Source organism: Telmatherina bonti (assembly GCF_933228915.1).
Source record: "Telmatherina bonti genome assembly, chromosome: 9".
Lineage (NCBI taxonomy): Eukaryota > Metazoa > Chordata > Actinopteri > Atheriniformes > Telmatherinidae > Telmatherina > Telmatherina bonti.
In genome coordinates, this window is record NC_136627.1 from 25,072,583 (window position 1) to 25,144,453 (window position 71,871).

A 71,871-nucleotide genomic window follows, 5' to 3' on the forward strand; every position below is an offset into this window, starting at 1 on the left:
CTGTCTGTGACAAAAACATTTGTTACACATGCTTAATGCAGAACACACAAATATATCACCTCACAGCAGGTCAACAGTCACACTCCACGTGTTAACAGAGCTGCCATAGTTTAATTGTTTCAAACTGTTTATACCATGAAGCTTATCTTCTTTCAACTACACTTGAGTTGACTTTCCTAATGCTGTGCATGGTCTACTTGGTCCTAAATTAGGGACAGTATTTGAGTGTGATCATATTTGTCTGAACATCTGTTCAGTATATTTATTTATCTTAACAGGCTGCTATAGACTAAGAAAATTGCAAGAGAAGTTATTTCAAGTCAAAAACAAATTAATTACTTTCATTATAAAAAATGTATTCAATCTTAAATTAGGTTAAATTTATATGCTAGGAAAGGGAAGTCCTTGTAGTACTTGTATATACACAACAGAAAAAAAGGCTTTAGAAGAAGGGGGTAGAAAACTCCCACGTCATCTTCTGCTCTGACCAGTGCACAAAATAGACACTTCCCCTTTGCCAAAAGCCTGGAAAAGTGACCTTGGAGAACAAGCTCAAGCCATAGTCATGCAGCCATGTCAAAGGCTGGATTATCCAAAAAGAATGGAAACTGACATACACATACACAAAAATGCAAAATGGTTAACTGAGGCAGATACATGTGCTAATCCGTAACCCCCAAATATGTACATTAAAAAGGAAAAGAAAAAAACAGAATCAGCCATTTTACTCTGATACAAGTCATTCCCTCATATGCCTCGAGTTAATAAGTAATAATGGATAGGTCAGACGTAATACACTTAGAGGGGCAACAAAATGTAACAACTAGTTCAAATTTAAAAAAAAAAAAAAAAAAAAAAAAAAAAAAAAAGCATATGAAAAGAGCAGTTTATTGAGAAAAAAAATCAGAATGCAAAGTATTCAAATTAGAGGCAAAGAAAGAAAGAGTGGGACGGAGAGAGGGAGAGAGAGAGAGAGAGAGAGAGAGAGAGAAATTAAACTGAACAACCAATATTAAAGTTATGGTAATGGTGGGTGTTTGATCCAGCCACACTGAAGCAGCACTGCCAATATTGGGGTTGGGGTTTGTTCTCACACGCCAATATTTACGTGCTGCTAAAGCGTGGCAGGTACATAAGATGGGAAGGAGAAGGGAGGTCCAACCTGTCCCCACTGGTGGATCACCCACACACATTCCCTCACTACAATGTCTCTGTGAATTGTTCAACTCCTCATATACACATCCATGTAAGGGTAAAACTGCATCTTTTCCTTAAAATTCTAGAGCAGCAAATAATGGTTCGCACCTTTTCCACATTGTTTCAAACCATGATGCGCTGCTATAGCAATCTAAGGGCTGGCAGAGGGAACATCCCCTCTTTCCAATTCCAGTGCAACAGGTTATTTCCCAAAGAAACAGATGGTTAAAAGATATAGAAAACCTTTGACTCAGAAACGAACATGAAATTGGGAGGAAATAAACAAGAAATCTTTAACAGAATGGGATATTGACAGGGCTTAAAAAAAGAGAGTAAAAAGTTTTATATGTAAAGGAGGAAATGAGGGAAAAAAAGGGGGGAAAAAGGCAATTACCTGCAAGATCAGAAATCTGTTGTGGTCTAGGTCAATGCCATGGCTTCGAAGCAAAGCCCCCACTTCTTTGAATGTGGCTTTCTTGCCGTTGATATAGTAGGCTGAAGAATTGTCTTTGTTGGCAGTCCTGGAAACATAGAACTTGCTGTTGGGGATGACTTCGTAGTCATCTCCTTCCTGACTCAGAAGGGGGAGGGGCAGAGGACACAGAGCAGCTTAGAACAGAACAGTCCAGGATTGAAAACACACATTAAACTGTAATAACCATAATACTCCCACATTCACTCAGAGGGGTTAAAGAAAAACATACCACACTAAAAAAAAAAACAATTAAGAACAAGACTTACTTAAAACACACACATAATACACCAAGGCAGTTACAGTAGTATCTTAAAATAAATTAATTTTAAAAAATTACAATCAGGAATGTATGCATTATATGATTCTAGAAAAATGTTAGAGATGATGGTGAGATTAAGAAAATACAATGCAAATGGGTACATTAGCGTCTTACAAATATTTTACTTTTAGAAAAAATTCTAGGACTTAAAGTTTTGTACACCACCTCTAAAAAATATTTCTATGGTTTTAGAAACAATCTTTTATAAAGCTGACAGACTATACAGCATTGGACAATTAGTTAGACAACTGATTTAAATTTACATTATGCAGATTAAACAAACAGAAAGACCTAAGCAGCAGTCATAGTAAAACCTACTCACACCCCCTCTGGCACAGTAAAAATATAAACATATTTATTAACGTATTACATAGTTCAGTTTGTTTTTGCAATTTAATGTAGTTGACATTTTTTCTCTGAATACAAACACTAAGAGACTTCATTTTGACTGTACAGCTAAAGTGAAGCTAAATAATTAATTTAAAAAAATAATTAAAAATAAAATAAAATTAGAAGGATAATTTCTGGTATGCTATGAACTGACTGTGGCATATATGTGGGAGTTAGCTGTAACTTTCATGACTAATCTGAGTCTGTGTTTAGTCACTGCTGTGATAAATGAATAACAATATTATAGCATGAGGATTGCAGAAATAAAATTTTAAAAATTATTTCTGTGCACTGAAATTTATTTCTGACCTTACTTTTCAGTTTAGACTGCATAGAGATTATGAAAGTTAATGTCTGTGTGAAAAAGATGTACATATACATATATATATATACCTTATCAACAATCTTCTGAAAATGCACCTCCACAGTACAACTTTGCACATCTTTGTGTTTATCAGAGCTGTGAATCAGCACTGAAAGTTTTTTCGATCTGATCTTTTGAGCTCTGTATCCAAACACAAAGAGCATTGAATCTATCACATTGGACTTCCCACTTCCATTTGGACCAATGATGCAGGAAAAGCGCTGAAAAAAGGGTTAAAAAGAAGAAAAAAAATATAAAATCAATCATACAAAAATACACAACATATGCATCCAAATACTGTATATTTTTTTTATATTTACAGCTTTGTGCCATTTTTGTAAAGTATGTGTGTAATAGTGAATGTATTGCATGCGAGTGTAGTTAAGGATCAACAAATAAAAATTATTTGTACAAAAAAAAGGGAGATCATAAAAAATGCTAAACGACACAAGTCTGAAAAATATATATTTATACATATTAATATAAAAATAAAAATTTGGAGGAAATGAGACCACTTCATGACCACAAGCTGTGAGATACACTCACTAAATCAAAATGGAGGATGACTTTTCCCACTTTTTTTTTTTTTTTTTTTTTTTTTTTTTGTCAACAAGTGCTCATACATAGTACTAAATGTCTTTTCTTTTTTTTGCTTTGTGTATTTCACACGATAAGATAGACTATTTACAGTTAAACTGTATGGAATTAAGAGATGAGGGGAAAAAAAGGTTTAGACACATTGCTAGTGATGGAAATCTCATCTTAGCACAACACATCTTAAAGTATTCCCCAAACTTTAATAGAGTGTTTACATTTCTTCCTTATGTTTGGTCGTACCTTGTGAAAAGGCCCCAGAATCTTCTCCCCTGCATACGATTTAAAGTTGCGATTAACTAAATGTGTGATCATCAGGCGAGGAGCGCCCGGTTCATTGGTCATTGCTGGGGGCGGGGGTGGAGGGATGCTACCGAGAATCTCCTCCAAACTGCGATTATCAACCGCCTCGGTAGTTTCCCCCCGAGATGAATCTGTGGCACAGAAATGTACAACTTTTATTCTTCTGTGCGAATCGTTTCAGGTGGGGGACAGTGATGCGTGGGGGAGGGGTGGAGGAGCACAAAAAAAGAAGAAAACACACACACACACACAAAACACAAGGGAGCAAGTCACAATGAAACGAGCCCAGAGAAAGTTGACAGGCAATATTTTGTTTGTTCTAAAGACTTATTTCATTCCGAGGCAAACACAGAAAGACTATGGTAGCTTTTGAACAAACACACATTATTACACAAACGCTCTGCATGAGAAGCAACGATACGCAAGAGTAGATGCGCCACAGTCACTACGTCGATATGAATAAAGAGTATATCTCGATCACCAACGTCATATTTTCACTCATGCCAAACACCAGTCAAAACTCCAGACAAGACAATCTTGTGTTGTGGTGACCATGTATAAACTTAAAACGAATGTGCAGCCATCACACCAAGCCACAACGACCTGTTCAAAATCTATTGTGCTCACAAAGGCATAAACAAGCTAAGGAGTCGATGATTCTCAATCAAATTAAAGCAGCCAAACACAAGCTGAAGCATTTAAACATATCCAAACCACTACAGACATAAGCCACTGCCTATATGCAGCTTAAATAGTAGCATACACATGACTTAATATTAAGTTATACACATTAAGTCAAATACAGATTTGATCTGCACAAAACACTTCGTGACTCGAAATAAAATACCTCGTTTGAGGAGACAATCCGACCAAAAAGTTCTTTCGACGAAATGAAAATCATCCCAAAAATGATTTTTATTGATGACTGGCATTTTAGAAAAAACAAAAACCTACCAGCCATTGTAACTACGTGTTCAGATTTAAGCAGGAAAAAAAGAAAAGAGGGGGGGGAAAAACTCTAAAGCTGTGCCAATTGGCCTCTACCAATACAGCAATACACGCATAGCCATTGGAGTGAACAACTTATTTAGATTCATAGACACCAAAACACTCTTTGTTACTTGCCAGTTGTCGGCGGTGCCTCCTCTTGGCCATTGGAGTTTGTTTCTTGAGGGGGTACATCCAGCTCGTCTTCGGATTCATCCCGAGGCTGCGACCCTTTCCCTTTTGGCTTGGCGGAGGCAGTTGTGCGCTTTGCAGTTTTAGATGGCATGATTTGAAATCTGAAGGGGTCATTGGTAAAAAAAAAAAAAAAAAGAATATCCATGAGTGGTTTTTGTGCCTGTCAATCTCTCAGCTGCACTTACAGTCGGTCACACGCAGCTACTCTGTCAGGCTTTTATCATTACCGCCGTCAGATCTCACTGCCGCCCAACTAACTACTTATATTTTTTCATATGCCAAAATATCCGTTTAAATGATAGTTTAGGTAAAAGCATTAGAGATTTTCTAACCTGAATAACGTCAATTATCAAGCAAACACGACGCGAATACAGATCCCCGCTACCTTAATAGGGAAGCAGATGTAATTTTAAAGTTAAACACCAATATCAGTACAAAGTTGATAATTTTCTCCCTCGATAAAATCGCTTTGGTGACCCCCTGCATCTGTTTTAGGCATTTTATTAGCGCCTCACATACTTGAATGGTCGTTTTTAACCAACGTAATGATGGAAACACGTTAAAATAAAGTTAACGTCACGAACTGGAAAACATAATTCGGTTAATATGCAAATGCATTAAGTCTCCCCCGTTTGCCTTGCAAGACCCGTATTAAGAGAGCTGCTAAACAGCTCAAGAGGTGGTCTCACACTGACAGTAATGTTAACTTTCAATCCTAAAAACTTTTATGTAGGGGGCGGAGGTATAAACAGGGCAACCTAACTGGACTGGTAAGCATATCCCCAAAACCCTTACCATCACACTGGACTAGCCCTTCAGTAACACGTTTCAAAGTAAGCTGATCCTGGTAGCTTTGTATGGGGATAACTACACGTAGCAGTTACGTTACCACGCTATTTTTGCATGCCTGATGGTACCGTTAACTTAGCTACTGTAGCCAACTACTTAATGTCAAATATCGCAGCGTAGCATAAGCGAATATTATCGCTTACTTCTATTTGCGCAGCTCGTGGTGCAAAAACGTTCAACTTAACATTGTACTGTATTAGATGCACATACATCTTAGCTAAGATAAAAGGAAAAGGTAAATATTATCGGAAGAAGCCCGCCTATATTTTTGGCGTTTAATGTAATGTTTGACCGAAAATCAACGAAGTCATAAACTTGAAACCCATTTCAATATTTGTTTACCGTTCCGTGTCGCTTGGGAACTAAAGCTATGAATTTCAGCAAATAGACGGAACCCGGTCGTAACTCTTCGATAAAATATCTCCATGTACCTTTCAAAATATACACGCGATCCTTCGAAAGTCTTCTCTGATCCAACGCACGATTTCGAAAAAGTGTCAGTGAATCCAAAATTCCTCAAATATAATCCAGAAAATTCAGCCCAGAGCCATTCCGAGGTCCCTTCCTACTTGAAAAGTCTATCTTGTAAATGGCGCCTAAACTGCACCGTCGAACCAAATTCGTTACAAACTGACGCAAGGCATCATGGACCGTTCAAAGGGCAAGGGAAAAAAACATGAAATTCAAAAAGGGGGACGACGCCAAGTCCGCCTCAGTCCACACCTATTTTTTTTTACGTGCAACGAAAACGAAGTGAAAAAGTAAAACAGTCATAAAGTTTTTATATTTAATTTAAAAGTAAACCTAAATCAGACATTGTAAGATCAAATGACTAATAAGGAGTATGCTCGGAGCGTTGCTTGGTTACGGTAGAGCGAAGTTCCGCCCCACTAAAACTTATGCATTATTTAGATCTTTGACTTAGATCAAATTCAGCGGAGTAGTTATAAATATGAGATCAGGTTTATTTTTTGGAGTGTTACTGAATATCTATCTAACATGTTATTTGAATTTACAGATATTCAAAACGTTTCTCGTTACCAACGCGAGGCTTACAACTATCGCGATAACTCAATTTCCAAACTCTAGCTTGAAGGGCTACTAAAAGTTAGCCTTTACACGTAATGTGAAAATGCTCAACAGTGATGGATGGGACTGCGTTGCAGTGTATTGAGTTTTCCCTTTACAACGAATGATAAGCTACGTTTATGGCTGTCTCATAGTAAAGTCGGTAACGACACAGTGATGTACATGTCAACCAAAGGAGAATAGCATTCAAGTTTCAGGCAAGACTCGAGGACACCTAAGGAGTCACATTAGCAACAGTGAGAGGTACCGTAGCAACTGCAGACGCTCGTTTCATCCACCGTTAAAGCCATCAGAGTATACATGGTTTTGTTGTTTTAAGCGGTAAGGTTTTTTTTAGATTCATAGGCTGAGCTTTTTATTTATTTAAGTGTTTGGTGGATGTGCTATCTAATTGTAAATCGGGAAAGTTAACTGACTCTTTTTCTCGTTTAGGTTACAACAGAAGCAAAAACATCCACAATGAGACTGAAAGCATCGCTGCTAAAGGAACCAAAACATATCCTTTTTGTGGTTTATGGATCTAAACTGAATACGCTTTTCTGTCCAGCTCAAATGGGGATTAAATAAGACAACGTCAAAGCATTTGCTCCTGACTTTATAGTTGTCAACCCAAATAAACGTAGTGATTGAATAGTGTTTGGTTGCCTTCTGATGCTTCGTTAATTCAACTACAGACTGTATTATATAAACTCTGCAGATCCATTATCTAAATAAGCAGTATTAATACAACAGTCATGAAATTGTTAGTAACTAAAATTTTCTTTGAAAATGATTGAAGAAATAACTTATTTTATTAGGGTTAGTACTACTGACTGAAATCATACATCACTACATTAGATAATATTAAAGCACTATTATGTGACTAGAAGGCTAACATTTGTTGTGTATGTAGTTTTATATGCAGGGTTTTTGGTTGATTAAAGGGTTAATAGTAAAAACACAGATCAGTTACACTGATGTTTTCTTTTGTCTATTTTGTCTTAGAGTCATCAGCTTGTTTATTCAAATTCCATGTTAGAAATGAGGGGTTAAAAAGAAATCACAGCTTGCATGGCATTTTGATTTCTCAAAATGTTTGAAACATGACCTGACTGTACACTGATTATTCACAAGACATCAGATATGAAATTATGTTAATTAGTGATTTGATTTTTTTTTTTTTTTAAATAACTTTGTTTACTATCGTGTAAAATGTTCCTCGCAAAACTTTGCACAATGTTTCAAGCAAATGTGGCAAGGTTCAGAAGAGATTTATCTTTATAATGTTGTAGAATAGAAGTAAAGTTGAATAAAAAAAAAAACAAAGTAAATCACAGGTAAATCACATACTTTCCTTAACAGCATATCACATAAGGATCTTGTGAGTTGTGTGGGTTGGACCACAGCAGATGAATTGTTCTCATGCAGTGAGGATCATCAGGTTCTCAAGTGGAATCTGCTCACCAATGAAACCAGTATCGTTGTCAGATTGCCAGAGGACATTTACCCCGTTGACCAACACTGGTTCCCAAAGACTACTGGTGGCAAAAAACAGAGCCAAGCTGACATTTTTGTCCTAACCGGCACTGATGGCAAGTTTCTATACTTTAAAATGTGTGAAAAAAACATGCACATCCCAGATGAATAATGCTAGGTGCTGGATCGAAAATTAAATCAAAGATTAAAAAGTAAAGTCTGCACACCAGAAGATTCTCCTTTAGTAATTGTGTGACGTTTCGGGAACTAGCACTTCTTCGGATATGCAAGACAAGTTGCTATATTTTACCAAATCTAGTCAGAAGACTGCAGAGCTTTGTTTTCTAATGATCTAATAAGCCATTTCAACTAATACACGGCAGCATTTTCTTTATTTTCCAAAGGGGTAGAAATACAATTCAGGATTCATGTTTTATATTCAATGGAAATCATCATCACCAGATAGCGTCATATGCAGCAAAACTGATTTAACTGTCTACACTATTTACAGTCATAGTTTTGAATTGAAAGAGTGGTAATTTTGCACACTTTGCAAGATATGAATGTAGCACCTAAACTATTGTCATCACGAAGCATCCAGTTTCGGATTAGAAAGGCTGGATTCATGTTCTGCATTTGTGTATTTATATAACTAAACTGTTGCTAAAATCTGTGTGACATGTATCTGCAAGGCTTCTTGCATCTCTTCTTCATCCTATATTAGATATAAACACAGAGTATGGATACGCTGCTGTGGCAGGCAATGTGTGGTCACAACTCTAATGGCAGTGTTGGGTTGCATAAACACACCCACAAACTGAAGCAGCAATTTTCTCTGGCAGACCTGAGATGAGGAAAAACTGTTTGGATTCTCCTTTGCAACTTTGTTCTGCTCCTTGTCCAATTACACTTGCACAAATATTAGTTGCTCCTGACACTGCCTATAACATGAAAAGAGAGTCTGACAATCATAGTGGCATTTGGTTTATTTATTTTTAAAATTATTAAGTGCACCATACACACTTGTCAAAGATGATTCTTTGTCATATTTGACTTTTTTCTCCGAGATGTGTTGTGATGTTTTTGAATGCCATTGTCTTTTTTATTCAAAACTAAACATTGAACATGTAACTACTGAGTACACTTTATTATTATTATGGGATCCTTGATAGTCCCTTGTTATGTGGTATTTGCCATTCTACCAGATAGGGTATTGTGTGGAATGGAAATAGACTTGACACTGAGGACCAGCTTAGTCATGAAAGATATTTTTGGCCATTTTTCTAAAGAACAACAATCTGGAGTTTCTCATCAAACCATTTATGAATTCAGCTGGAAAAAAAAGGAAATATTTTGTGTTGTTCTAAGAGATAATATGAAAATGCTTATCAGATTACAAGCAAACAAACAGTCATAAAAAAAAGTACTTCCCACAGTTTGGACTACTGATAAGAGTGCAACATAACAGAACTAAGTTGAAAGTTTGTTTTTCATTTGAAAGCGTCCTTTAATACAGCTGTACATGCTTGTTTCACTGACTACCTGCTGGATCAGTAACATGCACTTTTGTTGGGATGTCCAAATTTAGAAACGGGAGAGAGCTGCAGCATGCTGATTTGCAGTTGTTGGCTGCCAGAAATTACATAGAACATTCCGAATTTTTAATACACACTGCCACAAAGTATATGTTAGTTTAGCGTCTTCAATAACTGTCTCTGTGCCTGATCACCCTTTCATTTCTAGCAAATAGAGAATTGCTTCAATTCAAACTACAGAAATTTTATAGTTTATAGTATAGTTTATAGTTTTATAGTTTTTGCTTATAGTTTTGCAAATTAGTTGATGGGAGATATACAGGTTTGATGATAATAATGTGTTGTGTTTTTTTTCCCTTATTTGTTCAGGGAAGTTTCATCTGGTTTCCAAGATGGGACGTATTGAGAAGAGTGTCGAAGCACATAAAGGAGCTGTTTTGGCTGGAAGATGGAACTATGACGGGACTGCTCTTATTACAGGTTAAGATGACAAAGACACATTTTAGATGCCACTTGGGAAATCCATAATTCTTATAACAAACTTATATATAACAAATGAGGTTGTCTGTAAAGTCCAAATTATATGTTTTTCAAATTGCTCAGCTGGAGAAGATGGACAGATCAAGATCTGGTCTAAAAGTGGGATGCTTCGCTCAACACTAGCCAACCAAGGTAAGGCAGTATATATAATATACTCTTCCCCCCACACAGCAGAGGCAGATGGCTGCCTGTCCTGAGCCGGGTTCTGCCGGAGGTTTCCTTCCTGTTAAAAGGGAGTTTTTTCCTTCCCACTGTTGCCAGTGTGCTTGCTCAGGATGGGAGATTGAGTTGGACTCAACTCAATCTGTTGGTTTCCTTATATAGGCTATTATGAATTGGCCTTCATTATGTTTTCCCCTCTGTCTGTAAAGCGTCTTGAGATGGCATTGCCGTGATTTGACGCTATATAAATAAAGTTGAATTGAATTGAATTGAATTGAATTAATATATAATTCATAATTTATATAATATATAAAATAGATTTGTGTCTCTGAAGCATAGCCTCAAATGCATTATTAGACTTTTTGGAAAATTACAAATAATACACAAATATTTATCTAGAAAAACTGAATATGATCACCGAAGCAAATATTATTAAATATTAAAGAGTAAAGCTATTTGGCATTTGTTCATCATCCGCATGATATATTATAGTAGTGATATCCTTTTGCTATATTGCAGTGTACGTGGAGAATATCGGCAAGGTAGTAAACTTTTGAATTGTAGAAATGTTAACATTGCATATTAGTGGTAATTTATCATTTTGAAATAATTTTATTGGAAATTCAGTGTGTTTACTGGCCAAACCTGCAGTGTTACACTCTCATTTATGTACAAAGTTGTATGTGTGTTCTGCAATGCTAAAAGTTTGATATTTAGGATGGAAAAAGTCAATGTCCTGTGTAATCTCAGTCTTGATTAAAAAAAAAAAAAAAAAAAGCACAACCTGAAAGGAATATGAGGAAAAAGTTATTTTAAGCCTTTGATAACTAACAGTTTGAATCCCTGTTAACTGAGCACCGTCAGTAAATACAACAATAAAACGTGTACACGCAAACAGACAGTTCTTGTTTGTTTGTTTGTGTATTTATTTGCCTTTTTTTCCCCCAAAATTGGCTCTTTTGACATAAAAAGGGCAATAATGCAAGACAAATGGCACCGCTTCATTCGTATCACTGTTGTTCATTAATTTTCTTGCATGCACTTAAATCAAAATTTCTCTGAGATGCTCTGGAGGAGCTGGATGTGAGAATGCAAGTGTACATCACTCTGGTCAATGTCTTGTTGAAAAATAAAGTACTTACAAATACTTGATTTGACAAATGTAACTTAACATTCGCTCCTAACTTTTTGTAGAGATCCCTGGGTCAGCAACCCAGGAGGTAAGAAGATCTGTGGATTGTTTGTAAATAAAACTGAAACATGTACAGAAAGAGAGTGCATACTGGTTAAAAACTGATACTTCACATTCTTTCTGGTGATATTCACTCTTCTATTTTGTGGATACATTAAAATAAATCTAATGTGAGTGATTTTATATATATGTAAAAAAAAACTTCTCTCTCACCCACCCCACCCCCATCTCCCCAGGGTAGGGGAGCTCAGGTTCTCTACCAGAGTCCTGAGGTTGTTCGAGCCACTTCTACAGTGTGGTGGACACTGCCCCGAATGCTCCGATCACTATGGGTACTTTTGTTGCTTTCACCCTCCAGGCCTTCTCCAGTTCTTCCTTGAGGCCTTAGTACTTCTCCAGTTTCTCATGCGTCTTATTCCTGATATTTCCATCACTGGGGATGGATACATCGATCACTACGGCTTTCCTCTGCTGCTTATCCCTGATCACTATGTCCAGTCGGTTGGCCACCACCATTTTATCTTTCTGGATCTGGAAGTCCCAGAGGATCTTAGCCCTCTCATTCTCCACCACCTTGGGGGGAATTTCCCACTGGGACTTGGGGGGGTCTCCAGTCCATATTCTGCACAGATGTTCCTGTGCACTATGCCAGCTACTTGGTTATGGCGCTCCATGTATTATTTGCCTGCCAGTATCTTGCACCCTGCTGTGAGGTGCGGGATTGTTTCAGGAGCTCCTTTGTATACTCTGCACCTGGGATCCTGCCTGGTATGGTAGATCTGGGCCTCGATCGCCATGGTGCTCAGGGCCTGCCCCTGCGCTGCTATGATCACTGCCTCTGTGCTGTCTTCAGTCCAGCCCTCTCCAGCCATTGATAGGACTTGTTTATATCGGCCACTTCAGTGATCTGCCGGTGGTACATCCCATGCAGGGGCTTTTCCTCCCATGATGGTTCTTCTATCTCATGTTCCTCCAGACTCCATTGTCATTCACTAAGTGCTTTATCCCTCGGTGCCCTCTTCCTGATGTATTTGTGGAGTTTGAATGTTATATATATATATATATATATATATATATATATATATATATATATATATAAAATAAATATATGATTTTTATCTATGCAGTAAATTATTACTATCAATCAGCATTTTTTACCTTTGTGGAGTTTGAATGTTATATATATATATATATATATATATATATATATATATATATATATATATATATATATATATATATATATATATATATATATAATAAAATAAATATATGATTTTTATCTATGCAGTAAATTATTACTATCAATCAGCATTTTTTACCTTTGTGGAGTTTGAATGTTTTATATATATATATATATATATATATATATAAATATATATATATAAATATATATATATATATATATATATATATAAATAATAAAATAAATATATATATATATATAATAAAATAAATATATGATTTTTATCTATGCAGTAAATTATTACTATCAATCAGCATTTTTTACCTTTACTGACGAGCTCAACACAGTGATGTCCAAATTGTTCTTTCTGCGTCATGTTCTGTGTCCATTTTGCTTTTTGGAGAGGCCACTCTATAATATTTCCAGCTGTGAGAATGCATCTCCAGCGGAGAATCACTCACTGTGAAATGCATGCTTCAATAACAACTGTGAAGGAAGTCAGTACCCATTAGTCCACACATTCTCTACAGTTTATGTGGGAAAATGGCTTTAGTGACATGACACCAGCTGACCTGCACATCTCACTACATCACACAGTAACTTCATGTGGAACAGTCCACTCCTTCTACACGTTGCATCATCATATTCTTCTTTTTCCTCTTGATTTTCTAAAATTGCGTGTCTGCATTTGCACACATTGAACAACTTGCCGTTCTTTCCTTTTGTTTGGAAGTTGCTAGATAATTAAAAATGACAGTCAATGAGAAAACCATACGTTTCTCTCTTTCTCTCTCTCTCTCTCTCTCTCTCTCTCTTTCTCTCTCTCTCTCTCTCTCTCTCTCTCTCTCTCTCTCTCTCTCTCTCTCTCTCTCTCTCTCTCTCTCTCTCTCTCTGTCTGTTTGGCTCTGCCGCTGTGTAACGATGTGTGTGCAGTGTATATGTGTATGTTTTGGGTCTTTGAGGATGTAATTTGCTCAGTAGAAGAAAAGCAGAGTGAGTGTTCCAGTTCTATGGTTTTCCTTCATTAAAAGTGCCATAAACTTTCAAAGCTTTATAGTGGAGTTTTATTAAAGGCCATAAGAAATTACTCCTAATGCTATGCTATTCTCTCCAGCATTCACAGATGGCTTATTTATTAATTGATTCATTGTGCAGTTTAACCTATTAAACTTTTTTTTTTTTTTTTGAGACAGAAAAAAAGTTGAGGAAAAAATCTATTTTTTGGTAATAAATGGTGTGTCCCTGATGAAAGACAGGGGCTGTAGAAAAACTTAGCAAGGAAACAGAATTGTTTCTGTGGTTTGTGTTATGGGAATGAATTATAGAATTGTGGAATACAAAAAAAATCCAGAGATGCGTAGGTTACCTGGACTTAGTGGCATTGTTTTTTAGATACACATCATTCACCATATGACAGCCAGATTACTGTGGGTGTTGCTTCACTTCTGAGCCTACAACTACACACACACTCACACACATTCACAAGATTGCTGTTCTTTTTAGGTACTTTGACCCATTTTTTAAGACTGAGCTCTGGGAAGAGGTTGGAGCTGAGCGAGAGGGAGAAAAGAGGAACTCGTCTCAGCTCCTCTCATCGCCTTCGTCAGATTTAGATCATGTGACTAGTTGGCATTTGTGAGAAACCACATGCACCTGGAGTGAGGTTAAATGTCAGGCCCCCTCCCCTGCACACGTGTGTAGCCGCAACTCAACTCTAAAACACACTCTCATCCTTGTATTACAGGCTAAGTGGGGACACTATTAACAATGCGTTACCCAGCCCGTTTCCCAAACCTTGGTGATCTCAACTGAATGCTTAACAACAGTATTAACACCAAACTTATACAGTGAAATCAGTTTTTGACGTTAAATTAACTGATCAATTCTTAAGGATTCTGTATTGTGGTCCTCACAAAGTAATCAAGCCACAGCGTTATAGAAAACAAGCCTGCATACACATATACTCTCTCCCTCTGACATGTACATGCCTGCATACACGCGTGTGCATGTAGAAGTTAGACTGATTTTCTCAGCTGGTTTTCCTGAAAGCTAAATACTGTTAAATGGGCTAGATCTGAGGTCTCTGAGGGAATGTGATACCTTCTGAGTGGAGAAATGAGTTCTGCTATAGCTGTTCACACACAGCTCTACATTGTCTGTGATGGAAGGCAGTGTGTCTTTGTAAGACTGCATCAGAAAGAGTCATAAGTCAACATATGTTGAAGTCTAATGCATTGCTGTGCACCTGTGATTAACACACGGTTGTGTGTCTTCATTTCTATGCTTTTTTCAGGGTCTCCTGTTTATTCTGTGGCCTGGGGCCCAGGCTCGGACAGAGTACTCTACACATCAGAAAGGCAACTAATCATCAAGCCTCTACAACCAAGCTCCAAAGTCTTACAGGTGCACAGTTTCTGTTCAAGTGAAAAAAATTGATAGGCAAAGGAAACAATGGATCCACTCCTGCAACACAAACGACATGCTCTCATGTGCACACAGTAACACATAGAGGCTCAGTGAAGAACGATGCATTTAGGACTCGGCTACTTACGGACAACATTTGAGCCACACTGGCAAGGAGTTATAATGCAATACTGTATTTTATTTTATTTTTTTTAGACATGTTTTCATTAAATTTAAAAAAAAATAATCTAAAACAACTAACCTTTTTTTATTTTTTTTATTTTTTTTTTTTTTAAAAGCATCAGTTAATAAAATTTGCCTTTAAAAAAAATCCTGTTAAAATTTATGTTGGTTTTTTTTTTTTTTTCTTTTCTTAAGTCTTTAAAGCTTCTTAGTTTGGTTCAGTTAATTTTACCAACAATACTGGAAACACCTAACTTAATTTTACGTAGGTTTAGATAGAAAAATTAAAATAAAAAGAAGGAAATGTTTTTGCTTGGTTGCTTCCTGAGCTTATAAGACATCGGTTGAAACCCTGTTTACTACTCCCGTACAGATTATTAATGCAGTGGTGCTAAAAGATCCAAAATATCTTGTAAGTCGCCAAGGCCTCTTAACTTCCTGTTTTTGATCAGTTTCAACCTATTGAGCAACAAATAACACAATGCATCAGTCCAAGGAGGCCAGTGCGGATCTGAGTGAGTCGGATTGTAATTTTATATAAGGTGAGATATGCCTTGGAATCATTTCACAAGCTTGCAAATTCTAAGATCATCACTTCAGACAAAAGCACAAAAGGGTTATTTTTTATGAATGAATATTAATCAAATCAAATCCAATTTTATTTATATAGCACTTTTCATTTATTAAAAACATAGCACAAGGTGCTTTACACTTTGCTAAGTCACTTCTTCAAAATTGTCGCCCTAATCCAGTTTTAAACAACACACAAACTACCAAGGCACAGGCATGCCATGAGGCTGTTATAACACTTGTGTCAGTCTACTGTCAGGCACATTTTGCCATCAACTAAGAGGCTGTTCTACAAGAGAAGAGCACTCCCACTTCAAAGTCATCACCTTCAAGTCCATTGTAATTTTGCAGCTGAATAAATGCATAAAGAAAACATCATCTGGAGGAAAGATATATGGTCAGATGAGATAAAAGTTGAGTTGTTTGGCCACAGTGACCAGAGCGATGATTGAAGGAGTAAAGGTTAGGCTGTTAATCAGAAGGATCAGGAAAAGGAGTACTACTGGAGGACCAACGCACAAGCTCCAAACATCAGTAAAACATTAGAAAATAGTTGTTCAAACAGGACAGAGACACCAGCATATGTCGTAGCTGGTTGTAGAATGGATAAAGCAGGCTTGTGTTTCTCTGATGAATCAGCTATAGTGCACCTTCAAAATGGCCAGTGTGTTGATATCCAGTTGCTGGTTTGGGGTTGGGTGTGTAAAGTGAAACTCAGCTGTAATGTAATGTAGTGTTCAGGAAAAAAAAAAAAAGTTATGAAATGCGGTTTCTTAGCTTCAGTAAGCTGCTAGGCAATGACAACTCCAGGAATATTCATAATAAACTTCATTGTACCATCAAAGCGAATTAGAAACACGTATTTTTGAGTTTAGAAAGTTACTTGCAAGCAGCCTGCAAGCAAACAATTCAACCATTGCCCAAAGAAAGTCAAATATCCAATTTAAAGTCTGCTTGAAACTTGTTGATGTCTTGCTAAGAGGCATTAATATTGTTATTCACGTTGGATCACAGAAGATGAGTGGATTTTTTTTTTTCATTTTCCTGTTAGGGATGCTTGTCATTATTGTCTTTGTCATGTCATTTTGCTCTGCAAGCAGAGCAGTTTCAAAATGCAACCAAAAGTCATTTATTGTCTAGTACTCAATGTAAATGTAAGATGCATAATGTGATTTACTGTAATTTAGTTGCAATTTATCTTTATTTCTTTGAAGGCTGCTTTTACTTAGCTGTGTGCCACATGTCAGAGCCAGCATTCAATGCTTTTGTCCAGGAGAGGATTTGCAGGAACTAAAGTGGAGCTGTTCGAGATTCTGTCTGTCTTTACATAGTGCAGCCAGAAAATAAATAGACTTCTTTCTTTACTGTGGCAAAGTTTCAGCCTCCTCGATGGATCAGTGAATTAATGACCCCTCACATTCACTAAGAACATATTACTCTGTAGATGACCTTGTACACCAGTGAGTATTTTTCTTGTTAATGTATACATTTGTTTATTATTTTTCTCGAAGCTGAACAGCACCTGGGACCTTGGATAAACAGGAGAGGGTTTAATGTGTGCTTTGCTTTCACGCAGCCATTACCAGACATTCATGCAGTAGTACAAGCGCGCACGCACACACACACACAAATGTCCAAATTCATCACCTTTCTCTCAGACCCCCTTGGAGACCAACATAGTGATGGAAGTCACCAGTGAAGGGGGACCCCTAAAAGATTCTCTTTCGCATTTGCAGTGCCTTACATAGACATATGTCTACACATATGTGCATGGATTTACTGGTTTCCCTTTGGACACACTGAGGGAGCAAGCAGAGTACCTAAAATGAACAATAAAATGTTGCCTTGTAGACACAGCAGGAACAAGATGGGACTTCCTGCTCCTTCTCATGTTCTAACATATAATGTTGATGTAAATTTCTCTGTACCTTAAGTATGAATCGATTCATAAACTTTTAGCTGTAGTCAAAACTAGGAATAAATGTCAGCCTCTGTTGTGCTTCTCCTGTTCCTGTAGTTTATTTATTTGGGTGAGATACAACAGGTGTTTGGAGGGGGGTGGGTGGTGTCAAGCATATGTTTAAGTATATGTGTAATTTTCTTCCATCAAAAATGATGAGTTCTGTGAGGATGGTATCTTCATGTTGTTTTTGATAAAAGCCTCTCTTTTTAGTGGAAGGCACATGATGGACTTGTGCTGAAAGTGGACTGGAATTCAGTCAATGACCTCATCCTGTCAGGCGGAGAAGATTGTAAATATAAGGTTTGTGGTTTTTAAGTATGTATCCCCACTTTTCAAAAAGAAAATATGCTGACTGAAATGTGTTTATATGTTTACAAAACTGTCAGTTTGTAAAATTCTTAAGTTTTGGGCATATAGCTCATGTTGTTGGAGAACAGAGATACTTAGAATTTTATTAGCAATGTGTTCATTTAACTATATCTGATGTGATCACAAGATAAAGTTAAAAAAAAAAAAAAAAAAAAAGAAGATTAAAAAATGTTGGTTAACAACTAATGAGAATGATAGCAGTCTTTAAGCTTTCAGGCAGCACCAGGAAAAGATTTTCCCCCTGCAACAGATGGTTTCCTGTATCACCAACTACTTGATGAGTAGATAAAATAGTTTAAAATGTGATCTTGGCTCATTTTAAAATGAAATCTAACTTTCACAATGTTTTTAAAATATCCCCTAATTTCAGCATATTTTTTTGTTCATTTTATTGTAGAAAGAACTTCTTTTCACAATGAAGTTTACATCTAGCTAAGTCAGCCTAGCTTTTTACTGAGATATTTTCTGGGGCTGTTGATTTGTGTTTTACACCATGTCTTTCTTCAAAAGGTGTGGGACAGTTTTGGGCGTCTGCTTCACTCCTCGACCTCTCATGACTACCCAGTCACCTCTTTGTCCTGGGCTCCAGATGGGGAAGTTTTTGCTGTGGGCTCCTTCAACACTCTGCGGCTTTGTGACAAGACTGGAGTAAGGGGAACTTTTATACTCTCCATGAATATCTTCTCTTTAATAAAATGCTGAGCTTTCTTAATGTTCTGTGGAAATTATGATTTATTTAAAATGTAAAATATAGGTAATTGACATGGATGCTTCACAACCTAACAACTAAAGAACAAAGAACAAGAGCTGAAGGTTGTTGCTATATATGTGTGTGTATATATATATATATATATATATATATATAATGCCACTTTATAATTATCTTAAGACATTTTAAAACTTATAGTTACAAAGCCCAGTGTCCACAGTTAAGGGGAGTAGCTCCCTGCCACAAGAGACAAACTTCTTGAACTTGTTTAAATTGATATTGAGAGGTTTTCTGAAGTACTCATGAGTAGTCAGTCTGTAACTGCAGGAGACAGTGGTCAGAGCGCTCTCAGTCTAGAGAATCAGTTGGGATTCCTGACGTACAGCCAACCTAACTGCTGCTTAAACTAGAGCCATCACAAGAGCAAATTCTTGTCATCTAACTCAATCATCATTGTCCCATACGGCCTATCTATTGTAATTTTTTTGACTTGCGCAGACAAGATAAACAATGTTTTTATTCTTCATGAGTTTTTAAAAGTTGAACAGCTGATTTACTTCATGCTGAATATACCTCCAGCATCAATCCCTAAATGATCCAGACACCAGTGTTTTACTTTGCACTTCTTTGCACGAGGATATCATCCTCATTATGTAAATGCCATCATCAGCAGGTGCTTGTTAGCTTCCGGGCCTGCATGTGCCGATGTGTTGTGAGCATGCTGACTTGATTTGCTCCACACTTGTGAGGAATACCTTTTCTATAGATTTAGCTCTTCGATGTATTTAAATGTGTCTAATACACCGTCTAGTTGAATACTAAACATTTGAATGTATACTTAGATGCTGAGCTGACTGTGACTATGTTTGACAATTTAAGGAAACTAATTGCTTATTCAAAGCTACATTTTTAAAAATACATGCCAAAGTTTTAGTCCAACCAAATTCAGAGCTCTTAATCCGAAAAAACACCCAGGTGATTCAGCATCTAACAAGATTCCATGTGCACATAAATGGTAAACTATATTCTAATGGCAGTAAGTGCTCCACTGTCTCTCCAAAGTACTCATTTATATTTTTTAGTAAAAACGGTCATGCACAAGTTTACATTAATACAGCTGAATTCCCAATAAAACTTAAAAAGCTAGCAACACATTTTTCAGTTTCTTTCGCCAAACAGCAACATACATCATAAATTGTGACTGAACAGCAGTCCATTATCAACTCAAGGCCTCTTAAGGGATTTCCAGACTGATGCTTTACTCCAATAAATTCCTCACAACTTTATCTGGCAAAATCACCATTTGGTGGTCCATTTAAATGACCATCTGAAACTGGAACTGTAGCTCAGCTGAACTGTGCATGTAACCATACTGATTGTCATAAGCAGCTGTTTGCTGGCATCATTAGCAGTAGCAGCACATCTGTACAACATTGGGGCCATGATGTACTTTACATATGTTGTAAGCTTCTGTTTTGTGTATTTTTAGTTTTTGTTTTGTCCTTTTGTATTGAGATAGCTTGATAGCTTTATCCTCAGCCGTCTCCTTCTTGGATCAAACGGTATCTGTGGCACACAGTCAGCTTTTCCAGGGAAACATTGCTTATAATGTGTCGCTCATTATGGGCCTCAGGCTTTCTATACATCATTCATCTCTGTAAATCACATCAGGCGACATATTCTTGTTACCTGGTGCTGATGGTAACAGCAATAATGAGAGGGGAAATGAGAGAATGATGAATGGTAATTGTTGTTTTATTATTGCTGAGCGTTTGGCAAGGAACAATATTTCCAGTTCCCACGTGGGACATTTAGAGCTTATTTGAGTTAACATGGAGATGTCAGTGCATGCTGCATCAGTTTACTATAATCAAAACAAACAACTAGGGCTGGGGTGTTTTTTGTGTCCTGATCACCAAGCATTTCATGCTCCATTTTGATTTAATTAGGATCAAATGTCCTTTTTTGGAGCACTAAAACAAATGCTGCACAGGGGTCTGAACACACATATGTCTTTGTAAAGCATGTAGATAATGAGTTTTAAAAATCAGCAGATCAAATCATTCAGTTTAAGTGATGACAATTTTCCCAGCAAAAAAACTTTTAGAAAAAGAACTGCACAGTTTCAATAGACGTGTTTAGTATTGCGTACAGCGCCTTTTTTTTTCTCCTTTGGGTTTGTTTATGTGGTTGGTTTGTTCCATTGTTTCTTGACAGATCTGCTCGCCTCTCTGTAGTGTGTCTTGGTTAAGGCAGTGTGATGATGATGATAATTATGATGAATGTGGTTCTGCCCTGCTCTGACTGGAGGAAGGGTATGCTAAGCCTTCTCCTCCCTAAGCCCCTCAAGATAGTGTGAAGTGTAGCATGGTGTGGGAGACTCGCTCAAGCAGAGGAGGGGAGAAAGAAAGAGAGAAAGTCTAGAAAAGAAAATCTCCTCAAAGGTCACTCCGTCTGAGCGGCTTTCTATGTGTGAATTCAGGCACATTGTCCTGTTTTGCATCAAGTTGAAGACTTTGCTTTGTGTACATATATGCAGTTGACTACTTGGGTGTAAATGCTGTACTCTTATTTGGTGTGCAAATTCCCAGACAAACACAAATACTATTAACCAATTAGCAAATACAAGTGCTTTACCTGGGTTGCTGCTGTGGTTTTTCATTGGTGCAGCAAGGGTTAAACAGTGTGAAGAGTCTTTTCAGTTACTGCCATGACTAATGGGAAGGAGTTTTGTTCTGTATCTGCTACAATGAAACCTTGCACTTTAACATATTGCTGCTGGCTCAGCAGGATCTGTCCCGCTCATTTAACCCCTTCACCTCCCATCCAGCCCTGATCTCATCTCACCCCCATCTCCTCTAACTTTTACTTTTACTCCCCCATGGTTTAGAGCAGATATAAAGTGTTACCCACCCCCCTCACCCCACCGCCGTCTTATAAGGAAAACTTTAGGAAAATATTTGTTTGTTTTTTTTTGTTTGTTTGTTTTAATCACGCAGCCCAAACATTTATCCCAAATTTTGCTGTTTTGTTTTTATAGTGAAGCAGCATGCAGACATTAATGTTTTGTTAACTGAACTATTCAAACATATAATTGTTTTCTTACAGTTTTCTTAAGCTTGGAGTTCTCCTGTGTGGAGTACTTTTTCTTTTATAAGAGATTTAACAGCACACAAGACACAAAGAGGTTCACTGTCCCTTTTACAAGATTTGAGAGACACATTAAGTCAGTGTCTGTCTGTGCGCCTGCCATGGTATATATGCATGTGCCCACATGCCTGTTTGTGTGTGTGTGTGTGTGTGTGTGTATGTGTATGTGTGTGCGCACAAGTGTGCACAACCATCAGCGTGCAAATGTGCCTGCGAGACAGCAGTCTATTTACGAGGCGCTGCAGCTGGTGTCTAGCGTCTGGACCCTGTCACCATCCCTGACACTGTCACTGGCTAACAAGTAGGACTCATTGTGCCAGGCGAGCACCCTCTTGCTTCTCTTTCTCCGCCCCTTCTGTACATTTTGTGTGTGTGTGTCTTTTTTCTTTCTACTGTATGCCAATGTTCATATGCATAAATATGATCACTGCTCAGATTTAACTCCTTTTATCTTTTAATTTTTCTGTGGTGGGTTAGGAACTTTTTTTGTTTCTTTTATTATTGTATTTTTTTTTTTTTTTTTTTTTTTTTGGTCAAAGTTTTCAAAACTTATTCTTGAAACTGTTTTGTTTAGGCCAAGAAGACTTCAGGACAGTGTCTGCATTGCAAATGTGGGTTTAAAACACGAGCAGGGTAGAATTTATCAAAAAAAAAAAAAAAAAAAAAAAAAAAAAGGCATATAATAGGGTTTGTTTGTTTGTTTGTTCTGACAGGTAAATGAGTTTGCCAGACTGAGTTCATTGAAATTATTACTCTGCCTTTGAATGTCATATTTTGCATATGTCCATCTGAATGCTGTTACATACTCGTGTATCTTTGTCTGTATGCATTTATCCTTCTTCAGTGTGATTGGGGGTGGCACACTCAAAAGACCCTCGTCTTAACAGTTATAATTGTTAAGCTTGTATTAAAATTGGGCTCCATGGCTTTATGTGTAACGAGTTTATGGCGTGGTACAAGCATTTTGCTTTTTAAAGATGGAATTCTCCCCACAATCAAGTGACTGTATTTGTAAATCTCTCCTCATGTTTTCTTTTCTTTTTTTCTTACTGCTTATGCCGCCCTCCTTCATTTGAATTTGTTGAGCTTATCAGTGCTCCTCCTCATGGCTTCTTTTCCTTTGTGCTTTCCCCAGACCCCACCCCTCCCTCCTTTTTTTAACCTCTTCTTTTCTGGGTGAGTCCAGGGGTCCCCCTTGGGCCCTACTCAGTATTGCCAGCTTTGGAAAAGATCCATGCTTAGCTGGAATCACCACCGCTCTCGTCTTTCTGTTTATTTCTCATCCCCTCCCTCTTTAACTTCAACCACTTTCTCTATCTGATCTTTGTCTATAATCTTTGTGGCTGACAAGCAATATTTTCTGTCAGAGAGTGTATAACTCTTTACTCTAAGTCTGCTACTGTCAGTGGCATATTCTGCCCCTTATATTTGTAGAATATTATCATACATGACTATTCCAACTTATCAATTAGTCCTTCCAGTAATTCTCCTCTTCATGGTTGTGGAGCATTTATGAGCGCTTTTGCTGACAGTTTGTTACCAGCAATTGTCCTCCTTGTGTGAGAAATTGCCATGGCTGAAAATGTATTACACACCAGTAGGTCCTGATCAGGAGTCACTTTTAGGGGAGCATGGAAAAGCACAAGTAACCTCTGCAGACTTATGAGTGTAAGTTTTATCTGTTTTTATCAGATGAGTAGGGGTCATTTTAGTACAGTATGCTTTAGGCAGCAGAAGTAGTGGAGGCAGATTAGCACATACAGAATGGGGTTAGAAAAACAACACATGGGGAGTTACACAGTCAAAAATATGAAAAATTACTGGCAGAAGTTTGACAAAGAGAGGGCACGTGCACATTGGAAGAGATGGTGACGGAACGTTTCAGAAAAAAACTGGTAACTTTGAGTGTGTCAGAGCGAGAGCGAGAGCAAGCGAGCATTGTCAAACAAAGAGAGTCCTGAGTCAGCAGCAGAGCAGTTTTCTCCCCAAGCAACTGGGTAGGGCTACATCTCTCTCTCTCTTACTTTACCCCTCCCTCCCCTTTCAAATCTGTGTTTTTGCATGCTATTTCTTGCTTTCTCCAGTCTTCCTTTCTGTGCCCTAGCTGCAGTAAGAACAGAAGGCTCCCTCCGTACTTTGTGAACTGATAGAACAAGTTTTGAAAAGAGCAACTGGATTCAGTCTCACCGTTCAGGTTTCTCCTCCTTCACTGTTTTGCCCTGCTTTCATGGAAATAATAATACTGACTCCGTTTGACACATTTTGCTAAGCTTCACAGACCTGAAGCTTAGTCATGAGTGCATGAAAAGCATAAAACTGTTGGATGTAATACTTTTTTTTCCCCCAAGACTTAATCCATCATCCCTAAGAGCTCATTAGTTTCTCCACCAGAATGTGAAGATAATGGCTTCTCCTTTGTATTCTAGATCTTTTGTGCTGAACAGGCTTTGCATATCTGTGTTGCTGAACTCATTCTGGCGCACTCTGTGGAACAGTGTATCCAAAGGTCCATCTTGCACATGATTGACCCCAATATTTTTTGAGCAAGCTCTTTGTGTATTTGTGTGTGTGTTTGGGGGGGGGGTGTGCTGTCCGCAAAAAGTGGGCTAGAGTAAAAGGCACTTGTTGACATGGTATTACTTTTACACCTCTCTAGAGTTCGGCTAAAGGCTTGCCTGGTTGGAAACCGAAAAGAAGGGGAGCATAAAAAGAGCTGAGAAAAGAGAGAAGTTGGAGGGATGGGGGGTGGGGTAGTGTAGAACTGTCCAATATATCCTTTAAAGTTGGCCTAGGCAGTGAGGCTTGGAGGATTGGTCTCCATAAAAGACGGTGGTTTCTCTTTCCCTCAAGTCTCTCTCTTATTCTCTCTCCACTCGCTTACTTCTGTCAGGTCTCCCTCCTTTTTTTTTTCTTTATTTCTCAATCCCTCCATCCATCCCTCCCCCCACGGCTGGAGTAAGGGTATGGCAGAGACAGTGCCCTGCCAGCCCCTCTGGCAGAGTCATCATTCTTAGCAGCACTAAATCACTACCTCCACTGGCTAGACAAACATGTCACACTTGCAAAGAAGGAGAAAGAGAGGAAAGGGGGATATAATTGTACAAGAAGTGAGGGTGATACTTAGTGACGAAATCAGGGGAGCAAAGTAAAGGGCTTTTACTCTGCACACAAAAAAGGGAAAACTGAGTATGTGTGGAGCTGGGGTATCATTCTGAGCTTTGCTGCCAACCCAGACTTCATTAAAGACTGCTATTGAAGAATATGGCTGATCTGAAGACAATGAGCCAAGGTCCAAGAGAAGATGACCTGAAAAGATTGAATTTTGGCTTTCCCCTTTGGTACCCCAAGCACCCCCTCCCTTGCCCCTTTTTTCCTGCTTGCTTCCATGGGGTTCAGAATCATGCTGTGCTGTGACATTGAATTGACCAGTTTCATCATTGGTTTTAATTTAGGAATTCTATGTTACTTTTTGACTTTGATATATTCTGTTATAGCCCCATTCAAACAGTTATCCATTTACTGATATTGGAATGAGCACCCTTGTCACTTTTTATAAAAGTTGCAACAACCATTTCATGTATCAGCACAAGTCTGAGCTGTAGTTAGTGATTCATGAAAAGGCACTAATCAGTAGGGGTAGAGCTCAGTTTGGCACAAGCTCTGCTTTTCAAGTCAGACTTTTGAATAAATAAATTATTTGTGTTTTCATTATTTTTTCTTGGTATTGATATGCATAAACAAAATTAATGTGATAAAACTTAACCAAATTATTTGTTTCAATGTTTCTGTACATGCACACCAAGTGCAGTGTGAAATTTTGAGTAAATCACAAAAATTCTAAAACAAATTTGCGAGGTGGAATGCACATCAAGGCGCAACAACAGTGTGCTGATGCTAGAAAAGGAAAGACAAATAAATTGCACTGTGCATTCTACAACCTATTCTAGAAAACAGAGGAGAACTTGGGGAGTTTCATTGTTTTATCCAGGAGCCTAAGCGGGACCATGGATGCTTCAGGACGGACTTTAGGATGTCTGTGGGACACTGGATTTTAATAGCAGCGACAAAGTGACACCAGCACGACTTGCAACTGGTGATCTATAAGTCAACTTGTCTTCTCTAATTTGTTGATTATATATCTGTCAGAAGTGAATATTAAAAAAATCAACCACAGTTTAAAAAAATAAAAATCGCAAAATTGTTTGAGTGGAATTTCGTTACTGATGTGAACGATCACATTGACTTTACACGGATCTGATAAAAATTAAGGTCGTGCCAGTTATTCAGACAAAATATGTGTGTAAGTATGTGTGTAAAGGTCTTTACAGTACTGTAGACGGTAACAACAACAGAGATGACCAAAAGAAACATGACAGCTATGCTCATTATTGTGCAATAAATGAATATATAATTGCACCAGTTCTATTTCTATAGTAAACCTTTATGTAAGGAAAGGCAACAGCCAATTCTGACTAAACCACCAGACATATTGCTACTGTTTATAGCTGGAAAGTTCTTTGCCAGAGTCCCTTTTGACCACCTCAGCCAACACCCTGAACATTGGTACTTCCCAGAAAGTTGGTGTGGTTTCCATGCTGGTAAAGGTACAGTGGGCATAATATTTGCTGCATGATGGGATAACGAGGTGCCATTCAGAACGAGGAAGTCAATTTGAAAGGCCAAAGCCAAAAACACACTCTGTGGGACTCCAGTTAATTTCTTTAAAAGAAGTGGTATCAGCATCAGCAGAAACCTTATGATCTTACCCATCTGTGATCTTTTCTACATCATTACACTTGTGAAACCTCAAGTGTATACAGCAGTCTTAGCAAGTTAATACAAAAAATAAAATGACAGAATCATATTCAATAAGGTATGAGTGAGACCCTCACATTTCCCTATATAAGCATCTTCTTTGAGAAGGCAAGCAAGATGAGTTGGACAGGTGTATCACCAATGTGTTTCTGTAAGGTGATAATCCAATACTGATCCAGTGCTGACATCTATTATTTTTTAAGGCAATTTAGCATTTTAATATTAAACCGGGCTCCCCTTGTTCTCAACAGATGGCCATTGGAAAGCATCTTAGCCTGAAGAGAATTGAAATCCCTGTCAAAACCTAGAAACACTTTCCCTTCCATTTGCCGTAAGGTTAAAGCCTAATCATCAGACATGCCAAATAAACTGAGCAACATCACAGAGCCACAGCCAAAAGTAAACTGTGTCAGTGTCTGTGTGAATACTGAGTGAAGTCTCCTTCTCCACCCAACCGCCTACTTGGGTAAAGTGTATAATCGGCAACAGAAATTTCCAAACCCAGATCAGTACATCAGTTTGTTTTTTTTACAAACATTCAACCAGTCAGTAAAACCAAGTTTGTTATTGAAATTGATGGATGAACATCATGATCACATCACTTGTTCAACAATCCTAATGTAATAGAAAAGTGGTCTGTACACCTGCATCTTTTAGCTAGAGCTAAGTTGTAAAAATAACAATTTTTATCAGCAGTTAGAATTAAGTATTGAAAATCCCAAAGAGGCGTCCTTGTCAGTATCTCACAAGATAATCTGGTTTTATTTCTGTAGGGTTCCCGTTGTTGTCTCTGCTTTTCGGAAACATCTTTCAAACTTTACAACCCGTGCAGGTCTTTGCACGGGTTGTAAACGGGTTACACATATATTCTTGACCAGCCATCACTGATCTGATAGGGTCTCACGTATTCTGCCATTTTCAGCATGCACACATGAAAATGCCCAAATTACCTGTGTGTATGTGTATGTGCTTATGTGTGTGTGTGTTTTTGCAAGTGCATATGTGCATAGTTGGTGCTAATAGAATTCTGCTGTCCAGCTCACAGCTGTGTTCTGCTGATGAGTCCCAGGAGGCCCCAGCATGTGTCTATGGTTACTATGTTGAGGCTCTAGCATGAAACCATGTGTAGATCATTACTCTCTCGCTCTTTTTCCCTCTCGCTTCTGCTATCTTCTAGTTTGTCTTGCTCCCCCTGCACCCTTCCACCCAACCCCCTCTCTCTGTTTCCCCTCACACTGCCAAAGCTCCAACTTATACCACTTTGCACTCATCTCAGGCCAGGTCTCTGTATCTTTTTAGCTGAGCCAAGTGGGTATTTCAATACAAAGGCTGCAGAGCTCCTTCCACTAGACTCAGTGTACAAATAAATAATAGATACAGAGTTTTATCATAGATTTAATTCAAATGCTATATTGGAAAGGCAATGTTTAAAAAATGCTTAAAAATGCCCTAAGCATGTTTAAAATTGATTAAAAAGAAGTTTTCCATGTACCAATATGAAATAGGTCAGTTCAGATCCACTTGTGTTGGAGGAGGTATTTCTTTTTCCAGCAGGTATGACCTCTCAGTTATGAATGAAAAAACAATTGAATTGTTTTAATATTATAATGATATTAAATACAATGCAAAGCTATCTTCAAAAAAATGACAGGCTGACACATCTACAATCCATGCAGTTATCCTGTGGTTTCTCTGTCATGGTCACACACTTCTGCATCTTTAAGTTCTCACACTGTGGTTTAGTTTATCCAATTTCATCATCCATAAATTTTATCATTTTAACATTCCATTTGCACCATATTAATTTCTTGACTCCGAAGCGAACAGTATTTTTTAAATATATGTTTGCAAAAAATCTATTCATGTCTTACAAATACAGTATCACATATACATGTAGCTATTTAACCACTGATTAGACTTCAAGTGTTCAAGCTTTCTGAAATTACATTAATCTGCACAATTAAAAATCTGTAGGAACAAATTTCAAAACAAAATGCACAGATGTCTCATTTGCGCATCTTGAATATTAGTGTACATGAATTATGAATCCATGAGCACATTTCTTAGCAGTGAGTGGGGATTTATGGATGGTTTTTTTTCTTTTTTTTTTCCACTCCACTGACCAGAAAAAAGATCTGTTATGAGCACTTCTAAACTACATTAAGGTCCTTATGTACCAGAAGGCTTTTGCTAAATTGAGTGCAAAGACCATTCTATACATACTTTTTGTGTCTTGTTTTGTTCTACTTCAGTTTTACACATCACCATGATGATATTCACGTAATCTCACCTACACCTAGGAGATACTCCTTGCAGTGGACATGACATAGGAAAGAGCTGAGTTGTATTGTGCAGCGGTAAAATGGCTTTTGCTGCGTATTCTGCCAAACAGAACCTCCTCAATATTTCAGTGGGAATTAAATCTGGTCTTTGACTCAGCAAATCCGTAACCCCTCAGTTCTTCTTTTTGAACTATTCCTACATGGGTTTGTCAGAATGCTTGGCTTAACTCTCCACATGAAAGGCCAACTTTCAGTTCAACTTCATCTTTTGGTCAGATGATCTTGCATTGTCATACACTGCAGAATTCATTACTGAATCAGTGACTGAAGCTGCTCAGTCCCAGGGGCAGTGAGCCAATGCTGAACTATAGTGTTTCCACCACCATGCTTCACAGCCAGTATCAGCTTCCTCTTCTGAAAAGTCCTTTGTCTTTACCAACCATGTCTTCTGCTGCTGTGGCAAAGCAGCACTTCTCAGATATCTCTGTTTAGAGCACAATACTCCAAAAGCCTGGTTGTTGCATTTATGTTCAATGGAAAACCATAGTTTTGTTTTGATCTTCTTCTTGGACGGTAAAGACTTTTTCCTGGCACACATCCCAAGCAAGTTGAATTTTGCGCAACCCCGTTGGATTGTGGAGGCATACACTTTGACACCAGCTGCTGCAAGAGTTACCTGCAGATCTTGTGATGTTGTGAGTCTTTTTTGAAAACTTCATTTTACAACAATTGCCTTCAACTTTGCTTGGATCAAACAGTCCCAAATCAGCGCACACACAGCACCTGTAGATTTTTTTTTCTCATAAGTTAGAGATCTTTTGTTATTTCTTTTCCAGACGCAGTTGTTGACAGCCCTTTTTCCTAAAAACTTTAAAAAGCTCTTTGGATCTTGACATAATGACGCCATACCCTAAATATCAAAGGACAGAACATCCAGGATGTCAGGGGTTAAAGTAGAAAACAAAACCTTCCCGGTTGTCACTCTCCAAAGAAGTTATATCTCTGGCATTCAATCTTTAACTCTTGATTTAAATTTGATGAATTTGAGGATGTCAATTGTTGGGTTCTAAAATCCTAAACCAAGATTTTTAATCATTTTAAGAAAAGATAAAACATAAGTTTCAAGTATCATTTGAGTTTTTTCCTTTGTTAGTAGGCAGTTTATAAATAGAGTTCATTTCTGTATATACTTGAAATGGGAATGTCTATATTTTCATAATTTTTCACAACTATACAGACGTTTCTTTGAGAGGTCAGTTTGAATTTACCAGACAGGGATGAACAATCTGAAAAAGAGCCATCTTCAACAATTACAATAAAGACTTGGATAGTTTAGAACAGCACAATTGTTTTCTATTTTCAAGGTATGTTATTGATGATACATAGAACTGGTCAACTCACTAACAATTTAGAAAACTGTTTTTATCAAAGACTTGGAACTTTTTCTTGAAAAATATAATGAATTGACCGATTGCCTGTATTAAGAACCAATTGATCCACTCCAATGGCAATCCACGGCGAGTAGATGATATAGCAAATACAATAGAAATGGAAAATACTCTTTGGCTTTTTATTGACTTTAAAAAAAAAAAAAAAAAAAGGCAACAGACACTATAGATCAGGGGTCACCAACTCAAGTCCTTGAGGGCTACCATCCTGCAGGTTTTAGTGTTTCCCTTGGTGTAGAAAAAGGTGTATAGTGTGGTTTCTCAGCCTGGGCAGTGGCTCCAGAAATGCACATAATAGAAATCCTCGTGCAATAAAATGATTGTGGAACACTGAGTTTTATAAGGTGGAAAGGTACCTAATACATCTCTAAAAAAAAAAAATGCCACGACAAAATTAAATGATGGCAAAATAATTGAAAAAAAAAAAAATCATATTCAGTAACATTAAAATAAAAAAAAGTCATAATCAAGAGAAGTGATGTTGAAGAAGAGTTTATGAAACTGGATTCTTGGGTGTGATTATTGACTATGAATCATTTTGAAAGTCTCATATTGTTGGTATAAAAACATTCTTGTCTAAAATCATTGCAATATTACTTTAAACTAAAGATTAATCAAATGAAAAATCATAACACTTGCTATAATGGTCCCTTGTAGTTCCATACATTACCTGCGGTGTGGATGATTGCAAAAGCACATATAAAACTTATACTAATAAGCTTGTTATGAAACCAGCAGAATATTTATCGAAGTATGCTTTGAAAGTTTATGATTTAGTGAAGCTCAGGACTGTACTGATATTGTACAAAGTGCAAAATAGTCTTCCACATTGTATTCGGAGGTGGTTTGTAACAGAAGGGGGAAAAATAAACTTAGAGCAGAAGGCATGTTTGAGTAGGGAGGGGCATAAAATAGGCGTATGTCGGTTAGAGCAATAATCTACGCAGTAAGTGCCAGAAATTGACATGAGGATCTGTTCTATGTGAATTGAAAATTATATTAAATCTTGTGGTAAACGATTTAAAAAATGAGTTATGATTAGCGTTGTGTATGAAACTTCAGTTTATTGTCTCAGTATACTGTTATCTCTCATATGGTATTCCTTCTATCACTGTTTTTACAGAAATCTAGTCAGAGAAGGGATTATTTTGTATTCCTTTTTATGTGTGGAAGTGTCAAAAGTCCTCTTGGAAAGAACATTTGCATGAAGATGACTGGTAAACAATGCATTAAAAAAACAGCATTTGTCAAAATAGTCATGTTCATGTGTAAAAGGTCCTTAGAGGCTAGCTCTCATCCAATGCAGTTCCCACTCATAGTTCTGGCCAGTGCTGGATATAAGCCCCCCCCTTGTTCTTATCCTAAAAGTCAACCCATCCCCCATGGAGGGGGTGACTGCAAACTGACGTTTACAAGCACTCATAATCTGTTCAGAGATTGATGAATCCTCATTTAAAACAACGGACCACCTTCATCAAAATTCTTTCAAAACATTTTCCCTAAAAAAAAATAGTATTTATATAATATTTTATTTGTTTAGATTTTTTTTTTTACCTTGGAAAAATAGACTTGCGTCAGCATTTTCATACATGCACACTCTCTCTCTCTTCATAGCAAGTTACTTGCCTGTGTATATCTTCTGTCCATTACACTGAGCCATGTTGTGTTTATTATGTGCAGGGAGTTACTCTCTGTACCTGCACTGCCAGGTCCTGTCCTGCACACAGACACACAGGCAAACTGAAGCCAGCTGGCTTTGCAGAAAGTCTGCCATCTGTTCTGATTTATGTAAGACTGTTAACCCTGGACTAGGATCGCTCCCACTTGCTCACTAGCACAGACTTAAACAAACAGATAAGAGAGGTTGTTGTTTTGAAGAATGTGATGCTTGTGTAGTTATATGTATTATGTAACAAGACGAACAATAATTTCACTTTGAAAACTTAGTTATAACAAAGCTGTGACATTGTGTTTTAAGCAGAGTACATCCGCATGTTTTTTGGTTTTTTTCTGCTTCTTTGGATGTGGGGTTATATTTTCTTTAATTATCAGAGGCGTATACTGAAAAAAGCGTGCAGAAAATGCTTAAATGTGCAAATATCACAAAGTTCTTGGTAGTTTCATGGTCATTTATTGTGTTGGTACAACTTTTTATCTCTTCATTTGTTGTCTTTTCTTAGTAATAATAGTTAATGGCCATTGTGGAATCTAGGAGCATTTGTACTACATCTTTTGGTATGATTTGCTTGTCTTCAAGTGGTTCATACAATCCTTTTTTGGGGCAAAAATACTAAAACTGAAACAGTATATAATACGGCTGTAATATAATGCAGCAATTTATGCTTTAAATACAAGAGAAATTTGAATATTTAAGATGTATGTTTAAGTGCGGTATATTTGTTATATTAATTCCATGTATAGTTACATATACCTATACAGTTCACCATATGTACACTTGGTTACTCTTTTTAAACCAAGGCCAAATAGTGTTGTAGGTGCATGACTTACAGGTTTTCAACAGGGTCACGGACTCGGCTTGACCCATTAACACTAATGATGGCAGTTAAAAGTTTTTCCTAGGTGCTTGTTTAACTGTGTCAGGAGTACCCAAGATGAAGGGCTACTAAAAAAGGACAGAAAGTCTGCAAACCTCATGCCCCACTTGTGATTAGCAGACTGTTGACTTGCATTAGTGTTGGGGGTGGGGGTGGGGAATAGCACAGAGAGGTCAGAGCAGACATATTTAATGCTTGTGAAGTAATGGGGCTGAATCAGCAGATAGCTCCACAGGGAGCCATTAGTCCAGACATGTGTCATTAACCCTTTCTCTCAGCTGAGCTCCGCCCTTGCACACCCCCGCTATTAAGACCAGAGCACTGTTTCAGGTGATAAAGAGAGATTGTGTGTGTGTGTGTGTGTGTGTGTGCGTGTGTGTGTGTGTGTGTGTGTGTGTGTGTGTGTGTGTGTGTGTGTGTGAGTGTGTGAGAGAGAGAGAGAGAGAGAGAGAGAGACAGACAGACATGTCCATGTCTCCTGTTTTCTATACCTTTTCTTTTAAAAGATAACTTTTGTTTTCAAGACAGGCTAAATTTGCATGTAACTTTTTCTAAAATAAGTTTAATTACAGTACTATGGAATTTATCACTCTATTAATCCAAAAAGGAGTGAAATTTGGTTCTTTCAGCACCTACCTTTCATGTGTACATGAAGCAAATGTTTAACACTAACCCAATGAGCCACTACCACTGTAACTGTGGGACAAGTAAAAAAAAAAAAAAAAAGAATGAAGGAAAGACAATAAAAAAAAGTAATAGCGCAGGGTTAGCTATGCATATTTAGAGAGGGGCTAATACAGAGTAAGACAGAGAGGCTGCCCTTAGCAACAAGCTGGGGTCATAGTGTTGTTAGGTTGTCAGGTAAGGAACGTCTTTGCCTCGGAGCTAATTTTTTGTTAACATAACCTTTTTGTAGGCGTCCCCATACTGGATGCAGCTTCAGGGCAACAATAGAGAGAAGGGGCAGGCCCACAACACCTGCCAGTCCTAATGGTAAACATATGTCGAGAAATGTAGAGCGAGTGAGGAGGAGGAGGTTGAGGAGAGGAGGGGAGAGCAAGCACACTTCTTCAAGAAGCTGTGTGTCAATAGATTGAGTTTGGTTTTTGGGTTTTTTTTTAGTTTTTTTTTTTTTAGACAGTTCATGCATGTGTCTGCAGAGTTTTCAGTATGTCTGTGCTGGCTCGTGGTAGCTTGCTGCAATCCAGTCACTAATTGTTCTCGAACTCTAAAAGATTGTAAAAGCCACTGGATTGTACCACTTTGTTTAATTTTTTTGTATAATACTAAAGTGTCCTGCACAGTTAAATAATTATTATTTATTTATTTATTTATTTATTTTTACACAAAAAAAAAATTTCACTGATATAACACATTGTCTATGCATTTAGCTAAGACAGATTCATACATGCTAGGACACACACATACATGTGTTGCTGTCCTGCTTGATACTCAAATGGATAATCAAAGTGTTAGCCTGCAGTAAGACTGCATTACTGTGTATATTAGGTCGCTCTGTATAAGCTCATTGTGAGTTTGAGGGGTCTCACCCTCTTTTTTCCCCCCAGACCTCAACTAAGAACAACACGTCATGTCTGCCACCTTCTCTCTGACCACAAAGCTGCCCATTATGGATAGACAGGGTTCAGTGACCAGACTGGACTTGAGCAAGATGAAGGTCGATACTCAGTCTCCACATAGGCCTTCATACTGGCCTTGATACACTTCTAATGCGTGTCTTCATGTTCTTTCTGTATAATATTGCTCTGCACTAGTCTTAAATCTCTTTCCAGCCTTGTCCAGTAGAATTCTCAAGTACCCAGTGGAGTTCCACCCCTTTAGGCTGCAATAAAACCACTTGCCAAATCTACTGCCACTGGCTGATTCACCTCCCCCTGCTGCTCTCCTCTCTTCTCTGTCTCCTCCATCTCTCCTTTTCGTGTTGCAGTTAATTCTCACCTCCTCCCCTCTGTATTGCTAGACTTCTATTCTTTTCTGAAGTAAAAACTCCAGTCTGGCTTTACAGGGTGAAAAGGGAATAAAACAAACACTTTCCCAGAATTAAAAGATACATCTACATAAATGCTTAAAGAAATGTTAAAATGTAAAATGTGTTGAAACTTTGTATGTTCTTTGATAGTTGTTTTTTATCATATAGGATCATAAATAAATATATAGTTGCATCTGTAATTATTAAATTTTACTTTTAAACAAAAACAAAAAATCAAAAACAAACACAATGAAACCTATTTTGATTATTTTTGCTGACAAACTTTGTTGTGTTTATAAAATTGAATCGTATCTAGAATACAATTTTAGGGTGCATTCACACCATCCTTCTTGATTTGAGTCCTAGACACTACAAGTCTGATTTGTTTTGGGAATCGTGAATGCTCAAACAAATTCTGATTTAGAGAAAGAAGCGGTCTCTATCTGCTTCAGGTGCTTCAATCCAGCACAATACAGGAAGTGTACAACAAAGCAAAGTAGACTGTAGGTTCAGCGCACAGAACTGTGGGTAAACACAACCAAAACAAAGGCGCATATGGGAAACGATCGGCAGCTATGGACGGTTGGACTTACTGTTGCCAGTGAAAGAACTGTAAAATTTTGTATAGGATTATTATCAACCCAGAACTGCTAGGACCTGATGTAGCTCCATATTTTGCTTTAATGTAGTAGAAACATAAGTTGTTCTGCATTAACCAGTAGTTGATTGAGTTGTCTTCTTGATTGTGTCTCATCTTCTCCTTCAGTAATTTTGCCTCCAGTGAGGGTGGAGCACATTATTTAAAAACGTTTGATTCATGAGAGTTGTGCAGCTTGAACACAAGCCTGGTCTGGAAGAATGTTGCATCCCTCCCCCCCCAATAATCTGAGTCCCTGGTTGTACTGAGTCTAGCACATTATCCTGATGTAAATGCACCATTAGATGAACTGAATCAGTGAGAAGGAAAAAAAATGATAAATGTTTATAGTATATTCTACAATCTGCAGATTGATGGTGTCACGATTGAACATAGAAGCACGAGCCATCAAGGTTTGGACTTTCCAAGTAACAGTGTGTTGTCGGCTCACCACATTCTGTCAAATTCTTTCAGCAAAATATCAGTAAGATTGGAAATAGATTTTTCAATCCAAAAAGTTGATGACATATTATTCTGCAAAGCTTGTAGTTGTTTGGAAAACCACAGTTAGTGAACATCAAGTCCAGGAACTGCCATTTTCAGTTGCTTATAATAATTCGCGCAACAGATAAATTTGCAGTAATATTCTTGTTTAACCTCTCCCTGAGCCGTCACCTTATCGTGGTGGAGGGGTTTGTGCGTCCCGAAGATCCTAGCAGCTATGTTGTCGGGGGCTTTATGCCCCCGGTAGGGTCACCCATGGCAAACAGGTGTCTAGGGGAGGGACCAGACCAAGCACGGCTCATAGACCCCTATGATGACGACCAACCTGGGCATGAATGTTCCCTTGCCCGGACGCGGGTTACCGGGACCCCCCTCTGGAGCCAGGCCTGGAGGCGGGGTACGAGAGCGAGCGTCTGGTGGCCGGGCCTTCGCCCATGGGGCCCGGTCGGGCTCAGCCCGAAAGGGTTACATGGGCCCCACCTCCCGTGGGCTCACCATCTGCGGGAGGAGCCGTAGGGGTCGGGTGCAATGTGAGCTGGGCGGCAGCAAGGGGCGGGGACCCTGGCGGTCCGATCCCCGGCTGCAGAAGCTGGCTCTAGGGACGTGGAACGTCACCTCTCTGGTGGGGAAGGAGCCTGAGCTTGTGCGCGAGGTTGAGCGGTTCCGACTAGATATAGTTGGACTCACCTCGACGCATGGCTTGGGCTCTGGAACCAGTACCCTCGAGAGGGGCTGGACCTTCTTTCACTCTGGAGTTGCTCATGGTGAGAGGCGCCGAGCAGGTGTGGGCATTCTCATCAGCCCCCAGCTTGGTGCCTGCACGTTGGGGTTTACCCCGGTGGATGAAAGGGTAGTTTCCCTCCGCCTCCGGGTGGGGGGACGGGTCCTGACTGTTGTCTGTGCTTATGCACCGAACAGCAGTTCAGAGTACCCACCCTTTCTGGGGTCCTTGGAGGGAGTGCTGGAGGGTGCTCCTTCTGGGGACTCCATTGTTCTGCTGGGGGACTTCAATGCTCACGTGGGCAATGACAGTGAGACCTGGAGGGGAGTGATTGGGAGGCATGGTCCCCCCCCTCTGAACCCAAATGGTGTTTTGTTATTGGACTTCTGTGCTCGTCATGGATTGTCTATAACGAACACCATGTTCCAGCATAAGAGTGTCCATATGTACACCTGGCATCAGGATTCCCTGGGCCGCAGTTCAATGATCGACTTTGTAGTCGTATCGTCGGACCTGCGGCCACATGCCTTGGACACTCGGGTGAAGAGGGGGGCGGAGCTGTCAACTGATCACCACCTGGTGGTGAGTTGGCTCAGATGGTGGGGGAGGAAGCCGGTCAGAGCTGGCAGGCCCAAACGTGTTGTGAGGGTCTGCTGGGAACGTCTGGCTGAGTCCCCTGTCAGAGCGAGCTTCAACTCCCACCTTCAGCAGAGCTTCGAACATGTCCCGGGTGAGGCGGGGGACATTGAGTCCGAATGGGCTGTGTTCCGTGCCTCTATTGCTGAGGCGGCCAGCCGGAGCTGTGGCTGCAAGGTCATTGGTGCCTGTCGTGGCGGTAATCCCAGGACTCGTTGGTGGACACCAGCAGTGAGGGATGCCATCAAGCTGAAGAAGGAGTCCTATCGGGCCTTCTTGGCCTGTGGGACTCTGGAGGCAGCTGATGGGTACCGACGGGCTAAGCGGCATGCGGCTTCGGCCGTTGCCGAGGCAAAAACTCGGGCATGGGAGGAGTTCGGCGAGGCCATGGAGAAAGACTTCCGGACGGCTTCGAGGAGATTCTGGTCCACCATCCGGCGGCTCAGGGGGGGGAAGCAGTGCTCCATCAATACTGTGTACAGTGGAGATGGGGTGCTGCTGACCTCAACTTGGGACGTTGTGGGTCGGTGGAGGGAATACTTCGAAGACCTCCTCAATCCTACCAACACGTCTTCCCATGAGGGAGCAGAGCTGGTGGACTCAGGGGTGGACTCTCCTATCTCTGGGGCTGAAGTCGCTGAGGTGGTCAAAAAGCTCCTTGGCAGCAAGGCCCCGGGGGTGGATGAGATCCACCCGGAGTTCCTTAAGGCTCTGGATGCTATGGGGTTGTCCTGGCTGACACGCCTCTGCAGCATCGCGTGGACATCGGGGGCAGTACCGCTGGATTGGCAGACTGGGGTGGTGGTCCCCCTTTTTAAGAAGGGGGACCGGAGGGTGTGTTCCAATTACAGGGGAATCACACTCCTCAGCCTCCCTGGTAAGGTCTATTCAGGGGTCCTGGAGAGGAGGGTCCGCCGGATAGTCGAATCCCGGATTGAGGAGGAGCAGTGTGGTTTTCGTCCTGGTCGCGGAACAGTGGACCAGCTCTATACCCTCTCTGGGGTCCTGGAGGGGGCATGGGAGTTTGCCCAACCAGTCTACATGTGCTTTGTGGACCTGGAGAAGGCATTCGACCGTGTCCCCCGGGGGCTCCTGTGGGGGGTACTCCGGGAGTATGGGGTACCGGACCCCCTTGTACGAGCTGTCCAGTCCCTGTACGACAGGTGTCAGAGCTTGGTCCGCATTGCCGGTAGTAAGTCGGATTCGTTTCCGGTGAGGGTTGGACTCCGCCAAGGCTGCCCTTTATCACCGATTCTGTTCATAACTTATATGGACAGAATTTCTAGGCGCAGCCGAGGGGTTGAGGGGATCCGACTTGGTGGCCTCAGGATTGGGTCCCTGCTTTTTGCGGATGACGTGGTCCTGTTGGCTTCATCTGGTCGTGATCTCCAGCTCTCGCTTGAGCGATTCGCGGCCGAGTGTGAAGCGGCTGGGATGAGAATCAGCACCTCAAAATCTGAGACCATGGTCCTCAGCCGGAATAGGGTGGATTGCCCTCTCCGGGTCGGGAGTCAGGTCCTGCCTCAAGTGGAGGAGTTTAAATATCTCGGGGTCTTGTTCATGAGTGAGGGAAGGATGGAGCGTGAGATCGACAGACGGATCGGTGCGGCGTCTGCAGTAATGCGGGCTCTGCGCCGGTCTGTCGTGGTGAAGAAGGAGCTGAGCCAGAAGGCGAAGCTCTCGATTTATCAGTCGATCTACGTTCCTACCCTCACCTATGGTCATGAGCTGTGGGTCGTGACCGAAAGAACGAGATCTCGTATACACGCGGCTGAAATGAGTTTCCTCCGCAGGGTGGCCGGGCTCTCCCTTAGAGATAGGGTGAGGAGCTCAGTCATCCGGGAGGGGCTCAGAGTAGAGCCACTGCTCCTTCGCATCGAGAGGAACCAGTTGAGGTGGCTCGGGCATCTGGTCAGGATGCCTCCTGGACGCCTCCCTGGTGAGGCACTACCCTCGGGGAGGAGACCCCGGGGAAGACCCAGGACACGCTGGAGGGATTACATCTCTCGGCTGGCCTGGGAACGCCTCGGGATCCCCCCCGCAGAGTTTGCAAATGTGGCTGGGGAGAGGGAAGTCTGGGCTTCCCTGCTTAGGCTGCTGCCCCCGCGACCCGACCCCGGATAAGCGGCAGAAGATGGATGGATGGATGGATGGATTCTTGTTTAAATTAAAACACATCTGTAAAAATGACACCTCAAGCCATGGTTTGAATGCCATATTTACATTTTGTTTAAATTTAATTTAAACTTGGAAATGAATGCAGTCGCTGTTTTCACAATTTTGGAAAAAAATGGAATTAGTTTTTTATGTGAACTAAAAATTTATTTCTAAAACATGACAGAATCCAATTTCTTAGTGCTAGACTAACTCAAACAGATAATATCGTTTAAAGTAAAATTACTCAAACATAGATAAGGTTAGTTCAAGTCAAACTGGCCTCGGTCTTCTCTACGTGTTGATCCATCAAGAACTGTAGATGGAACCACTAGTCTTCTGATTGGACGATAACCATGAGGAACAGCATTACAGCAGGAATTCCCTCTTGATTGGCTGAATTGGGATTCAAAATACTACAGATGTTCTTTTTAACCGATTTGATAATGTGAGTTTTTTGGCAAAAAAAAGTTTCTTCAACATTCATACAGTTTAATTGATAATACTCTGAGAATTCGTCTCAAGTGTCAGTTTTTCCTTAAGCAATTAAAATAAATCACTTTTTTTTTTTTTTACAGGGTGAAAAAAAAAAAAAAAGAAAAAAAATAAATAAATAAAATAAAATAAAATAAATCACATTGGAGTGCATTTAAATGGAATTTATGCTGGATTTTTGCATCCATATTGAAAACTTTAAACTACGCAGTATCAACATTAATCGTAATGTCAACATAAATAATAAGCAGAAGTATCTGCACATAAAAGAACTCTGATGTTAGGATTTGTCTGCATTAAAACAGGTTTTAAAATTGGCCTGGAACAAAAAATACAAAATGAAATGATCCGTTTCAACTTTTCAAGAACTGCTGATGCTTTGGTTTTCTAAGCAGTCCGCCAAATCATGCGTCACAATCAACGAAGTTGCTACAAAAGAAAGCGTGAATAAATACAGAAGAAAGGGGCAAACAACGGTTGTCTGAATTCTGTTTTAGATATGTGTTTGTGTCCCTTGTTCCTCCAGACTGAGTCTGTCCATTTCAGAGGAGCAAAAAGAACCACCCCCTGCTGTCTGATGCTCAGACACTGGCTGACAACACTAACAAGCCAGAGGATTTGCACCTCTTTTGCACACGTGTACACACTCACTCAAAAAACAGTCACTGGACACTAACTAGAGACAAATGTGAGCTCCTTCACACACACACATGCACAAATAAAAAAGGTCCGATGTCCGATTTGATTTTATGTATCTTTATTGTGAAGTACTTACTGCATTGTATGTGCATGCACAAACTACAAACACACGCACACAAAAATACATCTGCCTTCCCATGCATATATCTGCGCTCATTTTCACTTGTCAAATGGCTCAATGTGTTAAAAGCATTAGGTAAAATCCAGCAGTGCTCTTCAGCCCGGTATCATATGTCCTGCTTCATTGCAGTCTGGTGTATGCATTCAGCAGCATCTCTGACCCTCCATCTATCCATCCCTCGTGCTTCCCCCCCACGTTTTCTCCCTGGGGTGCTTTAACACAGAGCGGACCATCTCAAGATGTTAGCAGAAGAATAAATGAGCTCTGTTGTGATTATAAACACTGGCCCAAGCTGTTTGGCAGTGGAGCTTGTGCTAGCCCACTTCCACACAGGTTAGACAAACAGAAAGAAACCTTAATATAAAGAATATATTTTTTATTTTTTTTTAAAAGGGGTAATTCCTGTTAAAATTTATATGCGGGGAAAGTTGAATCTGCAGAAATCAAAGGGAAGAAGGGTGGAGGGGAAAAGTTAAATAGATATTAATTTACCTTTAACAAACTATCCCTTGTCCACATGGGATAGGTCTTTTTTTTCTCTGCAGCTATTTTAGGACCTGATATGACATTAACTGCTGGGAGGGAGCTGACCAAAACCAGCTGAGTGGCATGTGTATGAGGCACATAGGGGGACCAGGAGAGGGAAAGAGATCAAAGCAGCAAGCCTGTAACCTGTAGCCTGCCGACTGTTACCTCTAGTCCTGTCAGAGGCAGCGAAGAGGAAATAACGATACACCTCACATCCCGCAGCTGCATGTGTATGAGGCAGTGAACACACTGATGCCTTTGCTCCAAGGTTCACCGCAGCTCTTGGCCAGCTGTGCCACACTTGTCTCTCCATCACAGGCAGGCAGGCAGGGGCTAGGTTAACATGAGCACTTTTCTTCCTTCGTAAGCAGCTTGAATGCACACATTTGTGTCGAAGATCACAGCTGAGAAATTCCAAACCCTGCTCATCAGCCAGCTACTTGTACCCGTAGCAAGTGGAGAAAGAAATCTGCTTTACATCTTTCAGACAGATACCGGGTGCACAAAGTGTATGGGAAATAAACTAATTTAGGATCATTGTATCAGATATTGTGGTTAGTGCCTGCCCTTAGGAGTTTATCATCTTAGCACATCTCAACTTATTACATTCTTAACTTCTGAATTAAAATATTGTGTATTTCACATTTGTTGTGAGACTTATGTAATACTAAAAACACAAAAAAACTAAACGGTGGTGGGGAAAAAAGAAAAGGCCCCAAAGAATTAATTAAAAAAGAATTACATTTAAAAATAAAGTTGGAATCTGGAAATATAAAAAAGACAAGATGGGTTTTCTTTTAAACACTCCAGACCTGCAGATGTGTCAGCTGAGTTGGTGCAAACTGATGCAGGTCAGTGGATCTGTGCCAGTCTGTGCTTCAACCCGAACAACTGATTGGAACTTTCTAGCGGAGTTTACATCACATGAATATACACACATACAAGTGAGTATACACAACCACTGACTCCAATGTTTTATTTTCTGTAACCTTCTCTTAAAGTATCTCATCCATAAACTGACCCAGTGGTAACTGGTTATGATTGTACTTTGATTTAAACATATTGATCTGTGTTTCTTCTATTTCTTTCTTTCCCCCTCCCCACAAGTGGTCTTATGCGCTGGAGAAACCTAACACAGGCAGTGTGTTCAGCTTGGCCTGGTCTGCAGACGGCACCCAGCTGGCTGGGGCCTGCGGAAATGGACATGTCATCTTTGCCCATGTGGTGGAGCAGCATTGGGAGTGGAAGAACTTTGTCATCACTCTTACCAAGAGGAGAACCATGCAGGTACAGAGAGAGAGAGAGACTGAAATACTGCTTAGGTTGCTGTTCCTTTTTGTCAGTAAAGTGAATGAATATAGTCTTTTCTTCTCAGACACGAGCCATTTCATTTATTTTCACCTATTTAATAAACAAATAAAACAAGTGATCTAAGCGTTAAAATGGCAAAGAGCCTCCACACTTTTTGATCTCTGAAACAACAATCAACGAGGGAAAAGCCTTGACAAGAAAAAGTGTGTATCAAAACATTCGCAGACCTACATAAAAACTACTGCTATGTCGTAAAGGTTATTTGCAAAGACGAGAGAGGATATTTTAGAGTAACTGGTGCTTCCTAAACCAGTGACAATGATCAGCTTGTTTAGCTGCTTCCTCACCTTCTCCGTCCCCTATGGTTTAAATTCACACTAACCACAAAGTAGCGTTTACATGCAGTTAACACACCCAAGTGTACACATACACGCACTTAAATATTTTCAGGCAGGCGCACACACACACACACCAACAGAAACACGGTCACACACGTGTGAAACACACTTGTGCATCTATTTGCTATAGACATCTTCGACCAAGTGCAGTTTGTGTAAACCAAACAAAGTTGGGTCATCAGCCATTTATTGTCAGCCTTGCAGGCGCTTTTCTGTCGCCTCCTCCTCCTCTCCTCCTTGCAGTCCGTTTTTAAAAGTACACATCTGCCAGTGGTTTGTGAATCAGCCAGCTAAATTTACCACCTTGCGGTCATTTTTTTTTTTATATTCCTGGTTGTGTTGCATGTAAATTTGGATTGCTGGCAGGAGAGGAGGAGAAAGATTTTTAAAGCTGTAAAAATAACCCCACCTTTTACCTGGTGCTGGAAAAAGCCTGGAGGAAAGTATTTATCTATTCAGGTAAAATTAAAAACATAATTTAAAAAAAGAGGACCCGCTGCTGCACTCAGTCACTTTTAACAGTGAAAACTATTTTCTTTGACCACAGTTTATACCTGAAGATGAGCTACTCTGTTTCCTCTTTGTGTACTGTACATTGCTAAATTCAGCCATCTGTGAGACAAGTCTTTGCTCTTTCATGTATATATTTGTTTAAATGTCAAATATTTTGTAGAGTAAAGTTTCTGCCTCTTAAGTCTTCACAAAGGCAAACTTGACATATCTCTTGTTTTGCCTTCCTCCCTCATCTTTGTACACAGGTGAGGAATGTGCTGAACGATGCAGTAGACATACTGGAATTTAGAGATCGTGTCATCAAAACGTCACTGGCATTCGGTCATCTGGTTGTCGCCACTTCACTTCAGTGCTATGTCTACAAGTCAGTATTTTTCTTTTTACTTTCCTTTCTCTTCTCATCCATTCATCCCATTTGCACTGGTCTGAGTTTTATCAGCTTGTGATTATCCTTACTGGTTTCCCCTGTTATACAAAGCATACTTAATTTCACATTTACATTATTTTGCATATTATCATTTAGTAGACATTTTTGTCTGAACAACCTACAAATTTAGAGGTTTAGGTTGAACTGAAGTATCATAAGATTCCTTCCTATACAGCTAGAAATACCCCGTCTAAATGAAAAGCCAACATTGTACTTAAAAATAAGTTATAGTAACAAGAATATTCTAAAGTTCAATACTTGAAAGTAGTTGTGCTACAATTGTATCTGTTCAGCAAAAACCCATACATACTGTGGTCACACTCCTACAAGCTGAAATATCTGGTGGTGGACTGATTTGAGATCTGTTGCTACACCTGTAGGCGACCTGTGTTGGCTACAGGTGTAGCACCGGATGCAGTTGATCAAGTTGTTTGAAAGCTGTGGTGCTTCTGTGATGCAGCCATTCCCACAGCAAGAGTCCAAGCATACTGTGGTTTCTTACAATTAGCTGAAGCCATATAGCAACATCCACAACAGTTGTAGTCTGTTGGTGGTTTTAGTAATTTGTTGCCCTGCTGTCATATGTACATGTTGGCAGCAGTCATGCTGCCATCCTGTAAACCTGATTTGGAAGATCAGATGGGTTCAGTCCCAGGATTTCAGCTTTTAAACACAAAATATGTATCCTTGTGTTTTTCCCCTCAGTGACTTTAATACTAATCAGTTTTTGTAAAATATAGTTGAATAATTTATACTTCTCATCTCAGGATTAAGCAACCACCTGTGTTGCTTGCACAAAGCAGAATTGCTTTGCAACAATCTAATCAAAGTGTGTGTCTGTCACATTTTCTTCTAATAATGTTGATATGTTGTCATCTGAACATCTCAACTGAACTCTTCATGTTTTACACATAGATTGATCTCTATCAGTTGTTGCTCAAAAGTTTTGGTCACATGTTTTTTGTTTTTTTTTCTTACAAACTTTTAAGTGTTATTGTGTGTGTGTTTTGTGACAGCTCAAGAAACTGGAATACTCCTCTCATCTTTGACCTGAAGGAGGGAACGGTCAGCCTCATCCTGCAAGCAGAAAAGTGAGTTTTTCAACTGTAGGAGCAGTTCACCAAGAGACAGAGCAAACTGTTGGAATGTCTCTCAGTTTCTCTAATGCTTCATTACTCTGCACTGGCCACTCATCGAGCAGCAGCCACACACACACACACGCACACACACACACACACACACACACACAAACACACACACAAGGTGTGCTCTAGCTTAGCCCCTGTCACACAAGAAGGCTGAGAGTGAAACCACTGGGGGAAATTAGATTAATATGGAGTAGCTCTTGTGCAATACTCTAGTGCCGTCTCTGACACTCAGCATAGATCTAAATAGATTACTGGCTATTTTGTAATCACAGCGGAGTTCGATGCATCTCGCTAAGTTGACACTGTGCTGATGCACAGTACATTTTTAAATTACCTGCCTGTGCCAGTTAATTAGCTTTACCGTCTCTTCATTCTCTTACATCCCATTATTATATCTATTACATTTCTGTCCTTTGTTCCCCTTCATTCCCTCCCCAATGCTAACCCATTTACCCATACTTAATTTACATGTCTATGTAATGCACTTCCTTCACTTTCTTCCACTGTGTCCTTCTGTCTCTCCCTCACAGATATTTTTTACTTGTGGATGGAGCAGGGTTGTATACATTCTCCTATGAGGGTCGTTTGATATCTTCCCCCAAATTTCCCGGCATGAGAGTTGACATCTTAAGTGCCCAGTGTGTCTCACTTAGCAATGACACAATTGCCATTCGTGACAAGAGTGACGAAAAAGGTGGGGAGACCTCTTTGAGGACAGTTATTCTGAAAAATTATACGGACTGTGTTTTTATTTTGTCGACATCATCTCCTTTTTTCACAGTGATCTTTTTCTTTGAGATCTTGACTGGTAAAGCTCTTGGAGACGGGAAACCCTTGACTCACAAGGTAGGTAATCCTTTTGCATTGTCTTGATGAAATGTATTTCCATCATTTGGCTGCTATTAAGCCCAAGAAGATAAGTAAAAATATAAATAAAACAATAAAAATGACAAAAAATTTACAGCGGGTTATTGAAAGTGAAGCAAAAAAAGTGAAGCAAAAAATCCTGATATTTAATTTATTTTTAGTCAGTTTCCCACCCCTAACAACGATACTGTAAATCATTCTTACAACTAACCATCGAAGTTATCAGACCTTATAGTTCATTGTTTAAACTAAGGTCTGGATGTCTGTAGCTGAGTCAATAACAAACAAAAAAAGAAAGCATGATGAGAAAATCATATGAAAACTAGAATGATAAAAAGAACATGACCAATAAAACGAATGAAGTCCATTGAGATCAGTTAAGGCTGTTCATTTAAAATAAATTAAATCTATGTTAAAAAAACAAAAACAAACAAAAAAAAAAAAACAAACAGTATGAGATAAAATTAGACTACCATCAATCAAAAACTTGACATGTCCAAAATACAGAAACTACTCAAATTTCAGATTCTTTTGTTGGTTATTTTAAATAGATAAAACATGTTCAGTAAAAACTGTCCAAGCGTCAGGGCACTCATTAAACAGACTATCATTTATCCAACGAAAGAGGGTTAAATCTTACATTAGAGTTTTATGAATGAAGCAAAATGACTGTGACATCTTGTAGAGAGAAAAGATCATCCAGGCACAGCATACAGCATACAATCAAGTAGACGGAAACTTTCACAAGTTATAAATCTTAGTACTTTGATGAAGTTTTCAAAGAGTAAAGAGTGAAAGCTGAAATATGTAATTAGAAAATGTTTTTATCCAAAAATAAAATAAAAGTTGTGTAAGATATATTTAGTATTCTCATTGCTCATCACTTTATCGTCTTCTGTCTTACATTACTGCAGCTTGTAACATGTTGCAGGCCATGCACACCTACAGTCACCCAGTGACATAAATTTGTTTTTTGTTTTTGCCTGATAAGATCCCTATATTTGGCCTGTGTGTTAATGTACAAAGTCCCTTGATAGGCATCTCTTTGACACCCTAGTTCCAATGTCCGTATGCTGGCGTCTCCAGCGAGAAGGATGTAGAAATAAACCTCCAAGGAGAGGCAACTAAAGAAGCATTCATGAGAGGCCTAAACCACCTCTGCTGACTTTCACCACCGCTCGACATCAAGTTCCCTTTGGATGCATGAGCCCCTTGTCCAATTTCTCAGGCTGAGCTTGGCTCATTTCAATCACTTGTATCCGCAATCTCATTCGGTAGGTCACTACACAAGTCCTGTGACCATAGGTGAGAGTTGGAATGAAAGATAAGTCAGTTGTCTTTTCATTGAAACAGACCAATGCAGCTCTGTTATTACTGCTGGCAAAGCCGCAATCCATTTGTCCATGTGCTGTAGACACTTTTGTCTCCTTACCCAAGTGTCCATGACATGCACCTGCAGATCTGACTATGTGATGACAAAATCGATTAATGACTCTTGGCACAAGACAGCCTGGTACTACTTCACCATTCAAACATGGTAATTGTTTAGAAAAATCTGTAACTTGCACTGCAATTCCAACAATAAAGCAGTACATGGGTTTAGATTCAATAGGCCATTCCTCCAAATCCCACCCCTCCAGGTTACTCTGTCATGAGCTGGATTCCTCTCCAGGAGTTTGGTTCCAAAGCCAAGAGTGTGCAAGCTCAACTAATTCAAGTCTGTATCACTCCACCTCACACACCAGCTCAAGGTCCTGTCCCACAAACAAAATAATGTTCCCTATCCCAGTAGACCAAGTCCCAGAATTCACAAGCCATCAGCTCATGCAGTATCCTACCACAGTTATTCTCCTCACAGGTGCTGAGTCCAGTTGGGTGAAACATCCTGTAGCTTTTCATTCTGAGCTCCTGGGAGGTTCCTCTTTTCCACACAAGGTGTCCTTTCCAATCTGGAGCCATTCTGTCCAAGGTCTAAAAATCCCTCTTAGTCTGACCCCCTCTCTAAAACCACTTTGCCATGGGAGACCCAAGGCACAATTGCCCCCAAAAACTCAACTTCACCCTGGAGTTGCTCAAATTTCTCTACTGTTATAAGCTGGCCATTCTGCGGAGGAGTTATTGAAAAGATTACAAAAAAAAAACATGTCAAATGTTTTCACTGGGGATTTTTTGTGTGTGAGTAAATTTGAATTTGATACTTATAATGTTGAACTCTGGGAACTTGGAGATAAGAGCAAGTAAGCCTGCAAAAGATGCATAGTGCGGAGGGAAAGAAATCACCTGCTAGAACATTGATTGCTTTAACTGTGAAGACATCATAATGAGTAACATATACAGAGGAAGTAGGAGCAAAAACATGTAAAAATGGCAGAAGGGTCTCTTAAGCCCTGACACTGTAAAACTTAAAGGCAGAAAAAGAAGGTGGAAAAAGTAGAGGTGTCAGTAAGGCAAGGCGAGATTATTTCTATAACACATTTTATGTGCTTTACATAAAACATTCATACCCTTACAGTAGGGTGCAGAAAGCATTAAAAACAAAACTTAAATGAGAAATAAAAGAAATTAAATAAAATCAGAAAAGCTATGATAAAGGAGAAAAATACATGAAATAAAATAAAAAGTGTTTTGATAGAAGGCAGGAAATACAAAAGTTTGAACAATTAGTTAAAACTGTTGAGAGTTTCAGTAGACGTGCAGCTTTCTAGGAGTTTGTTTTCTAGGAGTATAAAAACAGAACGCTACTTCTCCATTTTTAGGTCTAACTCTAGGAACCGAAAGTATGTTTGACCCTGATGATATGAGGGTCTAGTTCAGAGGTGTCAAACTCCAGTCCTCGAAGGACAGTATCTGACAGGTTTTTGTTGTTTCTCTTTAACAACACATCTGATTCAAATCAAATGGATCCAGCAGCTTCTTGTCAACCTTTGTATTAATTTCAGTCAGGTGTGTTGGAGGATGAAGACAACAAAAACCTGCAGGAAACCCTCGAGGACTGGAGTTTGGCACCTGTGGTCTAGTCGGTTCATTGCAAACCAGAAGATCCTGAATGTATTTTGGCTCTAAACCATTCAGTGCTTCATAAACTAACAGCAGGATTTTGAGGTCAGTTCGTTGACAGACAGTAAGCCATTCTAAAGATCTGAGGACTGCTGTTATAAGATCCTCTTTGTTCATCTTAGAACGGACTTTAGCAGCAGCTTTCTGGAATAACTGCTGCTGTCTGATGGATTTTTTAGGGAGACTCATTACAGTACTAAAGATTGGGCACAGTTTTCTAAATTCTGCTGCAACATTAGTCCTTTAATCCTACATATATGTTCTTTAAGTGATAAAAATTGACTTTACAACTTCATGAATGCAACTGCTAAAATTCAGTCCAGGACTACATTGAGCTCTCTGGCTTTGTCATTGGTTTTGAACTTAGTTGTTTTAAACTGAGTGCTGAGTCAAAATTTTTTCTTCCTTGGCCTCAAAAACTATTATTTTGCACATCCAATTTTTTTACTTGATCCATGCATTTTATCAGAGTTCAGATTGGACATCAGTCTTCTCGTGAGATTGTTATTTATAGATATGTGTGACATTAGTATAAGTATGGTAACAGATATTTTTTCCCATAATTTGAGAAAGTGGCAGCATGGAAATATTGAACAGCAGCCTTGGGGAGCTCCGCAGGTTTTATTAGTTCGCTCGGATTTATAGTTGCTTAAAGATACAAAATAGTCCCTGTCTTTTAAACATGAGTTCTAGGAATCAGAGAGGAAATGAATCAGAACAATTAATTGTAGTGCCAGAAAGTCCTACCCAGTTTTTCAGCCAGGCTAGTAAGATGGTATGGTTGACCATGTGAAATGCAGTGGCCATGTTGTGTGGCCAAAAACTTGACTGCCACACATCAAAATAGTTATTTAGTGTCAGAAAGTTGTGTCATTGTTAAGATAACATTTTCTGTAGGGATGGGAAAATCGAATCGAATTGCTTCACAATTTCAAAATTGATTTTTTTTTTTTTTTTTTTTTTTTGTTAAAAAAATCTTTTTTTTTTTCTTCAAATAAATAAAACTAATCCTTTTTTTTCTAATCATTTTTATTGATCTTTTTACTTGTCTTCTTGGGCATAATAGCAGCAGAATGATGGTCTGGCTACTGTTTTGTTTTTTCCTAATTTAAATCAAGAAAAATGACTCGCAAAAAAGTTTTGTACATTTTATTTTTTGTTTTTAGTCTTACAAAAATCAGCAATATCAAAGAATTTTCTGTAGTCTTACTAAGACGGGGAGTTTTGATATCAGCCTGCAGCTGCTCATAGGCGACGAATCTTAGTTTTTCTTTTCCAGGAGTGGCTTGATGACAGCTGTTAAAGGGTCTGAGAGAAGACATCGGAAAGGAGATACATGTTTACAATCTGTAAAGTACCTTAGGCTATGCACTTCCTGAAAAACTCTGTTGACAGGGCATCAAGACAGCAAGTGGGGGTTTTCAGATGGTAAATGATCTCACTCAGGTTTTTAGATCTGATTGGAGAGAAGTCATGATATGTCATGATATTTTCTGTCCTCTGAATGGACACAGTGATGACGTATGTACTGCCCCTGGCATTAAAGGACTAACGGAAGTTTGTCAGTAAAGAAAGCATTAAATTCATTGCCATCCTGGTTGGATGGAAGCTCTGGGGTTACTGACACAGGAGGATTAGCTGGTCTGTCAACAGTAACGAACAAGGCATGAGCATTGTTGCTAATTCTTAGGAATGATGCAAGAAAAAAAAAACCATTTTGCTCTTCTCAATTCCAGATTATAAACCATTCGTCTCTTACTTCAGATCTCAAAATGAACCTGCAGTTTAGTTTTCTACTAATTGCGTCGAGCTTTTCAACATTTTAGTTTTTCAGTAGTTAGCAGTTGTCTGCTGAGTCACACTAAAGGCAGTTACCTGTGGCCAAACAAAACACAAAGGTTCATGACACATATGTAAACTGGGTGTCTCATTTATAAAATCGTACATTTGGCAGCAGGCTACAAATAAACTTTTACACTTGTGTCTTTTTGATAATTTTTCCTCTTTTCATGTTTACCTCTCTCTTTTCCCTCCCTTGTTTTTAAAAAAAACTTTGTGAATAATTGTGTATTTGTGTTTTTATGCAGCTGGACGTGGTGGAGATGGCTTTGGATCAGTGTGGCCCATCCATTGAGAGGAAAGTTGCACTGATTGACAAGAACCATGACTTGTACTTGACATCGGTGCATCATCTTGGGCGAGAATCTAAAATCTGCAAAATTGGTGAGACAAAGAGTAACAAACTCACTTGGACAGATGTGAAGTGACTGCCGTTGTTTCTGTAAACATGTAATTAACAATGAGTGGTGAAAAATGTGCATACCTTTTCTTGTAGGTAGCATGGTTCACAGTATGGCGTGGAATGATTCAGCTAACATCCTGTGTGGAATCCAAGATAATCAGTTAACAGTGTGGTACTACCCAAGTGTTGTATTCACCGACAAGGAACTACTTCCAAAGACGTTATACATAAAAGACAGCAGGTAAATGAACACAGTTTGTCTTTTTCTCACAAACCACTTATATAGTTTCCCAGAGGGATGAATGAGTTTGACATATAGACATTTAATCTGTGCAAATGAGGGACAATTTCACAGTAAAACAGAAAATAAAACACCAGATATAGACAACTATTTTTTGCACCTTCCAACTCATTTCACAAGATACAACACATTGTGCTTTACCCACTCGTCTGTGCCAGCAGCTGTCAGACTGAACAATGCTTCCTGCCCAAAAGTCTTCAGCTTTAGCCAGCACAGAAGGGGGTAGGCAGATTGCCTGCAAAGTCCAAACAGGCAATTTTAAACTACTTTTGCATGTCTGCTATACTAATCAGGGTGGCACAGTGAGCGGTGGTAACCAAAAATGGTTACCTGAGAGGCTGGTGGAGGCTTTATTTTAGCCAAAGTCAGCATTGATCTTTGCATAAGTTAGCGGGCAACGGTAACTGATCCAGCATTGGTGACAACTACAGTGTATATCCCAGTAACCCACTGATGCAGCTTGTAACCCTCCGAATGGGACCGTAATCAGCATTATTTGTAGATCTGTATTCTGTAGTTGGCAAGCAGCAATGATTTTTTTTTCCCAGCAGCTCAAAATAAAAAATGTTAAAAGTAAATTCACATTTGAGAGGAGTGCATGGATGTATTCATAAGGACACTGACCAAAAGTTTATATTTACTTTGGAAATAATTCAGGTAATCATTTCACTAAAAGTGTATAATGTATTTATCATATTTGCTAATATGCTATTTCATTTCATTAGCTAAACGGCATATGCAGTTGACTGTTTCACATGAAACTGACCAAAAGTCACCATTCTAAACATATTCTTGATTACTTGTTGTTAGAACATTAAATGATGCTTAACATTGTTCTAGTATATTGTGCTGTTCTGCATAATCTTTGTCATGAAACCCTTGTTCTTTACTAAAATTAAATTAAACAAACACATTTTTCCTTCCCCACTGTTAGTATTGTGGCGAAATGTGAGGATGTGGTCACATGATACAATGTGACTAACATCTGTGTGTGTTTATGTGTCTTTGTTAAGTGAGTTTAGCCGTGCACCCCACGTTCTGAATTATGTTGGCACCAAGGTGACATTACGCCAAGGAGATGGTTCATTGGTGTACAGCAGTGTACCTCCTTATCCTGGCCTTCTGCATGAATACAGCACCTCGGCACGCTGGGAGGATGCACTACGTCTCTGCCGTTTTGCCAAAGTAAGATAGCAACACAGCTCTGTTATTGTTTGTGTATGTTGTTTAGATTAAGACATTTCCCAAAACAAGCTGGGTTACACTTCCTGTGATCCTATTCATACAAGTTGTCTGTATTTTATTCAGTCTAGATACTGAGTCTTGGTGTGTGTGTGTGTGCATTACTTTTAACCACTGAGGCTTGTCTATGACACCACATGTCTATGGGCATGGCAACTTAAACACCTGGAAAGGTAATACAGACCTTTCACCAATTAAAAACAATTGCTGCATCACAATACTGAAAATAAAACACTATGTCAGACAAAATATGGGCAACATTCTTCTCTTGAGGGTCCCGGCAAAAAACGCAGAATGTTAGACCCTGATGCACACGCCAGAGCTTGGTGACCACAATGTTTCCAACTAAGCAACTTTAGCGTAATATTTTGTTTTCATACCTGTATAGGGACTCAATATCAAAGAAGCGACTAGTGAAAAGTTGAGCAACTTTTTCTGGTGTTTTTGGAGACTTGCTGAGACTAATGTACAAATATGTATTGTTTACACGTCTGCTTCATGACCAAACTTAAAAAGGAAACAGACAAAGTTTGCGTGCAAGCTTATCCCAGCAACCATCAGGCGAGAGGCAGGGTACACACTGGACAGGTCGCCAGTCCATCACAAGGCCTATTATTAAATAGTGTGGACAAAAACATTTTAAAGAGTTTTAAGTGCTGTAATATGTTTAAGAAAACAGCTGGAGCTGTTACAATTCAAAATGGCACTTTAACTTTATTTATATAGATCCATTCATTTTAGGCCAGGGATATTTTCTTTTTCATTTCCTCTGGTTTTGAACTGAAATGATGTTGAATGAATTTTACCAGATATTACTACAGCTTGAGTTTACATAATAATGTCTGTGTTTATTATTTGATTCAACTGTTCACTAAAATCCATTTAAATTAAATAAAATAGCTTTTTGAGGCAGCTATAAATATGCAATTATAAAATGTGGTTAATATGAATGATATGGTTCATTACATAGCTTCTGATTGATCAGATTTTTTTTCACTCAAGGTGCAGATTTGCCAACTCTTTTTGGAATTAAAGTTTTAAATGGACCTCAGGATCGTGTGAAGTGTTCTGCAGTCAGGAGCTCTGACACTGTTCAGGTCCATGTGTTCCTTGTCACACACAAGCCTGGATATTATGTATGAGTGAGTGTGACAGAGTCTGAAACGAGAAGGTAGTGGACAGGTTTATGGGACCAGAACAGCAGGCTTTAATTAGCCTCCAATTAGCCTGGTGACAGCATTTACCGGATTAAGCCTCCCCAGACCTCACCCATAAATGCACAGTCTGCTGTATGTATGCAAAGACCCTCCATATATATATAAACTAACACATCTAAAGCAATGTTTGGTAGATGATGCAGTAACCACAACACTGAAGAAGAAAGTTTCTATTAGTGAGAGTAGGGTAGAAGAGAAGCGATTGAGAGAATCACCATTTTTAAGAGGTGATTCTCTCAATCCCCCCCCCCCCCCCCCCCCCCCACCCCACCCCACCCCACCCACCCCCCGCCTTCCCCCTCCACTTCTGGTAAGAGTTTGGTGGCAGCATGGCTTTTCCATAAACAACATACAAACAACATACAGAGGATGATGTTTGTCTTACTGTCATAATGGCACACCAAAGAATGATTTTCCCCTAAAACTGTGTTTTTTCACGTCAAGTTGTTATATAAAGTTTATGACCTCAGGCAGGGCCTGTCAGTGTTATTTGTTGTTTCCTGAAGTGGTTTCCAGTTTAAGCTGTTTGTCACAAAGATGGACACTGATTAAAGGATGAATTACAGAGCAGTGACTCTGAAGAGCATTTTGCTCAACTGTTGGCCACTTGGTGGTGAAGCTGTAGTCTTAATTGGTGCAGCTTCGCAAAGCAAAGCGGTGATACATTTGTTTACATTCACAGATGTGTACGGCCAGCGTCTATCCTTGTGGTCTGTGTTTGTCGTTAATGTTTCCTTACTGGCATGGAGCATGACTACTGTGGGTCTCGATGCAGTGGCAACTACAAAGATATCATCAGACTGTCTTGTTTGTACTCTATAAAAAATGTGCAGAATAAATAAAATATTGATCAGTAAGGTATGAAAGTTTCAGTTAACATGAAAGTTTTGTAACCCATGTGATGTAACCCATCTTTTTTCACTGCAAATCAAAGGAACTTTTAATAGTCATCAATCATCATCAATCTACAGATTTCCAATGATTTTAAAGTTAGAGGACTGGGAGGGGAATCCATCCGTCTCTGCTTGCACCTCTTTTGAAGAAGTTTATGACACATTTTTGAGACCAGTCTCTTTTACGTCCCTAACCTGCTGCATGTGGCTTTATCCACAGTTAGCAGATCTTTTCTGCAATCTGTTTCTTATCTCTATAGATATAAAACATTCATTCATTATAAACTTCCTGTCAACTTCTGCAGCCTGTTAATGGCCATTAATTTGAGTCAGATGTTCGCAGCAGTGACGTAAAATCTGCAGGATAGTAGATCTCGAGGACCAGAGTCGGTGACCACTGATGGGAACTTTTTCTTTGCTACTGGTTGCACAAATGTTTTAATTTCATCAGTTTTATCAAGTTCTACCCCTTCTTTCCCAAAAATATATATTTGGCCTTTGTGGACAGCTCAAGAACTCAATTTTAACTCTCAGGTTTTACTTTTCCAGGTGTTTCCATCTCCGCTTGCATTTCATTTTGAAGTATTGGCTCATTTCCTCCTGATTTGTCATATTGACCCTGTTTGTAACTTAGTGATGTACAGTGGAAGAAGCTACTTCCACACCGGTATCCCCAAACCCTCCTGCAGTTCTTTTTCAGTTCTATACAGTTTCCTTGTTTGTTTGTTTATTATGTCTGTCAGAAAAAAAATTTCATTTCTAAATAATTTTTACAGCTTGATTCAGACCTAAGATTAGCCTTTTTTTTTTTTTTTTTTTTTTTTTTTTGTAAGTGTCACTTTTACCACAAGCTATGAAATGTCAGTAAATGTAAATGTAAATTCATTACATTCCTATGTAATGAAAAGTGTCATTTAAAAAAGCTGTGATTTAAAGACGCTTTCTTCTTCTGCTTTAGGACCAGTCTTTATGGGCATGTCTTGCTGGTATGGCGATGGCAAGCAGGGAGCTGACCACTGCAGAGATAGCCTATGCTGCCATTAGAGAGGTGAGAACACGACTTTAAAGTTAATGCATCTGAATATACCTATCCACTTAGAAGTGAACTGTTTGACATTTAAATGATAAAGATGAACAAATCAAGTATAAAATATAAGTTGTCTCATTAACTTTAGTTTCAAATTTTTTTCTCTCTGCATGTCCTCTTGCATTCAGCTACCCAGGGTGCAGTATATCAACTTTATTAAGGAGCAGCCATCTAAAGAGTCCTCTTTGGCCCACATGCTGTTGTTCAGTGGTCAGGCCCAGGAAGCTGAGTCAACGCTGTTACAAGCAGGGCTCATCTACCAAGCCATACAAGTGAACATCGACCTTTTCAACTGGGAGAGGTAGTATTCTGTGTGTGTACATACATATGAATGTATACCTACAGTAGAAGCAGAGGGTACAAGGTAATAATAAGGTGACTAAACACTTAAATTGTGTTCTTCATTCATCAGCTAACAGTAAAGTTGGCACACGTTTTAATCTGTTTTTCATTATTTTCACAGAATACAAATCACTTCTATATTTCTGATGTAGTAGGACCTTTTTGGCGACTACTTTTGGGAAGATTGCATGAGTTCATTTTCAGTCACACACCAACCTTTCAGCTACACTCACTCTCTCCTACATATCTACTCAGTTTCCTTCCTCAGTTTACTGACAGGTCTTCATATTTTGGGGTTTTATTGGTGGTTACCAACCATCTTGGAGGTACATAACTATAGTGAACTGGAGTGTACTGGAGTGTAGCTGGCTCTGCAGATTAATTGATCAATATTTAATTTTTAGCACAGAAATTGGTGTAAATGTGATATTTATCTAATTTAGAGCTCATTTTAGGGGTCCACCTAAAATTTAATATTAATTTTGAGAAAATCAAAGATTTGGTTTGAGAGCATTTGGATGGATACATATTTCTTCATACATGACTTCATCTTTCCAGGGCTCTCGAGCTGGCAGTCAAACACAAAACCCATGTGGACACCGTGCTTGCCTACAGGCAGAGGTTCCTGCAGAAATTTGGCAGGAAAGAGACCAATAAGAGATTTCTTCAGTACTCTGAAGGGGTACGTTGTTATAGCCTTTATAAATCACGTTATGAACTGATTTAGGCAGCAATGTCAGTGTTTTACTTGTGAGGTTTGTTCATTTCTAATTATTTCTTTCAGGTCATTTATTATTATTCACTACTTTCACTCTCTGAGTGCCTTCTGTTAATAAAACTGTTGTTTGAGAGGGTAAACACTTTGGAATAAATTATTTAATTTATTCTATTAAATTCTGATTGAATCTCAGCATTTGTTATTAGGAATTTTGAAAGTCCTAATGTGCTTACACTACATGACTGATCGACGGCAGGAAGTCTCACTCTGCAAAGTTTTTTGGCCAGACTTCTAACTCATCAGAGAAGTTGTAGAATCAGCATCAATCAAACCAGATATTTAATCAGAGACCGTGATATCTGCACAGCTCACAAACTCTTGCCCTTCAAAACATTTTCACATAGAAACGTGTGATTGCCAGTCGAGCTTGGATTTGCATCAGATCTTGGCCAGTTTTCTGCAACATCCAACATTTGTCTACAATGTGCAAATCGGACTCAAACTCTGGTGGTATGAACTTAGCCTAAGTGGCTTGTGAATTGAAATCATGTCAAAGACCTTAAAACACAGTACATTGTAAAGTAGACAGTCCTGCTATCTCTGTTACAACTTTACTTACTTTATTTTATTTTCATTCCTCACTTCATCTTAAGCAGCATAACAGCTGGAAAGACTTAGGGTGCATTCACACCAGCATAGTCTGGAGGACTTCATGCACATCAGTTATCTTAGCTATCCAGATGCTCACAAGTCTCGAATAGTCCTGATCTCAAACACTTATAAACAGGATTAGGTGATTCATGAAGGTATCCAGACCCACAGATATTGTCAATCATCCAAACATTTGATTTGGACAACTTTGAAATGATAAGGGAGTTGTGTTTCTCCTGTTTTAGCTGAGATTAACCACCTTTGCTTAATGATGTGTTGCTGCCCAGCACTGATTTTCAGCGCTACACTGATTAGTTTATATAATCCCATTCTATCTCATTTTTCTGTCTCTCTTCCAGGTTGAAGTGAACTGGGAAAAAATCCAGGCAAAGATAGAGATGGAGCTGTCCAAAGAGAGAGAAAAGGCTGCTTGCGTGTCTGTGAGGAGCAATGTGGCCTTTCGCCGTTAATTTACGAGGTTTTCATTTTTGGTGGTTTCACTCCATCTCAGCACAACACTAAGTTTTTACTTGTGTCCACCATAACCTAAAACCTAATGTTGAAACCATAGCAGAGGACTGAAGATGAAGATGGACATGAAATGTATGACTCTGACTCTGAAGCTAAAGACATCCTTGAAACAAATGTGATGTTTGGCACATGGCTGTTGGCTACTATGGTTGGTTAATAACACTTCTGATAAGTGACTTCATTTCTAGGAATAACATTTTTTCCCCACATATATGCTGCAGCCCTGAACCTTTCTGTGACTCTGTAACTAGAAATGATTATAATAGGATGCTTTATAGATCAGAAGTTTAGAAATGTCTGGTTTAGATGGGCAGGACTTGGTACAGTTATGTCCGGGCAGTCCAGAAAGGACATAATAAGAACATCTATGCATTGTCCAAATGACAAACAGCCTGCAATTATACAGGCTGATTACAAAACAAAAACAAAAAAGTAAAAAACCGCTGTGTAATTCTTTGTATAAACATATATGCTTATTGCCACTTGTTGACTATAATTTTGGATTTGTTTTAACACATTCTGTCTATATTGTCGTCCTCATTATGCTGCAAATATAACGGTAACATTTTTTCACATCTTCCAACCTTCCAACCTTCTGTGCTCTCTATCAATAAACATTACCTATAAAATGTATATACATATATAATACACACACATATATATATGTATATATTTATATATATATATATATATATATATATATATATATATATATATATATATATATATATATATATATATATATATATATATATATATATATAAAAACTTGGAAAAATATATATGTATCTTCTCAAGAAAATCAACTTTTAATTTATTTTTTTTTTATTTATTTATTTTTTTTAAAGGAGGAGGGCTTCTCTTATACGTTACTTACCATTACTTACAGACCGCTTGTCGTGGTCTACACCCTCTGGATGGCAGAGTGCCAGCACATCAGCAGACCATTATAATCTATCCATCTTGTTCTGCTAGCAGTTCGGGAGGGAGGACATCAGTCTCATGGCTTTCCAGAGAAAGCTTCTTGGCGAAATCATGATGATGTGGACATATGCAGTTTTAAAAAAAAGAAAGAAAAAAAAGAAAGAAAGAAAATGATCGGCGGGATCTATGAATATGTCAGTGGACACAGCGAAAAATGAAGATGTTTAAAAATCTCTTGATGAGACTTTTCTGTCTCACAGATGATTTTAGTTTTTCTTTTCTTCCCCTCCCCCTCAAAACGTAACAAAAAACTTTAGCCAAATCTCTCTTTTAGCCGCTGTCTTGTTCTTCTTTTACTCCCTCCATCTCCAAATGTTCCAAGCCTCCTCACATGGATAAAACATGGTCATCCAGAGTAAACAACATTAATCTGAGAAGTCTATCAAGGAAGAGTCAACTTTCTCATGCATTTACCACTAACAGTGGCCACACACTTTGTAAATGTGAAGTGGAATGAAAGGATGTACTTTTTCTTTTATTCTATGATTACCTGAAAGAATTACTACATCTATACTTGTATGCATTTGACACTAGATTACAAGATTTAAAAGGATTTTTGCTAATTATAAATTTACTTATTAAACCCATTTTTTGAACCATAACTTTTGCTTAGAAAGAGTGAAGCAAAAAGACTTCATTAATTTTCTGATATCAATCTTGGAGAAATAGGCCCAGTCCACAAAGAGCCCTGTTACAGCCCATAATGCCCTGGAGAACCTCTGCTAACATCCAGTTACCATACTGTCTACGAAACTCCCAGATATTCTTTGTCCATGCCCTGAGTGGGCAGCGTTGGCATTTGGAAGACCTCCATGATATCAGGAATGTGGTCATAATGTTATTGCTTATCAGTTAAATATTTTTTCTCAACAACACCACATAATCTCTGAATATATATCTGTCTTTAATTAAACCACACAGCTGTACATCCATATTCAAAGACTGTCGAATGCTTGTGTACTGAATTGATAGCCAAGTGCTGCAGTTTGGATACGATGTGGTGTTTATGAGGAGGATGAACTCTTTTGACTTGACCTTGATGGTTCGTTTGTCCAGTGAGCAACGGAGTAACTGCATTAAGGCCACAGGTGGAAAATCCATTTGAACTTAAATATATCCTTTTGTCCGTAATGGTCACTGTGTTCATGCATTTGCATTTCCTTGATATTTAATCTGTTGTTTGCATTTGTCCTATCCTTGCTAGGAGGTGCAGACTCCACTCTTACAGTGTAACACATTTGGGAGTGAAATACAACAGTCACACATCTTACAGTTTTAGTTCCATTCATACATGGCTTCTTGCATCATGGGGTTATATATTGCACCACATATAATACCCATCAGTGGGTTTTAACTATGGATTTAAAGCTTTTAAGGCAAACTCTACCGACCCGCAAGTTTCCCTCTGGGAAGGAAAGCCATCAGTGATCACTATCAGCTCTGTCATCATAGCCTAGCAGTATTTGATTGCACAAGCCACAACAATCACAATCCAGCACTAGAGGAGCTCAAGACCTTTTATGCTAAAGGCTTGTATGGCAGCTAGATTTTTCATCTTTTATTCAAGTTAGTCGTTGGGCAGAATTGTGATTTTTTTTTTGTCTGTCACCTGGAATTCTACATTCATGAGTAGCTACACATTACTGATTAGTAACCATATTATTATAGTTGATTTTGCAATGCTTAACAAGGTCTTCATCTGCTTTAACAGCTACATTTTCAGTGGCCATTAGGGCTGTGCATTCTAGATATGATGCATGACCACACAGGACAAGCAGTTAAAGTGGTCAGTGAGCATTTGTGCCTTCAAGCACTGGTCATACAAAATAAGCATGCTGAAGTTGTCAGCTTTGACAGGTGTGCTTTTTTGTTTTACCTGGAAATAATTTAAGGGAGGTAAATGTAATCCCACTCCCAGTTCATTCCAGTAATGCTGCATATCATGTGCATCTTTTCAGAAGGCCTGTGTTAACTGAAAGGCTGTCAGTTTTCATTGCTTCAGCTATAATGCCATTTATTCTAACGTTACAATCTGTGCATTGCTTGAAGTTTGGATTGTGATATCCATAAATAAGCTTTATATTCAGACAACTACCACTTATCATCAACACTCAATTACTTCTAAAGCCTTTTTCTGTCTGCATCTTTGCTGTGTCTCATGTTTCCTGTTGCATCTCTGTTATTAAGCTAGTAAGATTTTGTTCCGCTTAGAGCTGTAGTTGTGATTAGGTCATCAAAATCCAACTTTATTTCTTTCTTGTATTCATTATATCAGCTCTAAATGCTGCAATTTATGTTTTTTTTCTGAACCAAGAGCCAAAGAGATGCTACATGATGCCCCAGGCTGCACAGCTCTCAGGATCTGAACATTTTATCTTCTTTTTGATGTTGCATCTCTGCTGTCGTGTGTCTGGCAACAAAACTTGGTTCAGGTCAACTATACTTATCTACCAGCTCCAGAATCTATCAGACAATATGCATGCGTTAATAGATTATATAACTGAACAGGTTCCTGAGCTGCCAGAATGTATTAATTCCTTCTTTCAGTCCACATTTAAAGTTTCTAAAAAAAAAAAAAAAACCTTTTGGATGCAAATTCAATCAAGAAGAGATTGATCAGTTTTAGCTGAATATTTAGCATTAGGAGTGAAGAGTAGGGAGAATTTGGTGGGAGAAATGTTTCACGGTGCCACTAAAATTGCGGTTCTGGAGTGAAGCTTAATGCGATTGTACCAGGTCCAAATGAGCTGTTCCCAACATGAAGCGCATCAGTTTCAGCAGCCCTTCGCTTTAGTTCTTAATCTCTTTCACTTTACCCAAGCCATCATTTGCATACAAAAGACCAGCAAGAACCTATTATCTTAGAAAACACGTACATTTTCTCAGCCTTCTTCTTTATTCTTTACATTCAGGATTATAATTGCACTTGAGTTTTGTATCTCCGTAGAATAATTCTCCTCATTATTTTAAACTAATAATACTTTTATTGTCAAGGTTTTCTTTTTTTGTTTGCTCAGTCTGCTTTTGGTCAAACAGAGTTCCGAGATGTCCTTGAGATTTGTTGCGGTGCTGTCATTTCCAGGAGATTCCGTCTCTGGTCTCCGGACCTCGGTCCTGTTGCTCCCCCTCTGCCCTCACAGCCTGTATCGATCTCCGACAGCAGATGATCATCGGATCGGTCTCTGTGCATCTCCTGCATGCTTTCCTCGTACGTGGGCAAATATTTCACCTCATCGTAGGTCGGTAGTTTAGGAGAAGTGAAGTCTTCGAGGCTGTATTCTGGGTACCGGTCCAGTAAGGTATCCTGGGACGCGGATGTGTGCCCGTGAAAGAGCGAAGGCTCCTCAGAGTGGTCGCGGTTCTGGTGCCGGCGGGGCCGAGGGCAGATGATCCGCTGAATGAAGTATCCCATGGCAAAGAGCAGCAACAGGATCAGGATGCCCGACAGCTTCCGCATAAACCAGCCCAGATTGTCGACGATTACCTGGATGGAGAGCTTGCAGCAGTGCACCGCGGAGCTGGCGCTGCCGTTCCCGGCGGGGGTGGACGCGCAGCACTGCTTGTCGTAGGTGCACTTCTCGCAGTTTTGGAGGGCTTGACAAGCAGAAATCAAGCATGCAGATAAGAGGGTGCCAGTTGTCCTGCCACCGCCCAGTAGACGGGGCTTCATGTCTGGATCGCCCAGGATGGAAACCAGCCTAAATGCGCACGTTGCTTCTGCTGCGCGTGCAGTCTTGTAAGTCAGCTCAGGTGTTGCAGGGTTGCGTTGCTTTCCAACTGAGCCCTAATCATGTGCTGTCACAGGCTCTGCAGCAAGGAGCGGGACAGCAGGTGCCCCCCCACCCCTGTTAAGGACGACCTGCCTGCTGTGTTGTGGGCGATGGGAGTGGAGCTGCATCAGTGTCTGCAGGGAGCAGTGATGACAATCATGAATAATCTTACATCATTATGGTATGGGTTCCCCACTTGTCCTCATAGCAGTAAGACCTCCACACACACAACCCCCACAATTTCACATTATTTAGTCTTACAAGAGCTTTCCTGCTTAAAAAGACTTGAAATATCATCCAAGTCATCATTATGCCCATCTTAGGAAGCTTAAAGTTGAATGTTTATTGCAGAATACCAGAGTTTGTGTTGTATAAGATTCAAGACCCATGCAGAACTAGTAGAAGGGACGTAGACAGCTGTTTGAAGAATTAAAAATCCATAAAAGTGAATTTTAATACCCTAAATCTGAATTAGTCTTCCCTTTCTTGTGATGGAGAGAATATTAGATAGGTATATATGATCAATTTCTCAATTCATGTTAATCATGATGAAATGTGAAACTCGCTGCATTAAAAATCAAGGGTAAAGAAATAAGAAACATAAACCGTCTTATTTAGCATAAAAAGGCATTAGCTTATGGTACATGGAGTTATTTGCTATCAAATACCATAAATCTATAAAGCTGCTTTTCTATTGAGTTAAAAATGTCTGCCGCTTATTAATCCATTTTGTAACATTTCCCCCCAAACTGCAGTCTCTAAAGTAACATAGTCTACCATGGGGGTTCTGAGACCACCCTCCAGTGTTTCTTTCAAATCTTCAGACTCCACTTCATGATCTGTTGTCCCCAAAAGGCTGAGCCAAGCTTTAAATTCGCACCCTCACTTGAGTCCTGTCTGGCTAAAGGGAACAAATATAACCAGAGATAGAAGATGCCTCTGATAAAGGGCGCCAACAACTCTACCCTTCTCATAAAAAATGAATGCTTCTTGCAGTGTGGGATGTAATGGACCCTCATTAGAGGAGTGTCTGGATTCACATTAGTTCAGCATCACCCTAGAGAACCATGTGTCTGCAGCACTGAAGAACATAGCCATAAAACTAAAATCACCAGTTTAATGGTAATCTCTCTGGACAATGTGTTAATTTACACTAAAGATGTTTCCTTCTTTGGGCATCTTCCAAGAGTAACAGACGGTGTGTAAAGCTGGCCACGAGAACTGAATACTAACTGATTGAGTACACCACTCTGCAAAATTTCTTGTGCTGCAATGAGGCCTTAAAATTTTGTGCCGTAAAGATCAGCCAACATCCTTTTCCAAAAGGCTTTTGTTCTTTTCGGATCTCAGTGAATGTTATTAAAAGCTCTCATTGGACTACATGGTATTAGGAAAAACATGGAAAACACCGGCTTGTGACTGAACTTTGTATATTTATTCATTTGAAAATAAAAAGATGAGAAGTGATAACATTTGCACTTGCAATCTTCTGATAAACCCGGATAGTTTAAATGGTAGCGTTCCAGCCTGCCCTGTCACCAACTAGGCTGTGTTCTTTTCTTTCCCAAACAAAGCCTAATGCACAATACACTAAATCTAATTACAAGAACATTATGACGTGAGATTCAGTAGAAGGCCAGCATCATGTTTCTTTCTGTAATATGCCTCAATTAGGGAAATGTGATCACAGCGTAGCTTTCTAATCAAATAAACAATCAATAGTCTGTAGACTGACTGAAAGTTTGGAAAACCACTTGAATCCAGATTTGACTGCTTTCCCACCACTTCTGTTTGCCTTTGAATTAATTGGTGTGTTTAATCACAGCTTTTGCTGTTTATCACCATCTGGAAAGCAAAGTACTTAAAGCCTAAAAAATATACAGGGAAAATTATTTATTTATTTATTTTTATCGCTCAAATTTGGCCCAAATTAATTTAGTGAGGCTTCTTTTTTTATTTTTCCCACACAGATCAGATGGCATGATAGTGTTTTTTTTTGTTTTGTTTTGTTTTTTGTTTAAAAAAAAAAAAAAAAAAAAAGACTTCCTTCACTTTTCTTTGTCTTTACTGTCTAACTATTTATTTTACTGTAACCTTTTCCCTGAAATACACCATAAAGTGCAGGTCCTTGTTGAGTAAAATTGATTGAATAAATTCTTTCTTTATCTCTCCTCCCTCTTTCTTCCTCTCCGTCCATCTAGAAGCAGCCTTCAGCAAGCACATCAAACTAATTGGAGGCCAACTGCATCCCACAGGAATCAAAGAAGAAAAATGCTTCTTTTCCTCTCTCCCTCTCCCGTAATGCACAGTATTTTAACAGAGCGAGGAGTTTCTGCCATGACATTTAAGTCGCTGATGTACACGGAGGCAGAAATGGAGATGTATTACTTGTGGACAGATGTAGAGCTTGGAGGAGATTGCGCTGACACACTGAGAAGTTTATACACAGTAAATCTGTTAACACCACCAACACAAAGGCGACTGTGCTCTCGTTGCATTAACCTGTGTAATATTTGAAACTCCTGCCCCCTGTGTAGCCAGCAATGAGAGGGATAACACATTAGCTATTCTATATCACTGCAATAAATATGCTGCTCTGTATGCTTCGATTAATCTGGCACAATGGTCTGTTGTGTTGTGCTTAATAATGCAGTCTTGCGGAGTCCATTAGCTCTGTGTATAGATGAATGGCAGCGTTCATTTTTATGTGTCAGTGCTGTTGATGTACGGCCCACCCAGCAGTCAATGTCACGGTTATCACATTTGCATTAATTATGAAATAAAGAAGGCTTTGTCAGGCTTTTGGCTTTGTTAATAGACCCATTGGTGAGTCTGGGTTTGGCTTTGTTTGCTCCAGAGCAGAAGTCACAACCTCAGGGTTACCGCCCTGAGACTAACTTCATCCTTTTTAGATTCTTAACTTGCTGCCTGGGCTGCACGGTGGCACAGTGGTTAGCACTGTGGCCTCACAGCAAGAAGGTCGCTGGTTCGATCCTTGGCTGGTTTGGTCAGTGGCCTTTCTGTGTGGAGTTTGCATGTTCTCCCCGTGTATGCGTGGGTTCTCTCTGGGTACTCCAGCTTCCTCCCACCATCCAAAGACATGCATGATAGGTTAATTGGTCACTCTAAATTGCCCCTAGGAGTGAGTGTGAGCATGAGTGTGGTTGTTCGTCTCTCTGTGTGTGGCCCTGCGATGGACTGGCGAGCTGTCCAGGGTGTACCCTGCCTGTCGCCCAAAGCCAGCTGGGATAGGCTCCAGCTTCCCCGCAACCCTGAATTGGAATAAGCGGTTCGGAAAATGAATGAATGAATGAACTTGCTGCCTTAAAGGAAATGACCTGGTTTTATGACATGATTTATAAACATAATGAGCTATCAGAAACACAGTAGCATAGTGCTGTTCGACATCCACTGACAAACAATACACGATGAACCTCTTTTTTTTTTCTCATTTTGTGGAGGCACGTTGCGTCTGAATTTGTAGACAATGGAGGATGGCTGCATCAGTTTCGTCTGGTTTATAATGTGTGTGTGTGTGTAAATACTGTACATGATAGCTACTTGTGTGGGTGTCATCAGCCTCTATGTATTCCCTTCAGCTTGAACTCTAATAAAAAGCTGGGCCTGCAGTCACTGGAGCTTGCGTGAATCCAGAAAGTCCCACACCACAGCTATTTCACACCCACACACTTCCTCTAATCTTATCGCTCTGCTGGACTGAGGCCTTAAAGTGTACTGACTATGCGTGCTCAGAGCATGGGGCAAATGTATTTGTAAGTTATTATTTGTTTGTGTGGGTGTCTTCAAACGATTTCGAGCCATTTACCCTGTTTTTTTTGTTTTTTTTTAAATCACAGAATGAAAGATGGATATAATACAAGGACAAGGGACATGGGGGTGGGGGGTGGGGTGCTTGATGTCATCCACGTCACTGGACAGACTTCACCTAACACACTGCATAGTGTGAAGTTTTAGCTATTGAATAACTATGTGAATGTGGTAACTCCTTGCAAACGTGTTTGAGAGAAAGTGTACTCCAGTTACCTTAATGTGGCCATTCTTCCCAGCTGTGTGTAGTTTTTGGCGTTGAGATCAATCAAAATCTAGACTTCCTCTGAGGAGAAAGACTTAAAATCTACTCTGGGAGGCCAGAAAAATCCTCAGCAGAAGAGAGAGGAGTAAAATCCCTTTTCTATCTCATGGGAATCACTCTCAGCACTCTTTGTAAATCAGATGGTTGGGGGGTTTGTGCTGAGCCAGGCTTTTTGACTTTAATAGTGAATTACCATATAAGGTTGTCCCGTGATGATCTGCAACCATAACGGACTGCTATCATTTAGACAGGTTTGATGGGTAAAAGCAGTAAGTGGTTTGACTCAGCACTGTTGCTCTAATGTCAAACGAGAACGTCACGTTGATGGGAAAGTTTTATGCCGAATGCTGGAAATTAGCTCCACTTTACCTTTTGGAAAGGCTGCATTTTCACTTGCCACACACGCACACACACACTCAGCCACCACTAGACCCTCTGACTGTTTGGAGCTGAAGCAAAAATAAAGTCTTAATTAATGGAAGAAATTTAATGTTCAGAAAGACGTTGGATTCATTGTAACACTGCAATGACACAGTAATTTCCTTCAGTTTTTAATTGCATTTCTCATATGTCTCTTTCCACCCCAGGCAGATTTAATGGGGAGGGCTGTTGAGTATTATAAGCACTGACACATAGTTTTTCCAAATCTGCTAAAAGCCCCCAGCCAACCCCTAGAACAGGGGCAACCTCATTTTTACGTATAGATAACCCACCTACCACCCAGCTGCAGATGACTCACTTACACACACAAGCTCACACACCACATAGACACCTAGAGGTTAGATATAGAATAAAGTTTTCCCTTTCCCACATACTTTTAGTGGGGGCGTTAGGTAGGGGATTTTTGACCCCCTGCGTCTGCATTTCTGTGCTGAGTCACACTAAAAAAAGGAGAGAGAGCGGGGGGGGGGGGGGGGGGGTGTTGTCTCAGAAGGTGACTAGACTATAGCTTTCAGTTCTGTCCCTTTTACCAAACGCCCACATCAGATTCCTGGACACGTCCTTCTGTGGCCCCTGGATTCAGGCTGCTGGTAGAGTAATGGTACAGGGATATTTTCTTGACACATTTTAGGCCCCTTAGTACCAAATGAGCATTGCTTCGCCCTCATAAATCTTTTCATGTTAGCCTAAAACTATTTTTATGGATAAAAGACTTGTTGAGGACCAACTATTTTACTGGATCGCTCTTATTGGACCCTTGCTAATGTAACATGACTACTGGCGTACAGTATGGATCCAAAGATCAACTCCATTTGTAGCTGGTCAGAAATACGTGTTTGCTGGATCTACAGTTATGATTGATGTGCATTATTAAAATTTCCTGAATCTTTATTTTCTAATGGTGTGTGATGGGTAGAAACTTGGAAGGTAGACTGATTAGAATATATACTTATTTTCACGTGCCTTTCATGGGATTTCTGATACCACATCTTAACTGAGTATTATTGCTAGACCTGTCCATTCTTTAATGATCCAAGTGTATCTTCTTGTGATGGCTTCTGGTGGTCAAATCATCTTAAACTGCTTTCTTGGACATGACAGTGAATTCACAGTACTCTAATGGCCTTCACAGTCACCAAACCTCCATCCAACTGAGCAGGGACACCAAATCACTTTGGATTCAAAGTGTTTATTTCCAAATGGACAGAAATTTCAAAGCTTTTATTCTAGATGCCAGAAAACGTGTATGCATTTTGAACCGTGCCACTCAGTGTGAACAAGTCTGATGTAAGTTCTCAAGTGCTGGAACGAAGAAAGAATTAACACAGTGTGATGAGTGATGAAAAACATGTACATGGAAATGGTGTCATTTGAAAATATAACACATCCACTTTCAGTTCTGTTTTATGTGTTTGAATACAACAGCATATGATAATTCAAATGTTATTATTAAAAAAAAAAAAAAAAGCAAAAAAAAAAAAAATGGAGAATAAAAAAATTCAGAAGCAGTGTAGAAAAATAAGTACACCCCTTCTGCTTTCATAGGAATTAAGAGGGTAAGTAGCAGCCAGGTGCCGCTAATCAAATACACATGACTTTATATCTTTCAGTGGGATTACTGGGAAGGCCAAGGTTAAAATGGTCAAACTTAGTTATAGCTGTGCTGGAAGAATGGCTCAGTGGTTGGCATGAATGGGCTTTTACCCACAGACTGTCAAAAGGACTCTCAAGGAGAAATAATAGTGGTCATGGATTTATTTATTTATTGGCATTTTTGCTCTTTTTGTGTCATTTGATATTCATTTTTGTCTTTGTTGATCATTTCTTTTTTCCTTTGTGTTCTTTTTGCTTTTCTTATTTTGCTGGTTTGCTCTTTGGGGAGAATTTTTTTTCTTTTGTTTTTTTTCTCAGTTTCTTTGTCATTTCTGCAGTCATCATAAGTCTCATTAGCTATTTGTTAGAAACCCACATCAAGTTGATCAAAACATCTTTTTAGCCTTTTAAATGTTATATTGTGGTGTATTTTGTGTGTGTGTCCATTTGTGTGTGTTTCATCTCTTTCTACTTGTAAGTTGCCTTGTGACTGAGAAAGAGAAAATTATCGCAGCCCATTCAATTTCTTGCAGGGTCAGCATATCCATTTCTGAAATTAGCATCATACCAAAAAGCAAGATGACTACAAAATATACAGCATCATCTTTAAGCTAGATTTTCTTCAAATACGGTATACTGTAATGTGCAGAAACCAACTGTCATTACCTCCATCTTATTCATATTAGCGCTCAATCATTTAGGCAGACTTTTTTCTTTATTAAGAAGAGACTAACAAGTAAGGAACAACATTAAAATTATAGTACAGTAATAAATCCTTGCATGAGCATTGAGCTGAAAAATTTTTAAAAGAATAAACACAAATTCGTTGGGTAAGGAACAGTACAGATTAGACTTGTTGGAGAGGTTAGGAGACATCAACAGTGGCAGTCAAGGGACACTGTGTGGGTAAAAACAGTGAAAATAAAGAAGAAATACAAACTGTGAGTGAGAAGAAATACCTCAGCGAACTCATAAACATCTCTACACAAGAGGAGGCAAAGTGAGTTTGGACGACAAAAAGGTGAATGCAGAAAAAGGCAAGTTATAAAGAACAAACAAGAGACCAGCACCAGATAATGTAAATTAAATCAAAAGGAAGGGGACGTTGTTGTGTGAGGGATGTCACAAGGTCCGTCACAAGTCACATCACATTTGCATTTGAGCCAAAACCTGAATTAAACATTAAATCAAGTCAAACCATAACATTTTCCTTTGTTGATCTTAAACTTCATTTGAGAACGATATATATGCATATATATATGTATGTATATATGTGTATATATGTGTATATGTGTGTATATATATATATATATATATATATATATATATATATATATATATATATATATATATATATCAGAATTAGGCATTAACATTACACATTGTTACACATTAATTGTGTGTATATATGTATATATGTGTATATATGTGTATATATATATATATATATATATATATTACATCTGTTTACATCTGTTTAGCCTCTTCATGCAGCGCTACAGTCTGCATGCACACCTCCTTTGTTGCTGTTGATCTTTCGAGAGACAAATCAGCCCTGATGTCATGATGACTCATTGATATTGAAAAGACACAACGTTCCTCATCTCCAGAGTAAGAGGATGGAGCACCAGGGTGTAATAAACGTGTTTCCTCCCTGGTGTATCCTTACCTTTGTGTAGTGTGTGTATGTGTAGAATGTCTGAATGTGTGACTGATAATGAGTTTTAACTTTCTGAGGTGTGTGACATCATTGTTCCCAGAGAAGTTAGTCGATCTATTAAAAAAAAAAAGAAAACACTCATAATATGTGCAATAAAGGAGAGAAAATAAGATCTTTTCCAATACTATTTCTAAAAATAAAAATTACATTTCAGTTTCACATATTGATACTATAACATAGTAGAATTTTTTTTAATGATAAGTTTTAGTCTAAACTGAGGACTTTGGCATTTGACATGAGTCGAAAAGAAGGCCTTTCCAGTTTATCATTGCCTACTAATTACAACATTACAACTCTTAAAATCTGCAACAGCTCAGAATACATAGAATATAGAAAACTCCTGCATTATCTGCTATCTGAATGGTCCAGACACACACATCTAAAGCACTAGAAAATGGATTTAGATGACATATAGGATTCCCAGCTGATGATTTAGTGATGCTCTTGGCTATTGTTCCTTTAGCACCACCAACAGGTCAAATTTTCCATTTATTTTGTAACTTATTTCAACATGCACCACATGGGTTGACATAAAAATTGGTGCACACGTGTCACAGTTCC

The 71,871-nt window shown here is 39.1% G+C and overlaps 3 protein-coding genes across 4 annotated transcripts in view; 1 reads left to right on the plus strand and 2 right to left on the minus strand.

Annotated features, from left to right (window-relative positions):
• smc4 (structural maintenance of chromosomes 4) overlaps positions 1 to 4,613 on the minus strand; it is a 20,307-nt gene extending 15,694 nt beyond the window's left edge. Inside the window, exons 1-4 of the mRNA XM_079246805.1 lie at positions 4,490 to 4,613; positions 3,583 to 3,773; positions 2,775 to 2,966; positions 1,592 to 1,768 (exon numbers count right to left, since the gene is read on the minus strand). Coding sequence (XP_079102931.1) covers positions 1,592 to 1,768; positions 2,775 to 2,966; positions 3,583 to 3,773; positions 4,490 to 4,574 — 645 coding nt within the window. The 5' untranslated portion in view covers positions 4,575 to 4,613. The remainder of the gene's footprint in view (positions 1 to 1,591; positions 1,769 to 2,774; positions 2,967 to 3,582; positions 3,774 to 4,489) is intronic.
• A 5,513-nt stretch (positions 4,614 to 10,126) lies between these two features.
• Positions 10,127 to 59,283, plus strand: ift80 (intraflagellar transport 80 homolog (Chlamydomonas)). Of its 2 annotated transcripts, XM_079246132.1 has the most exons (17): positions 10,127 to 10,232; positions 10,356 to 10,424; positions 15,126 to 15,235; positions 18,162 to 18,251; positions 18,831 to 18,968; positions 42,872 to 43,051; positions 44,232 to 44,350; positions 45,430 to 45,504; positions 46,092 to 46,255; positions 46,343 to 46,407; positions 51,573 to 51,708; positions 51,821 to 51,968; positions 53,042 to 53,213; positions 56,339 to 56,428; positions 56,596 to 56,768; positions 57,368 to 57,491; positions 58,538 to 59,283. In XM_079246132.1, exons 1-17 carry the CDS (start codon positions 10,145 to 10,147, stop codon positions 58,646 to 58,648), a joined length of 2,052 nt encoding a protein of 683 aa, XP_079102258.1. In that variant the 5' UTR covers positions 10,127 to 10,144; the 3' UTR covers positions 58,649 to 59,283. The 2 variants fall into 2 exon arrangements, with proteins under 2 accessions (XP_079102258.1, XP_079102259.1); XM_079246133.1 differs by lacking the exon at positions 57,368 to 57,491 and having other exon boundaries at positions 58,538 to 58,612.
• A 3,438-nt stretch (positions 59,284 to 62,721) lies between these two features.
• Positions 62,722 to 63,369, minus strand: c15h3orf80 (chromosome 15 C3orf80 homolog; the record flags this gene model as incomplete). Its single annotated transcript, XM_079247037.1, has 1 exon — positions 62,722 to 63,369. The coding sequence occupies exon 1, from the start codon at positions 63,361 to 63,363 to the stop codon at positions 62,722 to 62,724; it is 642 nt and encodes a 213-aa protein (XP_079103163.1). The 5' UTR covers positions 63,364 to 63,369.
• Positions 63,370 to 71,871: the final 8,502 nt, after the last annotated feature.

Coding starts and splice junctions, on each gene's coding strand:
- ift80 (XM_079246132.1), top strand. CDS start 10,145: ATGGGACGTATTGAGAAGAGTGTCGAAGCACATAAAGGAGCTGTTTTG. Junction 56,429..56,595: donor CCTATGCTGCCATTAGAGAG/GTGAGAACACGA, acceptor TCTTGCATTCAG/CTACCCAGGGTGCAGTATAT. Junction 57,492..58,537: donor TTCTTCAGTACTCTGAAGGG/GTACGTTGTTAT, acceptor TCTCTCTTCCAG/GTTGAAGTGAACTGGGAAAA.